At 38.3% G+C, this 72,089-nt stretch overlaps 2 protein-coding genes and 2 long non-coding RNA genes across 4 annotated transcripts; 2 read left to right on the top strand and 2 right to left on the bottom strand.

Moving 5' to 3' along the window:
* Positions 1–13,109: 13,109 nt before the first annotated feature.
* On the top strand, positions 13,110–13,745 carry LOC149632432 (uncharacterized). Its single transcript, XR_016373904.1, has 3 exons — positions 13,110–13,185; positions 13,397–13,590; positions 13,660–13,745. It is a non-coding gene; the product is annotated as an uncharacterized LOC149632432 (long non-coding RNA).
* A 242-nt stretch (positions 13,746–13,987) lies between these two features.
* On the top strand, positions 13,988–14,566 carry LOC149632431 (uncharacterized). The gene is made up of 3 exons (XM_089851100.1): positions 13,988–14,118; positions 14,209–14,415; positions 14,468–14,566. Exons 1-3 carry the CDS (start codon positions 13,999–14,001, stop codon positions 14,564–14,566), a joined length of 426 nt encoding a protein of 141 aa, XP_089707226.1. The 5' UTR covers positions 13,988–13,998.
* Positions 14,567–24,434: 9,868 nt separating this feature from the next.
* LOC149632430 (uncharacterized) lies at positions 24,435–25,183 on the bottom strand. The gene is made up of 4 exons (XR_016373856.1): positions 25,028–25,183; positions 24,804–24,942; positions 24,670–24,737; positions 24,435–24,598 (listed from the first exon to the last, which is right to left on the bottom strand). It is a non-coding gene; the product is annotated as an uncharacterized LOC149632430 (long non-coding RNA).
* A 3,836-nt stretch (positions 25,184–29,019) lies between these two features.
* LOC149632429 (uncharacterized) lies at positions 29,020–30,044 on the bottom strand. The gene is made up of 2 exons (XM_089851099.1): positions 29,612–30,044; positions 29,020–29,510 (listed from the first exon to the last, which is right to left on the bottom strand). Exons 1-2 carry the CDS (start codon positions 30,042–30,044, stop codon positions 29,020–29,022), a joined length of 924 nt encoding a protein of 307 aa, XP_089707225.1.
* Positions 30,045–72,089: the final 42,045 nt, after the last annotated feature.

The raw sequence follows: 72,089 nt of genomic DNA, 5'->3' as shown, positions 1-72,089 counted from the left end.
CCATGGTTCCCCCATTCTATGGCCTGATACCCTACAAGGTTCGCGTTGAAGTATAGTTGCCTGAATAGTAAACAATTGAAGCCTGTCATGGGGCCCATAATGACAAAATAAACGTGGTTGAGTGAGCTTTCATTCTGTAACCTTCAATGTGACTTTGGTCTTGATGCCATAAATAGATTGGCTTTTTGGAGCCACCAAAGGGTAAAATTGTCTGGCACCTCCGGTGAAAACGTTCGATAAATCTTCAAAGTAATACAGTGACAGCGGTTTAGAGATTCCATGGCATTAACGTCTTATTTGATATTAAACATTCTTAGTGACACTAACCCTTTATGCGGTGTTCAAATCCCCTCCAGTATGAATAACCCTACGTTTAGTAGATTAATTCTGTTATTTTCACGACCTATGTTTTTTATTAAACCTAACACGTATTCATTTTTAATGGGTACTCAGTGAGAACGAATTTTGGTGTAGCTAATTGTTAAACAAGCCGTCGCGCGAGAGAAAGTTTTTTTTGGACACGACTGTACTAAAACTAATTCCAATATGCAGTTTGGCGCGGTGAAAGCTTTGAAAGGTAGAATCATATATTTGCCAATTCCAGACCAAAAAAATTTGGATATGATACCAGCAGCACTGCCTAAAGATCACGAATTGCACGTCTTGGTTAATGGTTTGCCCACTAGTGACAGAAAGGTTTGGCAAAAAATTGTTCGCCTTGATGCTTTGAAAAAGGCCGTCGCTAAACTGAAGAAAATTAATCCATTGTACAAAGACATTGATATTACTCTTATCAATGAGGATTACATTTATGGCACCGAAGAGATTAACGGAACTATTGAAGACGAAAATTCATTAACTCCCGATGAATTATTGGCGAAAACGGATCCTCTGGCGCTGTTAAACAACCGCGACGAGGTCAATACAAATGGCTTCAGTACAGTTGCAAAAAATCCGCAAGCGGAATCGCACCAAATCGATATCGATATTATCAATGATGGTGTGATCGGATCAAATCTTTCGCCAGACGACCGTTATAAAATTTTAACTCAACCTGAGGCACGGTTGCGAAAACTCTCAAAAGATGAAGTGAATGAGCTGTACGATCACTATACAATTCACCCGGTGAATGTTCAGCCGTCAAAGGATTTGTTGGCTTCTTTCCAAATGAAGCGTGTCGAAGCCGAGCCTATCAGTAATTGGGACAAAAATCTAGAATACATGTCATTCGTGCACTTGTTCCCAATGGCTCGCTATGGCAAGCACGACGAAAGACCGTTTGGGAAAATGACGGAAACTGAATACCGACTTTCTCGTCTTTTGAACGCGAATCCAATGTTTAGACGGGATTATGCGTTCATGTTCCATTTATACCAAGAGGCCGAAATGAAATCCATTAACAGTAGTTTGAATTACGTTCTACGCGTAAAAAAACCCATGAACGTATCGGTCAATGATTTCGTGAATCAAGTTGAATCTCGAGATTCAGAGCTCGAGAGTAATTTAGCGACTTTCATGGGCCACATTCGAGGAACCAAGGATTATTGGTATAAAGTTCTCAAATGTGTTTTGGCCATGATTAGGGAGTATGGCCCCCCTACTTGGCTTTTAACTTTTAATCCGGCCGAATACGATGACATTGAACTTCACGACCACCTACGACGAGTGAATGCTGACGTGCCAGGGATCGAATCTATGTCGGTGGCTGAACTATTAAATTTAGATCCTCTTAGCGTCAGTTTACATTTTCACAACAAAGTGAAATCACTCCTAAACAACTTTGTGCTATGTAAAGAAAATCCGGCTCTTGGACCGATAGCGCATCATTTTGTGCGCGTCGAGTACCAATCTCGCGGCTTAGCCCATTATCATTGCTTGTTGTGGGCTGAGGAAGCTCCCGTGATTGGTTCCTCTTCGGCAATAGCTATTTTGGAATACGTGCAGAAGTATGTCACGTGTTCAATCCCAAAAGCTGCTGAAAGTCCAGAACTTTACCGGCTAGTAAAAAAATTTCAAACACATAAATGTTGCAGCAGTTGCTACCGAAAGGTTAAGAGAGGAAATAAGGAGCTCAAAGTGTGTCGTTACGGTTTTCCTCGAAACGTAACAGACGTTGCGACATTGAACTCTGCTGAATCAGTTACGCGTCATCGTAAAATGAAACGAAGCCAGAAACGCCTGTATGATTTGCCCAGAAATGAGAGCGAAGTTTTTATCAATGACTACAATCCGGCATTACTTTTGGCATTGAAAGCCAATATGGATTTGCAGTTTGTCGCCGATTCCTCGGAACAAGTGGCGATATACGTCACGTCGTACGTGACAAAGGGAGATCGGGCTGAAATGGATCAGTGTTTCGCAGAGTTGGCACACGAAAGCTTGTCTAAAAGACTGTTCGCTTATGGGCTGAAATCTTTGACAAATAAATCGGTCGGTATTTACGAAGCCTTGGACATGATGTTGGGTCAGAAATTGTTTCAAAAGTCTGACAGCACCAAGTTTATTAACACTAACGTGAAGGAAAACCGACCCAAAGTTTTGAAATGTTACAAGGATCTTGCGCGCTTGAGGGAAATTGATCCTGAAAGCGAAGACATTTGCCAAAAAGGGTTTGTGGACGATAAGTATCCCAACCGACCCGATAGCTTGGAAGATTTAAGCTTGCGCGAGTTCGGCCGATTTTACGATTACGTCAAGTACTCGGAGGCAGCGAAAAAATCTGAAAATGTAATCGAGTTGAAAAATAATCTCAGTTTGATGAGAAAAAGGATTAAGCCCTACATAATAGAACATTACGTTCACGACCCAATAGAGGAACCAGAAAAGTACTGCCACGCTCTACTAATTCTGTTCAAACCCTGGCGAAACGAAACTGAGTTATTGGGTGAATTTGCCACCTTCGCTGAAGCTTTCAAAAGCTCGTTAACGACGCTAAAACCCATGAGAGAATACCATGAGAAATTTTCGGTTTCCAAAGAAGTTCAAAAGAAGCGCAAAGCCTCCGAAAAAGCTAAAGAGACTTCAACTATTTCGGATGCAGAAAGCTATGACGATGAAAATGCCCTTCAAGGGAAAGAAATCGTCGTTGAAACGGAAAATGCGATGCACGATGTCGAAGCCGCTATGGAAATTGATTACGAGGGCATGACACTAGACCAAGTTGCGTTACTCAACACTGATCAAAAAAGGGTGTACGACAAAGTCATGGATCACTTCACCCAAGAGGGAGGGCAAAATGAAAATTTTTGCCATTTTGTGTCTGGTCCGGGTGGCACTGGAAAGTCCTTTCTTATTGCCACTATCGCCAACGCCGTTAGACGCCACTTTAAAAATGCCGGTAGCGTCGCGATCGCCGCTCCCACGGGCTTGGCTGCTCTAAATGTCAACGGCGTAACGTTGCATAGATTACTTATGTTGCCAGTAGAACATGGGCGTACCGCGGAATACCATTCCCTCAATTCCGAAAATATTTCCATTATGAAAGAAACTCTGGGAAATTTGAAACTCTTGATAGTCGATGAGATCTCTATGGTGTCTTCGGTCTTACTAACTTACGTTCATTTGAGGCTAAATGAATTTTGGGAAATGAACAAGCCTTTCGGCGGTGTCGTTTGCATTCTCGTTTTTGGAGATTTCTTCCAATTGCCGCCTGTACAGGGTAAATCCGCGTTTTTAAAAGTCACTTCCCAGGAAGCGAGACTAAGATTTAGTAGCATTGGAGGCACTGATCTTTGGAAGTATTTCCAATACGATGAACTAACGCAAAACGTACGACAGGCCGACGACAGAGTTTATGGCGACCTACTTAACCGAATTAGAATTGGAACTGTTACAAAAGATGACGTTTCAACCTTAGAAAGTAGACTAGTTCCGGGAGGGAACAAAATTGAGGTGGCTATGAATCTTTACGTTAAGCTGGTTAAAGAAGGATTTCATCCCATCTGTTTGATGCCGAAATTGGCCATGTGCGATAAATTCAACATAAAAATGCTCGAAGAAAGCCGACAGAAAGTTGAATGCGTTGAATGCGAAGACAAACTCGTTGATTACGACAAAAAAATTACCAAAAACATTATCAGGAGACTCAAAATGTTAGACAATGAGCCGTCTAAAACCGGAGGTCTTGAGAGCAAGCTGTATCTATGCGTTGGATCTCGAGTAATGGTTAGGAGAAACATCAATTTCGAAGAAGGTGTTATTAACGGCACCATGGCCGTTATAACGGGATTCCAAAAGAACGAGCGTGGAAACATCATTGGTATCCGGATCAGAGTAGATCGGGAACCAAACGACGAGAACAATAAGCCCGACTTTGTAGTCGAGAAAATAAGCGTCAAGTTCTTGCTAATGACCAATGTATACGTGAAACGAACGCAGTTCCCCTTAATCTTGGCATACGCCATTACTATTCACAAAAGCCAGGGAATGAGATTAAAATGCGCAATTATGGATTTGGGATCAAGTTTATTTGGAACCGGCATGGCATACGTTCCTCTATCGCGAGTGACTTCCTTGGCCGGTCTCCATCTCTTGCAGTTAGACCCGAATAAAATTATGGCAGATGGACGAGCCATTGCGGAGTATAACAGGCTGCGTCAAAAACACAGACCTGATCTTCCACTTATAGAAATAGTGGGGTCGGAAGCAAAGAGAGGTACAAAAAGGCCAACGTCGAAGAGTATTTTAGAAGGTGAAGGAGAGCGATCTGATGAAACGGCAAAAGGAAGACCAAATAAAAAGATTAGACTAGGTGTTCAAAGTGTAGACATTTTTCCCTTGAAAGGATTTGAAAATGGAGATGGAGTAACGTGCTACGCAAATAGCGTTTTGCAATTGCTCTTACTGATTCCGGAATTAAGAAACATGGTTAAAGGGCATAAAGGATCATTGAGCGATAAGCCTATTTTGACTTGCCTTCGTAACACTATTGAGCATGTTGAAAATTCAAATTCGAGTTCCGGCGACGATGGTTTCAATTTGCGAACGGCTGTTGGTCTGCCTTTTACCCACAAACAACAACAAGATGCTAGTGAATTCTTATGGGTTCTCTTGCCAAAACTTTGCGAAGAAATGGAAACTTGTGACTCTAACGCTCTTCAAGAACTATTATGGACAAAGTCGCAAAACGTTACCAAATGCCCGAACTGTCACCTTGAAAAAAGTTCTGGAAACATTATCCAAAGCTGCATCTTCACTCTTCCTTTGCCAAACCTCGCTAAAATTGATTGGAAACTATTAATCGAAAGGATGAGACCAGCAATGATGGCATGCGGAACTTGTAAACACAGAGAAATTAATGAACGTGATGTATTGATTTCTGCCAGTAAGTACGTATTTCTGTGGTTTCCAAGAGATACTGTAGTAAATGGTCACCCTATTAAGATTTTAACCAAAATATCGGGATTCGAAAATCAGAAAGTGGTTTTAAACCAAAGCGTTTACAAAACTAGGGGCGTGATCATTCATAAAGGTTCATCTTTAAACCAAGGTCACTATCTGAATTTTATTCGAAAAGATAACAGCTGGTACGAGGTTAGTGATACAACAATCACCAAGCGTGACAGATTCGTCGGTAACTTGACTGATGTCTCAATCATCCTTCTGGAGAAAGTCTCTCCTTTTTAAAGAGAACCCAGCCTAACTAGCGTTGTTAAGGGTGATCACTAAAAAATGGTAAATTAAGGAAACATAGGAAATTTGCCCTTTGAAATTTACGGGGATATTGGTGTAAAATGTAAGCGACAAAAAAATTAAGTTGCAGGGAAAAAGCTAGGAAGAAATTGTGGGTAAAAAAAATAGGAAGAAGTTGTAGGGGGGGAGAAACTAGGAGGAAATTGTAGGGGAAAAAAGTAGGAGGAAATTGCAGGGGGAAAAAACTAGGAGGAAATTGTAGGGGAGAAAAGTAGGAGAAAATTGCAGGGGGAAAAAACTAGGAGGAGATTATAATAGGTAAAAACTAGGAAGAAATTGTAGGGGAAAAAAACTAGGAGGAAATTGTAGGGGAAAAAAACTAGGAGGAAATTGATGAAAAATAAGCGAAGAGTACATAAATAAATTATTAATCAAATGTAGAAACTTTATTACAATTTCATGGTTTGAGAGTTCTACAAAACTAATCAAAATCAAATGATATAACTTAATGATTAAGAGTTAAATTCCAGCGATTTTGAAGTCCTTCCAATTTATAGGAAATAGTTATAGTTATTTATAGCCCAGGACTTTTAGGGTTTGACCTAGAACATTTGAACATAAAGATGAAAATTGGTACATGTGTTGTTTTTGACCCAACAAAAAATATACTAAAAGTCCCCTGCTGTAGAGCGCGAGCTTTCGCCGCCATCTTGGAAAATGGCCGCCTGGAATGCCAGCTGCAATGTATTCAACGTTCTTCTTCAAAAATTATGAAAATTGGTACACATTATGATTGGAACGACATGAACATCATGGCCAAATTTTACAGCTCTGTATTCAATAGTTTAGTCGCCATATTGGAAAATGGCCGCCGTTAATGCTAGGTACAGTATATTTCACCATGTTGTTGGAAAATTATGAAAATTTATAGGTGTTACAATCAGAGCTGTGTGAACCTCATAGTAAAATATTGAAGCCATTAATCAGATAGTTTGGCCGCCATGTTGGAAAATGGCCGCCATCAATGTCATATAGATACAGTATATGGTTCAAAAATTATGAAAATTGGTAATAATTATGCTTAAGACCGTCTCAGCATCATACTTGAATATTGAAGACGTGCTACTGATAGTTTGGGTGCCATCTTCGAAAATGACTGCTGGAAATGCTAAATATATTTCAAATATATAAATCTTTTTCAAATTCCTTTTTTGAATAGATGATTTTCATTAACGTAATAAACAACAAAAAATGGATATTTCGAAGTCGAAATTATCGACGCCATCTTTAAAAATGGCCACATGAAAATCATTGCCCTAAATTCTGAAAGAAAGAAAAGTTATTCTAAGCTGTTATTCTCAACATGTTGATTAGAGAATATGATTTAATATGGGGTTTATACATTCTATTGTTGTTTAAGATTAGAATTTAGACAGATCTCTAGCATTTCATACATATTCATCGTCGTCCTGAAGATTTTTCATAATAATTGCATGTCATAACCCTTGATTAGGCGCTACACATAGCCTGGGGCCTTATCAGCGCCCCTTCCCATCATATTCCAAATTGAACCTGCGGAACTGCCCTCATGGCATACGGGATCGGCCAGTGGGACCGACAAACGCTACTTGAGCAGGTGACAGAAGCTGGACACCGTCAGCGGCGAGCCCAGTCAGGAGGTGGTCGGTGACAGGGATGGATTAAGGCAGCAGAAGACTCGAGGGGACGGGGAGTTCTCTCCAAGCACAACAGTGCCATACGGCCCAAACAAATAGTGTATCCGCGACCCCTAGAGGGCTGTCAATAGCGGAGGCGAGCCATGGCAACACCTGAGCGGGGGCGAAGCGGCCCAGCAAAACCTTCACGGAATGGGGCAAGGAACGGTCTGAACCAAGGGCGAACCCAAGGAACTCCCGAACCGTCACGCCGAACTCGGGCCCCCTCCGCCACGATAAGTCCTTTGAGTTAAAAAGGTTAAGAGAACATTTCTTTCATTTACGTGCTGTAACTGGGTGTGGTTATGATAAGGCGTGGTTTAAAGTAATGACAGATAATCAACATCTTACAAATTTGTTGCGCTTTTTTAATGACCATATTGCATCTAGGGAAGCCATAGCTGCTGCCGAAGAGAGATTTCTTTTCACTTTTTTTAGGGTGATAATTGACACGTCACGCTTCAACTATCTAGAAATTACACGTATAATGGAACCGTTGTCACATATACTGTCAAGTCCTCATTTGATCTCCAGCAACCGACACCGCAAAACTACATTTTTTTCCGAGCGTATCTTCAAGTCCAAAATAGCTAGGAAACGATTTAATCCCATTCACACCATTCTCCTTCCGGCATCAGATGATTTTGTAACACTCATTATTTGTACCTGCAGTCTGCAGAACATCTTGTATAAAGAACTGTGAATGCAGACGATCTGGATTAGCTTGCTGGGCAATGTGTGGTCATTGTCAAGGTATTAGCCGTAATAAAAAATCTTCAGGATGACGAGAAATATGAACGAAATGTTAAAAATGTGTCTTAAATCTAATCTTTAACGACATTAGAATGTATATACCCCATATAAAACGGTTTTTCATAACCAAATCCGAGTAATATGGCTTTCCTTTTCTTTTTTCCTGACTTTAGGATAGTAATATTTCAGGGACCATTTTTGAAGATGGGTCGATAATTTAGACTCGAAAATAGTTATTTTCATGGCGTTTCATACGTTCATGAAAATCATCTTTTCAATAAAAAAATATCGAAAAAATTTATATATAGGTAATATATTTGGCACTTCGAGCAGTCATTTTCGAAGATGGCGCCCAAACTATCAGAAGCACGTCTTCAATATTCAAGTATGATATTTAGACGGTCTTCAACATAATAATTACCAATTTTCATAATTTTTGAACCATATACTGTATCTAAATGGCATTGATGGCGGCCATTTTCCAACATGGCGGCCAAACTATCTGTCAAATTGCTTCAATATTTTACTATGAGATTCACACAGCTCTGTTTATAATACCTATCAATTTTCATAATTTTCCAACAACATGGTGAAATATACTGTACCTAGCATTCACGGCGGCCATTTTCCAATATGGCGACCAAACTATTAAACACAGAGCTGTAAAATTTTGCCATGATGTTCATGTGGTTCCAATCATAATGTGTACCAATTTTCATAATTTTTGAAGAAGAACGTGGAATACATTGTAGCTGTAATTCACGGCGGCCATTTTCCAAGATGGCGGCGAAAGCTCGCGCTCTACTGCAGGGGACTTTTAGTATATTTTTTGTTGGGTCAAAAACAACACATGTACCAATTTTCATCTTTATGTTCAAATGTTCTAGGTCAAGCCCTTTTTTGGCCTATCTGTCCTGGCCTATTAGAAATTATCCACAAACACCCAAGAAAGTCTATTGCTATATATTCCCCGCAAACGAAGAACTCTCTCATTTTTAAATATAACGATTTGTATTATTCCAAAATGGAACTTTTCCATTTAAATTTCATTAACATAGTTCGCAAAATCACCAGCGGCAATTAAATCTAACAACATTCCATTCTATAATGCTGCCAAACAAAACAAGAGGATCTAGCTCAAAATTAGGCCACATCACTTGCGATCTCTCGTTATCCCTGATTCAATAAATTTTGTTCTACTGAAATATCCTCTAGTATTCCGGTGAAAAAAGGGTGGGGGCCGGTGTATTTTTCCTTTCCCTGTGATGCAACGTGGATCACACGTGTTCGCGGCCATACTTCCTCATATCCGTTAAAAAGATAATCTTCGAAGCAAGCGCCTATACAACCCTCTTTCCCTTTGACCGCTTCTACTTTTCCCCTCTCTTAAAGCTTTTTGGCATGGTTCAAAATATATAGACATCATCTTCTAGCTCTTCTCAATGATAAATGTATAGAGTGTATAAAACTAATAAACATTTATATTCAACGTTTCAAATACTGTCATTTTTTAGCTTACTTCATAAATAAGTACAACATAATATGGTTATCGGAATCTATGTTATTAGATATAAGTTAAATGTAATTAACGATACTCAAGTACTTCCTTAAGCTATTAGAAATGTATCAACCCCTAGTGTATGGCGGTAAAAAAACATAAAATTATTCAAATTTTAATTACATTAAGACTGAAGGGACAGATATTATAAAAAAAACGTCTTGGTTTGGACCAAGGCCGAAAAAAACAAACGATATGTGTGAGGTTTACCATTTGACTGAAGTTCAGATATTGCAATTTTTTTAATTATTTTTATTCCTTTAATCCATAATCAATATTTAATTCAATCAACTGATTTTACTGTTAATCGATCTATTCCCTCTAAATTAATTTAAAAAATTACATATCTACGCTTTTTCAAGAATAATTCCATTTTCCGAAAACATTTTATCATGAAATTAATTATTTTGAAGGGATATCGTGTCGATACTCACTAACTTGTAAGCACCTTGACGGACATAGTTTTAATTAAGGCTGGCTTGACAAATTTTCAAGTTTGCACCAAAAAATTTTAAATCTGTTGTAAGTTGCTGACAAGACTGATGTTCCAGAAAATATGATAAAGAATTTATTTTGCTCAAACTAATTTATTTACTAATGTTGTCTACTTAGACGAAGCAACAACCTTGGTGCTCTGTGGTTTCTTTTAAAAGGTAGCTCTCCTGCTTTGGTCCCATTGAACCGAATTCCCATTCGACAGAAGGGGTTTTTTTTTTGGGGTCCCATTCGACCGAACGTAGCCAAAGGTGCGATTTTATTATAGTCCCATTGGACCGAAATTCTATTCTGTGTGGTTTTGCATTAAATATATTTTTAATTTCACAACTTATTTTTGTTAAAATAAATGTGAGTTGAAAATGTATTACTGCACTTATTTTAACTACGTTTTAATTACGGCGAACCTCACCTACCCTAACCTAAGCTAACCTAACCAAACGTAACCTAACCTAACCCAACCCAACCTTGTTTGGAGGTAAAAAGATTATTTATATGAGTATTAAAAGCCCGCCTCTTACCACGAACAATTTATTAGCAATAATAGAAATATTTTGGAAAAGATGTCATATAATTAATTGGAGAATATATTGGAAAACGTGGCAGCTAATTAATAGGAGAATATTTTGGAAAAGGTGGCAGCTAATTAATAGGAGAATATTTTAGAAAAGGTGGTAGCTAATTAAAAGGAGAATATTTTGGATAAAGTGGCAGCTAATTAGTAGGAGAATGTTTTGGAAAAGGTTGCAGCTAATTAATAGGAGAATATTTTGGAAAAGGTGGCAGCTAATTACTAGGAGAATGTTTTGTAAAAGGTGGTAGCTAATTAATAGGAGAATATTTTGGAAAAGGTGGTAGCTAGTTAAAAGGAGAATATTTTGGAAAATGTGGCAGCTAATTAATAGGAGAATATATTGAAAAAGGTGGCAGCTAATAAATAGGAGAATATTTTGGAAAAGGTGGCAGCTAATTAATAGGAAAATCTTTTGGAATAGGTGGCAGCTAATTAATAGGAGAATGTTTTGGAAAAGGTGGTAGCTAATTAAAAGGAGAATATTTTGGAAATGGTGTCAACGAATTATTGGAACCAAACCAAACCAAACCAAACCAAACCAAACCTAAACTAACCTAAGCTAACCTAACCTAACCTAACCTATGCTAACCTAACCTAACTTAACCTAACCTATGCTAACCTAACCTAACTTAACCTACCCTAACCTAACCTAACCTAACCTATGCTAACCTATCCTATGCTAACCTAACCTAACCTAACCTAACCTAACCCACCCGAAACCAAAATATTAAAATTTTAATTTAAAGACATTGATGGAACTACCATTAAGACTGTACTTCATTTTAAGCACAAATTGTTTATTAATTCTATATATCTCTTGCCTTGAAAGGAATGAAAGTGAGCGTTTTAATTACTATCACGAAACATTTACTTTTAATATTATTAACATACCTTCCGGAGATTCGAACCAACAACCTATCGCTTCGCAGTCCAACATCGTATCCACTACACCACCGAATCGCTGACGGCTACAGTGTTTCAAGTTATATTCATGTATTTTTTAGGGGCATATTCGGACTATTGGGATTTCGGTCCATCGGGAATATAGCCATTGGGCTGGAAATCTAAAATCATTGCGGGATATTCGGTCGAATGGGATTTCGGTCCATTGGGAATTCGGTTGAAAGGAACGATACCGCTCTCCTTTCATGCACTGGAAAAATATGATATCGGTATAAATATAACCAAAGGTAAGGGTAAAGATTACATAAATAGAAATACGTCTCAGTACCAATGGTTTGTTATATTCATTTCCTGTGGAAATAATATGGTTCAGCACATCGTACCTTACCAGTTGTGCGAAGTCACACTCAACTACGACCTCCCCTCTTCCTCTTTTTCCCAATACATGAAATATATGATTCCAGTGTATGAGTCATCTGAGCCGTCGCACCACACTCAGCCCATATTACCATATAGGTCGAAACCTTTTCACATTAGTAAACGGTTCATGACTTTCCAGACCTAACCTTAATAACCTAACACTCTAAAAATACATGTACATAAATGATTATTATTATAGCTTGACACTCGTTTGCGTCGAAGGACCGGTCAGTTAGGCGGTGTACATTTGTTAGTGTTTACACCATTTTGGAAATTACATACAGAGGAACTAAAACACAGGGGCGATGCTGCCATTGGGGTCGCGACAAAGAAATGTAGCATTTCGATATTCGAAGTTAAATGTATAAATTCGCGTCAAACTGTATATGCGTCTACTATTAAATATTTACATTTTACTTTCGAGTTACATCAAAGTTCGTTTGCTCTTTGTAGACACTTAGTATAATATTTCAAATATTCAATGTTGATCTCTCAACACGTACTCCCTTCAAAATAATTAATTTCATGATAAAATGTTTGTATTTATAACGCGCCAACGTCCTTAATTGCAAGTCTTTTTCGTTGGTTTTTATTGGGATATTTTGTTTGCTCACCATGCAAAACCTACAGATTCTTCCAAAATTAAAACATGTATTAAATCCTGCTAGTTTATGAAGACCAAGGTTATCTCCCGAAAATATTGCAACAGTAGCTGCGAGTGTGATTCCTTTTGTTTCAATTGTAATCCCGTTAGTTGCCATATAATTTAAATCGAAAATTAGTGGCTCGAGTACTTCATTCCACCCAAATCTGTCAATGTCAACTGACTTTGCCAAAAACACAAGATTTATGTCGCTTAATTTTGACCTGTATTTTCCTTGCATATTAAGAATGGAGAAATACCACCCAAGTATTTTGTGCTTTCCCCGCTTTGACCCAAGAGGGTTGCAAGCCTCAAATTCATCGAGAAGAATTTGTAGTTGAAGAGTTTTCAGAGAATAAGCTTCATTCAAGTGGCAAACCACTTCGAATGATAGTGAATGTAATAAAGCGTTATTTTAGAAAAGTATAGTCTTCGTTGAAGAAAATACGGTCAATAGTAAAGACTTAGAAAAGGACAAAGCTCTAATATCTTGGTATGTCAAACTAAAACAACGTCTGTCAAATACGTGAATCTTTTTGCTTATTATTAAGCTAAGTTAGTGATAGTTTTCTTAAAATTCATGCACTTCTGCTCGTACATAACTTAGTGAGCTAATATTTTGCGAGAGTAGTCTAGCTAATCTAGCTTTACAATTATTTTGAGTTGAATGCATTTAAAAATATTATTTTTGATTTATAATATAGGGTAGCTGAGAATTTACCTCAGGATGTGGAACATATGTCTAGAACAACATTTGCACTTGTCTACACTTTACCTGATATACCTGAAATATATAGAAACGCTGAGCGTTATAAGCACTTGTCGCTGGTGGAAACTAAGTTATGAATAGGGAACTATTAAGCACATTATTTAGCGACTGTATAAAACGTTATGGCTTGTAAGTATTCCACAATAACTGATTTAAAAAAAAATTGCTTCTGGCATAAATCATGAATGGAAATTCTAGGTATCCTTACCACATGCACGTTGCTAAAAAACTGGTGATGCAGTTTCCTCATCTTAAACAACAGCTTGGTGAAGGACATTTAAGATAAATTATTTTCTATAATATACGTTAGTTTCGGTTTTTGATTAAAAAGTCATTCTCTGAGTTCATTACCAATTTAAAGGAAGTAGATGACTCACCGGCTTTGTCAAAGGCGGTTCACGTTTCTTCTGGGTCTTTCCTCGATTTACTCTCTAGTCTTTACCATAATAATTGTTTGGACTCATGTTATTTAAAACCTCTAAATATTTGCAGGAAATATGGTATCAACAACTCAGATCGAAATTTAAAAACTTCAGAATGAACATAGACCAAATTTCAATTGTGGCAAAGCATAAAAAGAAATTTGGAAAAGTTTGTTGCAAGAAATCTACCACAGAGTCTGATAATAATGGCAACGCTTCTGTATTAAGATTAGAGGTATTAAATTTAAATATTTCGCAACTGTTGCAATACATAAAAATATTAATTTCATAATTTTGGGCATTAAACGTTATATCATTTATCCAGAGTTCGAATATGGATTTTGAAGAAGATGAAGAAAGTATTGCTGCTTTTAAACTTACTATGTCAACAGAGATGTTAAAAGAAGATATTGACTGGGTACTCGTTGATTCTAAAATGGACAAGACATTTAGGGACCGAGCCGCTATGATTAAAGAAGAAACATTAGATCATGTTCTTAATATTTATCCTGCTCTATTTCATGAACGACAGGTAAAAATGTATTTAAATACCATTTCATTAACTAACTATTTATGCAATTTAGCTCATTTTGGAGTTCGGAAGAATTACAAAAAAAAAACATGAAAAAGAAACTCGAAGATTCGCTAACTTTATATGCTGCTCAAATTTGGAGTTTTGCTAAAAAAGACTCAACCGTATTAAAAGCAGAAATAATGACTGAAGTAAAAAAGCTTAAAGAATCTGAATCAATGCGAAGTATGCATTAAGATTTTAATTTCCTATCGCTAAAATGCACCTTATATATATGGAAAATATTTTTAATGTATAAAATTAATGCTTATAATTTCATTTAAGGTTTCAAGGATAACACGACGATCCTATTAATCCCCAGCGTATTTAAGGAAAATTATCACAGATGTTTTTGCAAAAAGCAAGACCTTGAAAGGATTCAAACAGGACCCGTTATTTTATATTCAGGGCAAAATATGCTGCAAAGTGATGAATATGAAATTTATGTGGATGGATTGAGGCTTTGTGAAGCAGACACTTTATTCAACGCAGTTTGCTGTTCATTTGCATGTTTTTGGATTTTTAACATTGAGTATACCGGAACCCTTTTCAAAACATTGTCGTTCATAGAATCCTGTTTACTTGATCTGACTTACACTAAATATGGCCATTTAGCAAGAAAGTTTGAAAAAAAAATGCAAGGGAGAATGTTCAACCTAATTTTGGTTAAAAAAATTTAACAATAAAGAAAATCAGATTATAGTTCTCTTGACAATTTTTTTTCTGCCTTTTAGCGCCACACTTTCAGGCTTTTTTGTTGTACGATTTGAAAATCTATGGAACTTGTAGAGTTTTTAATGTTGTTATTTTTAAGGCAAATAATAAGCATACAAAACCTGCTTTGTAATTAGATATAGCCAGTTTAAAGTTTAATGTCATTATTATTTGGAAAAATATGAATCATAAGTCTGATTTTTAAACCTGCGTGAATATTTGTAAGGGACGTTATGGGTTAGTTTTAATAACTAATTATAATTTTGGGTTTATACTAAGGCCATTTTGCGTTTTTAATCTAAAAACGTACTCTTCAGGGATTATATTCAGTCCCATGTAAAAAACTTATTGGGTTTGTTTGCAGGGCACTTTGAAACCCTTTGTGGTATTTGAAGAAACCGTTCATAGTCTGAAAAAATATAACATCCTACCCTTTTAAATCCGGTACTAGTTGATGTTTAAACCCAAAATGGTTGACATTTGAACCATTTAGATTCCATTTCTCACATATTTAGGGTTTAAAAAATTACAATAATACCCTTAACAGTTTCATTTCGAACCATGTAGGGTTTATTTGTATGACACTTTGAAACCATTTATGGTATTTTTAGAAACCGTTTATAGTCTCAGTAAAATATAACATCCTACCCTTTACGGTTTTGTTTTAAACCACAAACGGTTTGGTTTTCTGACAAAACTGAACTAACCTTTAAGGGTTTAAGAGAAGTCCATTATTTTTAACAGTGTGGACATATTTTTTTGATTAGGAATTGTGAGTGAAATATCTTTTCTACCATATTCCCAAGGGTCATAAATTGTAGCTAAAGAGTGGTACTTTCGTTTGAAATCAGGTGAGTGAGCGTACCTTTCCTCAGTCGTTCTCGAAACCTTATTTGCTGAGGCCATGGCAGTGTCATTCCCTAAAATTTCCATTAATTTAATATGCTTAATTTGGGTACTCTGCTAATTATTGTCGTATCTTCTCGGGATGTTTTCCTACTATTTCGGGATGATTTTTAATGGATTCGCGATGATTTTTAATGGATTCGCGATGAATCATTGATATTTTAGGCCTCGTTTTCTCCGAATTGAAGCCCCCAAAACAAATTTAAGCCTATTTTTAAAAAAGTGTAGCGAATTAGACGTGTTCCGAATTAGACGTCACCACCCTAGTTTTTGAATTAAAAAAGTAGCAGTTTTTGAATTAAAAAAGTAGTAGTTTTTGAATTAAAAAAGTAGTAGTTTTTGTATTAAAAAAGTAGTAGTTTTTCTATTAAAAAATAGTAGTTTTTCTATTAAAAAATAGTAATATTTGTATTAAAAAATAGTAGTTTTTCTATTAAAAAAGTAGTTTTTGAACAAAATAAAAGAAAGAAATTAAATGTACTCTTAAATATAAAATTTTGTCTCTTGATTTTAAAATGGTCCGACATAACTGGGGAACGGCGAAACTTATTATAGAAAAATTTATGTATAGTCAAGGTTGCGTACACAAATACTGAAAGTCACCTCGTTAATACAGGGTTTTAAACTTCATCTAGGTAGGTCATTAAAATATACCACGTTTTAAGTTATGGTCGAGAAGGTAAATAACATCTTAAGACAGGAAATTAGTGACTAATTTTCATAAAATGACTTTTACTGACAAATTTTAAAAGTGACTCGATATCAGGCCTGCGATGTTTAAAAACGTTTTTTACTAAAGTGTAAATAAATGGTATCATGCTCGCAGTGTGATTTTGCTATGACGCCTATATCTATTTTTTCCTTATCGATGCCCTCCAGCGGACCAAACACAGCATATGTGTATTATACAAAAATGTCTTGGTTTCAACCAAGGCCGAAAAAACAAACGATATGAGTGAGGTTTATCAATTGACTGAAGTTTCAGATATAGATATTGCAATTTTTCTTTAATTATTATTATTAATTTAATCATTAATCACAATTTATTTCTATTAACTGATTTTACTGTTAATCGACTAAATTTATTAAAAAAATTGCATATGTACGCTTTTTCAAGAACAATTCCATTTTCCGAAAACATTTTATCATGAAATTAATTATTTTGAGGGATAAATAATGAATATTTGAAATATTCTGCTGAATTCCTAAAAACAGCAAACAATCTTTGACATAATTCGAAATGAAAATGTAAATTTTTTTATAGCGGATGGAAAATGCGCGAATTTATGCATTTGACCTTGGATATCGAAATACTACGTATCCATTTTAGCCACTATCAAGGAATTTCCGCCACCGTACAAGAGTTTCTTGGTCATAGCTCATCGTAAATTTGAAACTTCGCCATTTCTTGCTACTTCGTAGGCGCTTCTTGTTCACCGGTTATGGATCACGAGTAATAATTTTTGCACTGCAAAGGGTAGCGTTTTAAAATAACCTGAATTCACTTTCAAATGTAACGCCGTGTACACCGATCACACTTAGTGACCGGTGCTAGAGGGTGTCAAGTCAAAATCATCTTCCTTCATGTAAACGAACATGTTTTATAGTCTACTTTTGGTCATACCTTATTAAGGTTGGCAGGCAGTCCAGAGAGTCACGTACCGTTTACAATGTGGAAAGATTTGGATCTGACCGCGTGTTTTGCGACGGCTCTGGTGACCCATACACTGCAAGCACTGATGATTGCAAAATTTTATATACCAAGAAAATTATGGAAGGGGCGAGCTTTAGTGTGCCCTCCTTCGCATAACTCGTTTAGAATGGAGTGGTTTATGTATTAATTCTGAAGGAAAAGAAAAAATCATTGGTTCTGAGAAATTTTTATTTTTATAGAATCTTTACTCTAATCTTGGTTATGCCTATATAATATTTTTCCAGTCCATGAAAGAAGAGCTACTTACTATAAGAAACCACATGGGACAAACGATGTTCCTACGTCATAAGTAAACGACATTATTTTATTAATTAGTCCGTGCAAAATAAATTACTCTTTATCATATTTTATCGAATATCAGTCTTCTCAGCAAATTGTAACCGTTGAAAATCTACTAGTGGTGCAAACATGAAGATTAATTGTCATTCACTAACATTTAAAACTATGTCCGTCAATGTGCTTACACGTTAGTGAACACCGATACGAAATCCCTTCAAAATAATTAATTTCATGACAAAATGTTTTCGGAAAATGGAATTGTTCTTGAAAAAGCGTAGATATGCAATTTTTTGAATAAATTTAGAGGAAATAAATCGATTAACAGTAAAATTAGTTGATAGAAATAAATTGTGATTAAGGATTAAGTTAATAATAATAATAGTTAAAGAAAAATTCCAGTATCTGAACTTCAGTCAATTGATAAACCTCACTAATATCTTTTGTTTTTTCGGCCTTGGTTCAAACCAAGACATTTTTGTATAATATCTGTCATTTTATCTAATATCAGTCTTAAGGCGGTAGTCAACTCTTAACAGGCTGACATTTTTGGTGTCGTTTTTGCTACTTGCCGAACTTTATCTATTTTACCCTAAACTTTTGGATTTCATGCACTTAAATTAAAATTTAAATTAATTTAAGCGTGAAATAGAAACATATTTGCTCTACGAACGGCTTGGGTAGTTTTAATCTTATTTAAATAGTTTATTTAAAAGTTATTTCAGTTTTTATAAAGAAAAATGTATATTTTTGGTTTAATTTCACGTTAATTATACTTAACTAATTTGAAATTAACGTAGGATTGTGTTTCGGCAGTGTCTATTTAGGTTGTAAAATGAGTTTCAATAAATAATTAACCATAATTGAATTTTTGTGGAGTTTTTGATTCTTATTTTGCACTAAACTTTAGAATTTCGCGCCTATTAATGTACTTTAAAGATAATTTAAGTGTGAAACAGAAAACATGGGGCTTTATCAACGGCTTGGGTAGTTTAAATTTTATTTAAATAGTTTATTTAAAAAGTTATTTCAGTTTTTATCCCAAAAAATCTATAGTTTTGGTTTAATTTCACTTTAATTATTCTTAATTAAGTTTTAATTAAAGCGGATTTTTTTTCGGCAGTGTTCATTTACACTCACAATTCGGAACATCTCCGCGGTGGTCAGCTCGCGGTTGAACAAGCACTCGCGCTAATGCGCGTGCCGGACGCGTTTCTGCACGACGCGCTTGCAAACTCCCTTGCATGTTTTTTTCTCTCCCTTGGCCGATAGGATGCTGTACATTTTGGGTCTCAGCCCACAGAACTCCTCGATTGGGGTGCCGTCCAATTCGTCTTTAAATTTCCCCAGTCTTTTCTTGTTCGCGTCACTATGAAGAGGGTGATCTCGCGGGTATCCCGAAAAGTCATACATATCCGCTTTAGCGGCGAAGTCCTCGTATAAATCCCCGTCTCAACGTGATAGGTGAGACTGTCTATAATTTTACAAAGGGTTAGTACACGTAAGCCTTGCATATCGACCTAAAACATACCGGTATCGGTATAGAGGAGCTTCGCCCTATCACCATACTCCTTTCTAATTACATCATAGTGAAATTGATACATCAGGAGTTTTGAGAGATCCAAGATTGCAAACCCCGTGTATATAGGTCGATTTAGGACTAGCTTCTTCTTGGCAGAATGAATTCCAACTAGTTCGTTGTGGAAAATTGTAAGCCGTTCGAAGGCCGGCTTTTTTGACGGCCTTTTCGGGAGTGGTCACGAGCTTGAAATCCTGGCACTTGCGAAGGTTCACCATGGTTTTTCCTTGGGGAGAGAAAATCATAATTAATTCCACTTTTTTTATTTGATTAGTCTAATTTATAATTACACACCAAACACCGCATTGTTCCTTAATTTAAAGAGATCCTTCTCAAAATCATCAGTTGCCTTCGTCCTCTTCTCAGTGTTAAATACTATATACCCCTTTAACCATGCTCCTTGTTCAAACTTCAAAACTCTGCGGATTTTGCTGATTTTCAGCCCCATTGACACGTAATATATTAGATTGAGATAATGAACTATGTATCGTTCCTTGTTGAAGAGGTTGGAGACTAATTTGGGTAAGGATTCCTTGATTTTGATGTTCAACAAAGTCATCTGGTTCTTGGAGTTTTTCCGAGAGCATCTGGGGTTTTATTAGCATGGATTCTGGAGCCAGCGGGTAGCAGCTATGTTCACGATGTAGTGTTTCAGGGTACTCCATATCCACTTCGATGATATAACCCACCGACGAGTCGTCAAGACAACTAAGAATCTCTCGCTCGGAATTAGGGCTGGGTTCCTCCCACCGGAAATTTCTCATGGGCATAGCGTCACGCATGACCGTCCCATAAAGGTTGTTGCAATCTATTGTAATTGATTGTTAGTATTTCAAAATGAGTTCAGGATAACTTGTATATCCTACCCAGATAACAGATGTAACTTTCCGGTTTTGATGCGTCGTAATTATCTAGATATCTGTTGTTCGCCGCCTGTTCCTCTATAGCGGGATCTTGTTGTTCTGTCTCCCAGTTGTCCATAAATTCGCTTAACCCGACGTCAGCTTGCGAGAGCATAACGTCATCATCATCTACGTCCTCCCTACCTCCCCCATCTTGATTATGTCTATCCTCCCACATCTTTATAAACTCATCAAGCCCTTCGATATCTTGGGTAGATAACGGGTCATCAGACCTTGATGCATTTTCTACATAAATACACATATATAAGGATTTAATTCCTATACCGATTATAATTTCAATGTCTTATACTAATAAGCCCCTGGTGGGTACCTACACCCAATGCATCAATGTGCGGGGAGTGAGAACCTTTACAGGGTATGACTAATTATATTTTAACTAAATATTTACCATATTCCACTTTTCTTTTCTTTCCTCCGTTTGTCGGAATCGGTGCCGCTTTTCTCTTTACGGGAGAATTGGGAGGGGTGACGCGGTGTGATGGCCCGGGTTGTGGAGACCCTGGACGCGTATTATTTTCCACGACTTTATTTACGGCGGCTCCAACGTGGTTCATTAACTTTTGATGACGTGCTAAACTATCTTCCCGCGAAACTTTCTTATCACAAACTGGACACGCAAAAGAAATATTACCATGCTTGGTAGTCATATGACGTTGGAGATTCTGTTGATTTCTGAAGCCAGCGGCGCAAGTAGTACAGGTGAACATCTTGAAATCGAATGTGAACATAGCACCCATTTCCCTTCCCTTTTATACAATTATTAGGGCTTACGTATATATTGTTTCACACTTTCCCAAACTTTCCATTGGATAAAAATATTGTCAGCCTTAAACAGTCTTTTTACTTGGATTTTCCGGGGTTTCCCATCAACGTACAGAAATCCAATTGCACCTGGTTTAAGATGGTGTAATATGGAAGACCCAAAAAGAACCTTCTAGAAACAATGGAATGTTCTGGAATCGGAAAGAATATTCTAGATGGTCCGAGATGACCGACACTTCATTGTACATCCGAATTCGGCTTATATTGTAGGTAGTGTAAAGTCAACATGATGCTTTGATGTGAAGACTCCCTCGAGTCTAAGAAATTTACTCCTCTGATAAAAACCCAAACTGTATCTTTAACTATGATAAAAACCCAAACTGTATCTTTAACTATAGTAGCAGGTACAATCGTACACGAGGGGTTTGTCACCCAATTTCCGAATGTATATATATGTTATAGGGTTTGACCGCCCAGGATAGAGACTGGACATCACTTCGGTCTAAACATCAAGTTGACATGTTTGGTTAGGATGCACGTGTTTTCGCCTTCTAGATGGTTCGAAACGAGGGGTCGGATACATCTTACTCTATGTACCATGTCCTTTAAGTTATCAATATATTTTGAACTTGTAACCGACCACCCAGTAATCGGGCTTCATTTCTTCGCGCTTTTTGGGTTTTTTTGGGGAATCCCGATTGAAACCAGTGTATGGTTTTTAATCCTACAATTCATACTAACTGTTTTAAGTTCTATTGTGATTTGGAGAAAATACGTGGAAGGGTTAGAGGTTTTCATACTACATGTTGGACCCAGGTACATGGGCCATTTTCAATATTCTACTCACAACGATTTTTTCTGTCCTAGTGGCAAGTTGAGCCCCATTTTTTTTTCTTAAAAAAAATTCGAAATTAAATTAAAAATGGTTCTGGGTCGCGTCCCTATGGGTGACATGTCTTGGATATACGCACCAGATAATCATCCCATACAAATTGAAATGGAAGATGGGATGATTTTAGATAATGAGGAGGAAGTTTTTAACATCACTTTTGAAAATGTTGAGGATGAGGATGATGGAAGTGTGGATTCCCTCGTCACATTTCCAATTCTCCATCCGGGGGATATGTAAGTGAATTTTTCTATTATTGTTGTTTAGTATCAATAACTAAGTCAGCTTCTATATAATTAGCGCCGATCTCGGTGATTTTGAGGGATTTAACGAAGAAGTGGTATTAAATATAAACTGCGATGGTTACCGGTAAATACACCCATATTTATACACCCCACCACAAGTAGTGCTAATTATTTTCGTTTAGCATCATGGATACGGTCCGAATCCTACTCCTACCGAGTATGGCCACCCCATCGGTCCGGGCTCTCTTGGAGAACTTAGAGGATTTAAATGCGGGATATATACGCCCAAAGTGTGTGTTGAAAATATAGCTAGGTTTTAGATTATTTATTAATATATTTTGGGATCCCCCCCTTATCCCGACTAGGGATGCCAATGGGGTTTACCCCACCCCAGATGCTGGACTCCCAGCACCAAACTGGGTTGGATATGGGTATGATACATTAAAAATACTGAATTTTATTTACATTAATTACTATACACATATATCCACTAAGAAAATTTTACCTCTTATTTATTGTTAACAGTGTCCAAAACGCCATATTCACGCAGATTGTCAGAATGCGGGATAACCGCAACCGTTTAGGAGGGCTAACCCCGGAAGAGTTAGAAAACGCTAACCAGCTCGATAGAGCGTTGGTACAGCACATCGGTGTTGCGATTAACCGCAGTGTGCGCGAAAATTTTGATTTAGCCCATCAAATTTAAAAGTAAATTTATTTATTAATTATTAATTAAAAGTTACAATTTCGATATCATTTTTATTCGTCTCCTAAATTTTTATTTACAATTTCCTCGTGATTATAAATAATATACATTTAGATAGTGCACATAAATACTTCTTATTATTACGGATAGTTTTATGATTTAGCATGCATGTAATCATGGGTCCATCATCATCGATTTCGTTAGCTTTTGGGCATCCAACTCAATTCAAGTCTATAACTTCTCGATTAATAATGTTCAACAAAAATAAACACTTTTCCACCCCTTTACAAAATATGCGGTCGTAGCCTTGAACTGCAGATCGGAGGCACTCCCCGAGTTTTTCGTAGGGGGTTACTCCATAATCCCATTCCAGGCCGTGCAGGTTGTTTAGAAGCCACCTGTTCTGACGCACAGTGTCGTATGTAAGTTCTTTTTCGGCGTATGGGGGCGCGAAAGCCCATGAACCAACCCTCGGTGTTTTCTCTACGGTTGTAACGGCCACCTCCTTGTCTATTTGTTCCCGATCAACTCCAACAATTCGCCCGGTAAGAAAATCAAAGTCAACGACCACGGATTTCTTAAGCCTTCCCCAGTAGCACTGCCGACGTAGGGCCTACATGGTCGGCTTTGTGTGTTACCGACGAGTTGGTAAAAAGTCACTAATAAGTCGGGAGAGTAATGGTTTGAAAGTCGAAATGTCCGCCTGGAGGGACGACGGCCCGCCGGTTTTCCTACTGTTTTGAGGCTACTATAAAACGACTGTTGGCCGACTATATCTCGGCGTCATTATGCCTACCTAAAGCCGCGCACAATCCGACGATTGCACGGCTTTTTAGTATAGGAACGGTAAATCGTCAGTAAAGGGCTGGTAGAGTAAGGGTTTGAGAGTCGAAATGTCCACCCGGCGGGACGACGGCCCGCCGGTTTTCCGACTGTTATGAGGCGACTATAAAACGACTGTTGGCCGACAATATGTCGGCGTCATTATGCCTACCAAAAGCCGCGCTCAATCCGACGATTTCGCGGCTTTTTATTATAGGAACGGTAAATCGTCGGGAAAAGGGCTGGTAGAGTAAGGGTTTGAGAGTCGAAATGTCCGCCCGGTGGGACGACGGCCCACTGGTTTACACGACACGAATGAAATACGACTCTCATCCAACACGTTTGAGAGTCGACTTAACCGCCTGTCAGCAAGAGGTCCGACGGTTTTGCGACGATCAAGCCTTAACTCGAGGCTTCATTCGCTTATAGTAAAGGATACTGATACCTAGTATTGAAATTTCTTTATTACATTTTCAATGGAAATATTAGCTGCCTTGCTAATTCGTTTTAACAAAAAGTAAAATTTTTCAGGGCGAGTATAATATTTACATCAATTAAAGCATTTATTATTATTCATTGTTAATATCTTCGATGTGGCCAGTTGCTATCTATTAAATTACAAAAATCTTAATGAAAAATATACACTTACAGATTTTTTTAAGAAAATAGAAAAACATACAATTCTAAAGGGTATTACTTGACACATTTTTCTCTTAAAATGTTTGAAACCGAATAAAAATTCTGTAACTAAAACAAATTGAGATCTATTTTGGAATTCAGTATTAATTTCACAACCAAAAATCTTTAAAATACTTAATATATAAGGTTTTTGAACTCCAAGCGCCCCAAAACACTTGTTTCTTTCATATAAAAACAAAGAAACTGAAGGTATTCGAAAACGTTTAAGTTTTGGTTTCACTTTGTAGGGGTGTGGTTCCCAGCAGATGAGAAGCTAGGTAAAAAGCAAAGGCTTATGCATTAAACTGAATCTAAGAGGTAGATAAATTGATAATTCAATAACAAAATTCAAACCTCACGTGACAAACGAAGACGTTTCTAGTTTATATAGTGTGACAAAGAACCTTAGCGATGAAATTAAAAGTTAGCAAGCCTAGAACTAATCATTTTCAACCACAAAAATCTCGCTTAAACATTCTAAGGACCCAGCCGCGTCAGAGATACTGGAAAGGCTGACTTGCTTTCGCACTAGCAGCGCCCTCTTCGATTATGACGTGCATGGCGTTACCTTAGTTACGCCAATAGAACAGAGGCGTGTCACCGGACCCGAGAAATTACAGTAGGGAAAATTCAAACTAGAAAATTAGATGTGTTTTCTTGCTTTGCAGTTTTTTGTAACGTTATGTTTCCAGTGTTGCCAAAAATATAGTATTATCAACTTCTGCTTGTGGGTCGAAATATAGTATAAGTTAAATATATAACAAAAAAATTTTGGAGGCATATGCGGAATAGTAAAAGTCAAAAAAACCGTCCCACGGAAAAAGAAGGCCCACCAACAACTTCGTTTTTCATTTTACTCTTTTTAAACATGACAATACCGACTAGAGGGAAGGAGTTGGTAATCAATTGGCAAAAAATGTGTTGGAAATTTCTAGACGGTAGGCAAGCCTACTTTAAACCATCTCAGTTCCAACTGTCGGATAAATGTCGGTAACTAAACGGCCTAAGAATAACTTTGCTTTTAAATTTACTCTTCTTAAACGTCACCATACCGACTAGCGCGAGAGAGTCGGTAATCAATTGGCAAAAAACATGTTGGAATTTTCTAGACGTTAGGCAAGCCTACTTTAAACCATTTCAATTCCAACTGTCAGATAGATGTCGGCATTGCCAACTAAAAGAAGTAGTCGGCTTCATGAGTCGGAAAAGTGTCGGAATAAGCATGGTACAGCCGACTGGACCGTAAACCGACTATTCGACCTTTAACCGACTGTTATGCGGAAGGCTTGTGCTACTGGGGTTGGTTAGGGTAAAAAAAATCTCCCATTAACACTGATATTTACGGTTCAAACTATAACTTTAAAAATAACAAGTACACAAAAACTATACTTACATTGTACTTGGTGGCTGTTCCTTCCTTCCTCGTCGAGCTTGAGTGAGATTGTGATGGTTGATTAACTTGGGGTCTCGGCTTTTTATACTATTTAATAAGATCATCATCCTAGCTTTGACTGTACATTATTGGTGTTTACGCCGTGGGTTTTTTTCGGTAAGATTATTCTCGAACAATCTACAACTTTGACTGTACATTTTACGTCATGGCCTTAAAAAACGTTAACTTGGGTTTTACGGGGCGAATTTTAATTTTTCTAGAATGATCTGGAATAATCGGTAGAGCTTTGTTTTTACGGGGATTCTTTATTTTCCCCCAACGTCATCTGGAGTTCCATACCCCCTTAACCATTTAATTAATACGGGAGAAATTAATGGTTCAAATTTTAATCTAATTAACATATTAAAATACTGTTTATTTCTTATATCATAATTCACCCTATCTTCATACTCCAATGTATGTACTTCTACATCCGAGAATCGAACACGCTTCATTGACCTGTCAATCAAAAACACCCTTTTCAGGTGCGAGAGCGGGGTGCGTCAATCAAAAACGCCCTCTTGCAGGTCTGAGAGAGGGGTGCGACAATCAAAAGGCTCACGTACAAATTCTCATCCACCATCTTGCAATCCTCAATCCTCATTCCACACCCTGCCTTCCACTGTACACCAATCCACATCCACAATCCACACCCTGCCTTCCACTGTACAACAATCCACATCCACAATCCACACCCTGCCTTCCACTGTACAACAATCCACATCCACAATCCACACCCTGCCTTCCACTGTACTACAATCCACATCCACAATCCACACCCTGCCTTCCTCTGTACTACAATCCACACAATCCTCAATCCACACCCTGCCTTCCACTGTACCTGTTCTGGGAACGGCATATATGTACTACTCCTAGTTCGTTCCTTTAATTCAAAATATTCATATTCAACAAATTTTTGAACAGTTACGTAGTCTAAAAACATTTTTGTTTCTGGTGACTCGGTAAATTTAGGAGAAGAGCCAGAAGCCGTGAAATTTGATGAACAGCTTGATTTACTTGGTGGTTCGTCAGTTGCTTGAACACCAGACTTTTTAAGCTTGTGCTGGTGAAACGAAACTGTCTTGCTTTTTACCAAGCACTGTTATATACCTAAGTATATAAGTTTCATGTAGTAATTTAAATATCTCGTAAACATATTCTTAGTTTTAAGAGTCATCGCGAGTTTACGAAAATATTAGTATTTCCAATACGAAAATATTAGTATTTCCAATATTCTAAGTAATTAAGTAGTATTTACTATTAACTTTGTATTGCCTAAATGAAACGCACTATCAATAGATAATGCTAATTTTTTAAAATTTTGAAAAGAGACTGGTTTCATTCGCTGAAAGTAGAATTTGTTCACTTTTAGTCCTACGAGAGACCTTCTCTTTTGTTTCACTTAGTACTTTAGTTAGTTGAGTATGTGTCTAATATTGCTTTAACTATTTACATGCCATTAATAGTTACTTTAGCCTACGGTGTTTTTATACTTTCTCCTATATAAATAAACCCGGTTTCATCCGCGAACGACAATATGAAATATAGTAGGTTAATATCAGTAAGAAGCGATAAGCTTCGAAAGCTCAATCGAGCTTCCACTCGACGCTCAATAAGCAACTTTTGAAAAGTTCGACAAGTTTTCGAGCCTCGGGAAAAACCTCGAGAACAAGGCTTAAGATTTTCTAACTTGAATCTCTGGGAGGTGAGATTTTAGATTACGTTAAAGGTCACAATTTACCATCAAATACAATCTGCTAAATGTTGAGTCGCATCAGTTGCGCGCGAAATAGTATATTATTCTGGTCTTTTATTGATTAGATTTGTATCCTTTTTGTAAGCCCACATTTGGTTGGCTCTTTAAGTTGTTTCATGTTTTACTTCCACTTTTGTGCGAAGAAAAAAAATGAAAAATCATTCTCGAAGTTTTAGTTTTATTATCAGATTTATCAATGAGATTGTCAGTGCATCTAAGTACTTTCGATAAGTGATAGTAGGATTCAAGTGTAACCCAAGTAGCAATTCACCATGTAAGTTACGTGATTTTGAATGTTCTTAGTGTATATAACGTGTTTGGGTTTTTCATAAGCGTAAAACACGTGGAGTATAGGTTGAATATAACACGTTAATAGAGCTGATGATTTAGGGCGTGAAAAACACGTGGAGTATAGCTAGATAATATCACGTTAATTATGGTGTTGATTTAGGGAATGTAAAACACGTGGGGAAGAGGTTCAAACTATCACGTTAATTGTGGAGTATATTTAGACGTGTAAAACACGTGGAGTTTTGGTTGAACACATCACGTTAATATGGTGGGGAATTGAAGCGTTTAATACACGTGGAGCATTGGTGGAAAATATCACACTAAGTTTGGTGGTGATTTAGGCCGTGTAATACACTTGAACATAAAGTTGAATTTAAAAGTTAATCAATATGCCTAAATCACGTGACAATGAGGTTAAAAAGAACAAGATATTTGTACGTGCGATTGAAGTTGATTCTAACAAAGCAGTTGAAATATATACTATTTCTAATATATGAAATTATTTGTTAATTTATAGTATCACAATGTATTTAACTTTAAACTTCTGGTAAATCAAATTTCCACACGTACAATTGTATTAATATAATTTTTAGAAAGGCAAGCACAGGTGATATGTATGAGTACAAATAAATAAGTGACTTATTTATTTATTTTATTTTATTTATTTGTTGTTTGGTACATAAAGTCATGGGTTGACTTTTGAAGACCGCCTTGTAATACAAATGGTTAATTATCACAGGTATTGCATATAAAAGTAAGAAATATATACATTTGGTTATAGTTATCACAGTAAATGGTATATAAAGTAATAATACGAAAAAAAGAAAAAAAATTAAAAAAAATAAAACATACAGCCTTGAAACAATTATTGGCTAAATAACAGTAACTTTTAATAGTTGGTAGGAACTAATAGTAATTTGTGTTGGTATTTCGGGTGTATGTAATATAAGGGCCTTTCGAAAACAAGACTTATCTTTAAGGGATACTAAATCTGCTGGGAGATCATTCCATAGGTTTATAATGCTGCGTGTAAAATGGTTTTGACGGACGGTTGTTGTAGCACGTGGTTTAGACAATTTATGAGGATGACCGCGCGTACTAGTATACACTGAAGACGTGATAAATGTATCGAAGTGCAGATCTAGTTTGTTATTAAAAAAGTCATGAAGAAGGCACAAGTCATTTATTTGGTGTCTTTGATGGATGGGGTTGATGGTTAGTTTAGATAATCTGTCGGCGGCTGGTAGGTTTTCTAATAGTGGTGATAATTTGGTAAACCGGTTTTGGGCCTTCTGCAACGATGTCATTACATTTTTTCCAGAACGGGTCCAAATAGATGAGCAGTAGTCAATATGGGGTAATGCTAAAGCATTGTATATAGTACGTAACAGAGTCGGTGAGCGTCGTAGGAAGTTACGCCTAACCAGGCCAGTGATGCTATGTTGTTTTTTTTGCAAATTTTACTAGTGTGGGTAGTAAATTTAAGGTCAGTGTCGATATGCACTCCAAGGTCACGTTCTGATAAAGTGGTAGATAGCGGCCGACCGTACAGGTAGTAGGTGAATTTTGGGTTCGAATGACCCAGGTGAAGGACAGTGCATTTGTCCACATTAAATTTGAGACCGTGGTTTTCAGCCCAATGCTCCACCGAATTGAGGTCAGCTTGTAGTAGGTGTGAGTCTGAGATAGTACGTATTTTAAGGGACAGTTTCGTATCGTCAGCAAAAAGTAACACTTGGGCAGATTGCACTACTTGAGGAAGTGAATTGATAAGAATGTTAAATAATAAGGGTCCGAGAATTGATCCTTGGGGGACACCTTTTGCCACTGTCGCCCAGTCAGACACTATCCCATTAAGGACAACTCGTTGGGTACGGTGGGTAAGATAGTCCTTCATCCAGTTTAAGGCTTGACCAGTTATGCCAGCTAAGTTTAACGCTTCTAAAAGTTTGGCATGAGGTATTGAGTCAAAGGCCTTGGCTAGGTCTAAATAAAGCACATCAACATAGTAACCCTAAACTAACCATTCAGTCCATTTATCAGTGGCTTGGAGAAGGTTAGTGGTGCATGACCTTTTCTTCAGGAAGCCATGTTGGGCTGTAGTAAAAAAGTTGGTTTGTTCTAGATGGGATATAATTTGACGTTGAACAAGAGTTTCACAAATTTTTGCAACGACGTTTATGGAGCTGATAGGTCGATAGTTGTTAGGGAGCCTTGAACTGCAGATCGGAGGCACTCCCCGAGTTTTTCGTAGGGGGTTACTCCATAATCCCATTCCAGGCCGTGCAGGTTGTTTAGAAACCACCTGTTCTGACGCACACTGTCGTATGTAAGTTCTTTTTCGGCGTATGGGGGCGCGAAAGACGATGAACCAACCCTCGGTGTTTTCTCTACGGTTGTAACGGCCACCTCCTTGGCTATTTGTTCCCGATCAACTCCAACAATTCGCCCGGTAAGAAAATCAAAGTCAACGACCACGGATTTCTTAAGCCTTGGTTAGGGTAAATAAAATCTCCCATTAACACTGATATTTACGGTTCAAACTATAACTTTAAAAATAACAAGTACACAAAAACTATACTTACATTGTACTTGGTGGCTGTTCCTTCGTTCCTCGTCGAGCTTGAGTGAGATTGTGATGGTTGTTTAACTTGGGGTCTCGGCTTTTTATACTATTTAATAAGATCATCATCCTAGCTTTGACTGTACATTATTGGTGTTTACGCCGTGGGTTTTTTCGGTAACATTATTCTCGAACAATCTACAACTTTGACTGTACATTTTACGTCATGGCCTTAAAAAACGTTAACTTGGGTTTTACGGGGCGAATTTTAATTTTTCTAGAATGATCTGGAATAATCGCTAGAGCTGGGTTTTTACGGGGATTCTTTATTTTCCCCCAACGTCATCTGGAGTTCCATACCCCCTTAACCATTTAATTAATACGGGAGAAATTAATGGTTCAAATTTTAATCTAATTAACATATTAAAATACTGTTTATTTCTTAAATCATAATTCACCCTATCTTCATACTCCAATGTATGTACTTCTACATCCGAGAATCGAACACGCTTCATTGACCTGTCAATCAAAAACACCCCTTGCAGGTGCGAGAGCGGGGTGCGTCAATCAAAAACGCCCTGTTGCAGGTCTGAGAGAGGGGTGCGACAATATAAAGGCTCACGTACAAATTCTCATCCACCATCTTGCAATCCTCAATCCTCATTCCACACCCTGCCTTCCACTGTACAACAATCCACATCCACAATCCACACCCTGCCTTCCACTGTACAACAATCCACATCCACAATCCACACCCTGCCTTCCACTGTACTACAATCCACATCCACAATCCACACCCTGCCTTCCTCTGTACTACAATCCACACAATCCTCAATCCACACCCTGTCTTCCACTGTACCTGTTCTGGGAACGGCATATATGTACTACTCCTAGTTCGTTCCTTTAATTCAAAATATTCATATTCAACAAATTTTTGAACAGTTACGTAGTCTAAAAACATTTTTGTTTCTGGTGACTCGGTAAATTTAGGAGAAGAGCCAGAAGCCGTGAAATTTGATGAACAGCTTGATTTACTTGGTAGTTCGTCAGTTTCTTGAACACCAGACTTTTTAAGCTTGTCGATAAGGTTATCAAGATAAATGTGTGCTGGTGAAACGAAACTGTCTTGCTTTTTACCAAGCACTGTTATATACCTAAGTACATAAGTTTTATGTAGTAATTTAAATATCTCGTAAACATATTCTTAGTTTTAAGAGTCATCGCGAGTTTACGAAAATATTAGTATTTCCAATATTCTAAGTAATTAAGTAGTATTTACTATTAACTTTTATTGCCTAAATGTAACGCACTATCAATAGATAATGCTAATTTTTTAAAATTTTGAAAAGAGACTAGTTTCATTCGCTGAAAGAAGAATTTGTTCACTTTTAGGCCTACGAGAGACCTTCTCTTTTGTTTCACTTAGTACTTTAGTTAGTTGAGTATGTGTCTAATATTGCTTTAGCCATTAATGGTTACTTTAGCTTACGGTGTTTTTATACTTTCTCCTATATAAATAAACTCGGTTTCATCCGCGAACGACAATATGAAATATAGTAGGTTAATATCAGTAAGAAGCGATAAGCTTCGAAAGCTCAATCGAGCTTCCACTCGACGCTCAATAAGCAACTTTTGAAAAGTTCGACAAGTTTTCGAGCCTCGGGAAAAACCTCGAGAACAAGGCTTAAGATTTTCTAACTTGAATCTCTGGGAGGTGAGATTTTAGATTACGTTAAAGGTCAGAATTTACCATCAAATACAATCTGCTAAATGTTGAGTCGCATCAGTTGCGCGCGAAATAGTATATTATTCTGGTCTTTTATTGATTAGATTTGTATCCTTTTTGTAAGCCCACATTTGGTTGGCTCTTTAAGTTGTTTCATGTTTTACTTCCACTTTTGTGCGAAGAAAAAAAATGAAAAATCATTCTCGAAGTTTTAGTTTTATTATCAGATTTATCAATGAGATTGTCAGTGCATCTAAGTACTTTCGATAAGTGATAGTAGGATTCAAGTGTAACCCAAGTAGCAATTCACCATGTAAGTTACGTGATTTTGAATGTTCTTAGTGTATATAACGTGTTTGGGTTTTTCATAAGCGTAAAACACGTGGAGTATAGGTTGAATATAACACGTTATTAGAGCTGATGATTTAGGGCGTGAAAAACACGTGGAGTATAGCTAGATAATATCACGTTAATTATGGTGTTGATTTAGGGAATGTAAAACACGTGGGGAAGAGGTTCAAACTATCACGTTAATTGTGGAGTATATTTAGACGTGTAAAACACGTGGAGTTTTGGTTGAACACATCACGTTAATATGGTGGGGAATTGAAGCGTTTAATACACGTGGAGCATTGGTGGAAAATATCACACTAAGTTTGGTGGTGATTTAGGCCGTGTAATACACTTGAACATGAAGTTGAATTTAAAAGTTAATCAATATGCCTAAATCACGTGACAATGAGGTTAAAAAGAACAAGATATTTGTACGTGCGATTGAAGTTGATTCTAACAAAGCAGTTGAAATATATACTATTTCTAATATATGAAATTATTTGTTAATTTATAGTATCACAATGTATTTAACTTTAAACTTCTGGTAAATCAAATTTCCACACGTACAATTGTATTAATATAATTTTTAGAAAGGCAAGCACAGGTGATATGTATGAGTACAAATAAATAAGTGACTTATTTATTTATTTTATTTTATTTATTTGTTGTTTGGTACATAAAGTCATGGGTTGACTTTTGAAGACCGCCTTGTAATACAAATGGTTAATTATCACAGGTATTGCATATAAAGGTAAGAAATATATACATTTGGTTATAGTTATCACAGTAAATGGTATATAAAGTAATAATACGCAAAAAAGAAAAAAAAATTTAAAAAATAAAACATACAGCCTTGAAACAATTATTGGCTAAATAACAGTAACTTTTAATAGTTGGTAGGAACTAATAGTAATTTGTGTTGGTATTTCGGGTGTAATGTAATATAAGGGCCTTTCGAAAACAAGACTTATCTTTAAGGGATACTAAATCTGCTGGGAGATCATTCCATAGGTTTATAATGCTGCGTGTAAAATGGTTTTGACGGACGGTTGTTGTAGCACGTGGTTTAGACAATTTATGAGGATGACCGCGCGTACTAGTATACACTGAAGACGTGATAAATGTATCGAAGTGCAGATCTAGTTTGTTATTAAAAAAGTCATGAAGAAGGCACAAGTCATTTATTTGGTGTCTTTGATGGATGGGGTTGATGGTTAGTTTGGATAATCTGTCGGCGGCTGGTAGGTTTTCTAATAGTGGTGATAATTTTGTAAACCGATTTTGGGCCTTCTGCAACGATGTCATTACATTTTTTCCAGAACGGGTCCAAATAGATGAGCAGTAGTCAGGTGAAGGACAGTGCATTTGTCCACATTAAATTTGAGACCGTGGTTTTCAGCCCAATGCTCCACCGAATTGAGGTCAGCTTGTATTAGGTGTGAGTCTGAGATAGTACGTATTTTAAGGGACAGTTTCGTATCGTCAGCAAAAAGTAACACTTGGGCAGATTGCACTACTTGAGGAAGTGAATTGATAAGAATGTTAAATAATAAGGGTCCGAGAATTGATCCTTGGGGGACACCTTTTGCCACTGTCGCCCAGTCAGACACTATCCCATTAAGGACAACTCGTTGGGTACGGTGGGTAAGATAGTCCTTCATCCAGTTTAAGGCTTGACCAGTTATGCCAGCCAAGTTTAACGCTTCTAAAAGTTTGGCATAAGGTATTGAGTCAAAGGCCTTGGCTAGGTCTAAATATAGCACATCAACATAGTAACCCTCAACTAACCATTCAGTCCATTTATCAGTGGCTTGGAGAAGGTTAGTGGTGCATGACCTTTTCTTCAGGAAGCCATGTTGGGCTGTAGTAAAAAAGTTGGTTTGTTCTAGATGGGATATAATTTGACGTTGAACAAGAGTTTCACAAATTTTTGCAACGACGTTTATGGAGCTGATAGGACGATAGTTGTTAGGGAGTACTTTAGGTCCTTTTTTGTGTATCGGTGTTAAATTTGCCTGTTTCCATTGATTTGGTAGAAGTCCAATTGCAAATGACAGAGATTAATGTATAAATTGGGGAACACAGTTGAGTAGCAAGACTGCGCAAGATATAGGGGTGAAGACCATCGGGACCGGGGGATTTGTTCGTTGGATGAATTTTTAGGATGACATAGATATCTTGCTCAGTACAAGTAAAATCTTGAAGGCCAGGCATAGGTAACGGTGAATATGATGGCGCATTTGGATCAGCAACAGTGGAGGAAAAGTAGTTGTTCAGCAGTGTTGCATTGTCATAGGTATTGGTGGCAAAGGTTCCATCTTGCCGCTGAAGTTGAACAATAGGAAAACGGGTTTTACGCCGTTTGTTGACATAGGCATAAAAAGCTTTTGGATTGTGAGAGATTAATTGTAGTAGGGTATTTTCTAGACGTCTGTGCTGATTCCTTAAGTGGTTAGTCAAACCATTTCTCATTTTTCTGTAATGATCGTATAGAATTCACCGTTGTTAAGACCGGCCGCCATTCACAGCAAATTGTTGAAGCCCACATTTTCTTTCTCCAATATGGCAATGACACCTACCATCTAGTACCGTTTTCTATTGACATTTGCCCTCGAGTAATATTATTAGATTAAAAATTAACGTTGCCTTGTAAGTGCTTTAAAATACAGCTAGGTCTCCTTCAGTATAGTGCTCCTAAAAAAATAGCTAGGGTGTTCGGCCGTTCGCTTTTTAAATCTTTCATTTTGAATCGAGGTGTAAAAAATTTTAGACCTTACCTCTCTTATCTATCGCAATGTTTTAACCATTTGGTTTTCGGTCGGCTAGCTGGAGGTTAGTTTCCAGTTTTGCGTTTAAAATTTAACCAGGACATATTTTGGATTTCAACATATAACAGCAAGTTAAATAACCATGTGCCATTCATTTAAAAATAATCTTATGATATTTATTAGTAACAACACTGTTGTTTAACGTGAATAAGACTGTGCTTAGTGGTGACATGTAATGGGTGTTTTACACGTTCATAATTAGGTTTACCGTACACCGCTTTTAGACGTGTAAATCACGGCTTTTTGCTACCTGGGAATGAAATAGCGGTCAAGGTAGTCTTTTTATACAAGCATTTGAATAGTAACAATAACAATAACTGTGTAGAAAATATCCAATAGTTGCTTAAATGTCATGATTATTTTGCTTTTGGTTAATTTTGACACAAAAGCTTTTATTTTGGTAATTTACTATCAAGTAGTTCAATAAAAATCAAAAAAATCGATTAACATGAAAAAAATCCGATTTAAATAAAAAAATCGATTTTTTTGATATTTTTGAAAAAATCAACAACCGTGATTGGAAGCCGATTCCGCTCTGCGGTATTGATACGAGAGAGAGAGAGAGAGAGAGATGATGAGCTACTTTTATTTTGAAGTAGAACTGCCAATGAATACAATAACACTGGTTGCTTTCGCACAGTGTACCTTTCAGTTAATTGAAAACATTTTTGTCATATTCTTTTAAAATCTTTAAGCTGTAATTTAAAAAAAACGTGTAAAGTTTAGAGTTTAAAACAGATATATGGTATATAAAACAGTGTCTTAATTCGTTTTCGAGGCGAATAAATGAAAGTTCAATATATTCACAGAGTCACGCACAACTGATGTGGCCACTTCGTTAATTAAAGTCCTTTGCAGATTAAACTTTCGCACGAAATCAACAAAAATTTTTGAAATCGTTCCGCGCGATCCTACATACAGACTGATAGTCTCTCACTCTATGACGTCAGGATATTTGTCGCGGAAATACGCGAGCGTCGTATCCATATACGCCTTTTTTTCTATATTGACACGGTTAGCCTGATCCAAGTGCTGTTCAAATCGTATCGTGGGGTCAATAATATATCCATGAGCTTCTCTGGCATTTGGTTCTGAGGCATCGGATCTATGGACTTTAAACCCCCTATCAATTATCACTAAGTCTGCCCGTTTATTGCTCCCATTTTCATCCGTACAATGAACTTCCTTATAAACTTCATGTCCGGAAGATATACAGCTGTCCTCTATTAGATTGACAACCCGATTGTGCCTAGCAATAACCAACTCATTGGAATGGGGGCAGTCTTGTAGCACGTGACAAAGTGTTTCTTTCTTCATGCAGTTGGGATACCGACATGAGACTGTGCTACTCGAACGACCCTTGGTACCAAGAGTGGCGCAGCAATTAGAGTTCATCTTAATGGCCGAAGTCCATTGCGATGAAGAGATACCCTTCCACGTGGTCATCCATGCGTTAGCTTGGGGGTAATCGGCGAATTGCGCGACTCCAAGACCTTTTCCTGGTAGGTCCCGAAGCTTTCTTGGGGAATAGAACATTGTATCTGGACTGTCGTTTGGCATCAAGATTATTTGTTTAACGGCGCCTCGTATGAAAACATCGATGTCTTTCAAAAATTGCTTGGCCAAATTTTTCAATGGGGCATTTTGCAATGGATAGACTACTGTTGGCCAGAGGAATTGATTTATGATATTGTACTTCTGGCTTGGTTGGAGCAGCGGACTGGCAACTAGTAGATCGAGATTTTCTGATACAGTTTTTAAAACCGCCGCTTTATCCAGGACAATCTCATCGTTAAAATCAAGAGAAAGAGAGAGAGAGAAAGAGAGATGATGAACTACTTTATTTCGAAATGAAGTAGGCTGCCCTGCCAGTACAGAGTTGCTATAACACAGCGTACCGTTCAGTGTTAAAACACATCGTTAAATATATTTAAAAGAAATAAAAATTAAAAAGTAATGATAAATACTAAAAATTATAAATAACAAAACATTCACAAGTATCTTTTTTTTTACATTTCATTTCATGATTTTTCATCTAGTATTTATACCCAAATATTGTGAGATATTTCAAGTTAAACAGATCAAAGTTGAGCTATTCTTAGTATACACTAGATTTTAGTGTGCGTGAAACAGGTGGAAATTTAGCTGGCTGATTGAATCTCTAATGACTGCCGTCGAAATGTCGTTAATCATCGCGGTTGGTAAATTGAGCCTGCGAATAAAGTCCGTAAAAAATTTTGATATTGTTCCCCTTGATCCGATGTAAAGGCCGATGGTCTCCCATTCCTGAATCTCTGTAAACTTTCCCCTGAAGTAATCGTGTGTGGGGTCCATATACGCTTTCTTTTCCAAGTCAACCGCATTAGCTTGGCCGAGATCTTTTTCGAATCTGACTGTTGGGTCTATTATGAAACCTCTAGGGGTCTGTGTGTCCGAAGCGGCACGGTCTGGACATTGTATTTTTCCTCTTCGGTCAATAACCACGAGGTCCGCTCTTTTATTCGTGTTGGTCGTGTTGTCCACACAGTGGACCTCCTTGTACACCTCGTATCCAGCGACCTTTTGACCTTCTTCTAAGGCTGTTACTACACGATTATGTCTTGCAATTACCATGTCATTAGTGGCAGGACAATCTTGGAGAACATGACATAGGGATTCTTTCTTCATGCAGTTTGGGAAACGGCATGAGGAGGTTCCTTCCGATCGGCTTTTTGTGCCTCTAGTGGCGCAGCTGTTGCAATTCATTTTTATTGCGGTGGTCCATTGCGACGATGAAAAACCGTAGCCTGTGGTCATCCAGCTATTAGCTCTCGGATATTCCGAAAACTGGATTACCCCAAGACCCTTTCCAGGGAGCATGCTCCATTCTTCAAATGCGTTCTTTCGTAGAATGTCACGTATTTTCTGGGCGGATGGGGTTGTTGATGAGTCCTCTAGGTGGATATTAAGTTTATTTAAACAATCATGGATTTCCGCATGTAAGTCCCGACAGCCATTCAGGACTGGATCGTTGATGGTATTCAGTTTTAGGCTGATGCTATAATGTTGCAAATAGGCCTCCCAGGCGGCACATACAACCCCTAGACCTCGCAGTTTTCGTGGGGAGTATATCATCATATCTGGCGTGTCTGTTGGAATCAAAAGTATTTGCTTCACCGCTCCCCTTATAAACCTATCTAAGTCGTCTAGGAATTGCTTCGTCAGATTCAGTAAAGGAGCACTTTGTAATGGATACACCACTGAAGGCCAAATGAATTGGTTAATGATGTTGTGTTTTTGGCTTGGGTTCAACAGTGGACTAGCAACTAATAGGTCCAAATTGTTTCCAACAGACTGAATCACCTTAGCTTTGTCCAGGACTATTCCGTCTTCGAAGTCAATACCCAAGTACTTCACACTTTCACCGGGTTTTAAAGTGGGAATAGTATCCCCACTTAGTGTCGATATCGCGTCTGCGGAGTGGTCTAAGCGCCCATGCCTAATGATAATTGCTTTACTTTTCGCACAGTTGACCGTAACGCCTATTTGTCGCAATCCATCCATGACTATTTGCACCAGCACCTCCATCGATTCCTTGGATTTAGCCACAGCTACCGTGTCATCCGCGAAGCCTATCCCCGAAATTGGCTTTTGTCCTTCCACAACTTCATAGCCATGTGCTTTGGCTACCGTTTCTCCCGTTAATTCCTTCAGAATAAAATCAATTGCAATATTGAAAAGCGTTAGAGATGGTGGAGCACCTTGAAGTACGCCTCTATTTAATTTAATTTTCCCCGATTTCTGATGGTTCGCTTTAATTTGAACCTCATTGTCGGTTATTAGAGCCATCTGTAAGTTGCGTTGTCTTTCCGGAATTGGAAGGGTGTTTAACGTATTCGCGATATGTTTATGACTGACGTTGTCAAATGCTTTAGCGACGTCTAAAAAGACAACCGCGCAGTTTGATTTCTTCACCTTTGCCGACTGCAAAACTCCGTTCACCAAGGAAGCGTTGATATGCGTGCCTGGAGTGGCCACAAAACCGCCTTGCGCCGCACAAGGCTGGAACTGTGAACGAAGTCGTTTGTCTATGGCACGCTCAATAATTCTGCGGATCAAAGGAAACATCATGATGGATCTCCAATTGCTCAAATTCATTTCGTCACTTCCTTTATGGATAAGAATTGACCTGGCAATTTTCAATGACGATGGAACATATGTCCATTTCTCCATCAGTGTCGCGATCCACGCTATAACTTTACTGCATTTTGTTTCTTTGACTGCTCGCATAAGAACTCTATCTGGGCCAGGAGCCGTATCTATGGCAAGACCCTTCATGGCTGCCAAGATATCCTCAGCAGTATATGGAATATCCACCACCCCATCGTCCATTGGTGTCGCTGGTTCATATTTAAGTCTGGTGCAGGCGTTTGGCTCCGCGAAGAGTTTTTCATAGTGGGCCTGTATCCCTTCCATGGGAATTTTGCACGATACATAGTGATCCTGTTTAGCTATGGATCTCCAGACTTTCCTTCTGCGGTTGTAGTAATCAAACTGAGCCTGCTCATAAAGATATTCCTTAAGACTTTTTTCGCTACGGTTCCTTCTATCCCTTTGTGGGTTGGTGGAGTTTCTATGCCCCTTATGCTTCTCTTTCCCCATGTTGCGCTTCCTAGCGTCAAAGTATTTCGAAGCTGGATGTATTGGGCCGGGCAGTCTGTTGATGACCGAAGACAAGAATTTTTGAAATTCCCGACAGACTGTGTCCAGTGCCGGACGATACTCATCGTCAGCCAGCGATTCGAGACGTTGCTCAAAATCATTTATTTCCGTGAATGCTAATTGGCCACCCGGTATTCGATCTACACTAGACCCCAAAGTATCCTCCACCAGCCTGGCGGATTCGTTATGCTCGGCATTTGTTACTGGCGGTATTGAAGCCGACACTTGGTCGGACGCTTTAGTGGCCGAGACCTTTCCCTCGCTCTTTTTCCGTTTTTCCTGGTAGTTTGCCGTCACCATAGCGCGGGATATTTCTTTATGGGAATTCGAGATATGGACACGAATACCTTGGTCACCTTTGAAGGCCTTTCCGCAATGAGGACACGGTTTCATAACGGGTTGGGGTCTGACCACTGTCGGCGAGGGAGTATGCGTACCGGATCTTACCGAACGCACCGACTTCATTACGGGAAGTTTCCGTTAAGTCCTGAGCCAGCTTTTCGAATGCAAAGAAAGGAACAGCTACCGGCGAGTTTTAAGATTCCATTGATGTTTTAATATTAATTTATAAGAATTATATTACTCGAGAAGAGAGAAAGAAAGAGAGAAAGAAAGAGAGAAAGAGAGAGAGAAAGAGAGAGAGAGAGAAAGAGAGAGAGAGAAAGAGAGAGAAAGAGAGAGAGAAAGGGAGAGAGAGAAAGAGAGAGAGAGAAAGAGAGAGAAAGAGAGAGAGAAAGGGAGAGAGAGAAAGAGAGAGAGAGAAAGAGAGAGAAAGAGAGAGAGAAAGAGAGAGAGAAAGAGAGAGAGAGAAAGAGAGAGAGAGATTTTTTTGGTTTTTCAAACTGGTTAGTTTATTATCGAGTAGAGTTATTATAGTACATTATACATTGTACAGAAAACAAGAACATTAAGTCATATTAGGCAAAAATCATTAAAACAGGTTAATAAAAACAAGAAATTATACTTTGCGAAACTTATAAATATACAAAAAAAAACGCGAGAAAAAACAAAATATATCTGGCAAAAAAATATAAACACAAAAAACAAGTTAAACAGAAAGATATGGCAGTGATAACCAGGGTTTCTAGAGAATAAAAACTGGTAATTAAGGGGTCAAAACCATTGTGGTTCATGTTCAAAACCCCAACGTAAAATAAAGCGGTCTAAGTCAGTGGCGGACGCAACACGTGATCGTTCCGTTCTAAAACGGGCAGCAATCCGGTTAATAATTTGGGAAATGGCTCGGTTGACGTAATGACTGAAGGGATAGGCCGACAACGCGATTTGAGAGATATCGGCATAAATCTCAGTTAAAACAACCAGGGTAATAACAAACGCGAAATTGCAAATGGTATGATCTTTCCCTGGGGAAGCGACCAAAGACCAAAAATGTTCTGGTGGATGGCGGTGGCGTTTCCATCGGAAAAGGCGGTCATTTATAAGTTTCAAAACGGATGTAAGATAAGGGCAAAAATAATACATATGGAGAAATGAGCCCGGCGCAGGACAGAACGGGCAAACCCTGTTGTCCATGGAAAGGACAATGTGGGAGAGACGCGTGGGATGCGGGAGAGAGCCATGAAGGGCGCGCCAACGGACACAGAGTTCGGCCCGACTGTTCAATGGAGAAAGTAGACGACCATTCCACCATTGAAGAGACGGAATGAGGGTGGTATCCGGGGGACTGACTAGTTGCGTGGGAGAGAAGCGGTTTGAGACAACTAATTTGTAGAGCGCCGAGGTCGTAACGGAATTGGTAATCATAAGCTTTCGCTCAGAATTACCAAAACGATACGTTGATTACAGGCTCAAACCACCATCAGGGGTAATCTGAGCAGTGGGATTGAGGCCTCTAGCATTAAAAATGGCTGGGAATGAGTGAATTTACGAACTGATTACCTGGCGGATACAGGTGATGATCGCGCGAGACGGGGGGCGACCAGAGAGCAGAGCACCTTGTGGGCGCCACCGTCCCAGGTCATCCGAAAGGTCCCCCAGAACGCGCACCTGAATGCTCGCGAGATAACCAAACAAATCTGGGGCGAGGCGTTGACCGGTGACGTTGGTGATAAACGGGGAAGAAATAATCGGAATCCCCAGAAAGGCCACTTTAGAGGATAGTAACGGGGAGATTTTAGGGTTTATCCTATACCAGGAGTTAAGGGCGGGCGCGTAAAAACGAATGCGATTGCTAGTGTGAGAGGTATCAAGTAGGCAATGCGACAAAAGGGGAATCTGTGGAAAGAAGTACCGGAAAAGTGCGAGAGATATTGGATTTTGGTGTAGGACCAATAATCGGTGTACTGAAAGTGATCGGAACGCGTCAATTTTGCTTTGAATATGTACGAGACCAAGCCCGCCGTGACAACGGAGAGGGTAAAGCGACCGGGACGGCACCCAGTGGATTCCTGACCATATAAAATTAACAATACTAGATTGCCAAGCCGTGATAACGGTAGTGGGGGGATTAAGCACCTTGAGGCGATGCCACAAAACGGAGGCCGCGAGTTGGTTAGCCAGCAAAACCCTACCAGTGAGGGAACATAAATGGCGATACCGTTGCCATCTTCCTAACACACCCGCCAGACGGGCAGAAAGGTCAGGCCAATTATGGTGTAGGAAGTTGTCGGAATTCCCCAGGTAAACCCCTAGAAATTTGCCACCATCAGTCCGGGATGGGATCGGTAAATGTAGGGTGGGGGGTTTTTTACACCAGGCCCCGCACCAGAGAATAAACGACTTGTCATAATTAATAATAGCCCCCGAAACACGAGAGTATAAGGCGAGGCAACGATCAAGGATTGTAAAATCCTGTTCATTACGGAGTAATGACGTAAGGTCATCAGCGAAGGCGGCTGTAACTACGGAGAAATGTGGAGGGACGTGTGAACGAGGGATATTACTGCGAATTAGGGTGAGAAGGGGTTCCATGCATAGAACAAAAAGTAAACCGGATAGTGGGCACCCTTGCCGAATGCCGCCAGCAAATGGGATAGTACTGGTAAGAGTATTATTAACTTTGAAACGGACGTGAGAATCACAATATAAGACTCTCATTTGCTGTAAAAATTCCGGAGGGAACCCATAACGTGACAGGAGGGTAAACAGATACCCATGACCAACCATATCGAAAGCCTTGCGAAAGTCAACGCTGACAAGAGCGAGAGGCTCATCGCCCGCGTTGGCTAGGGCAATGCCATCGCGAAGGATGGTCAGGGTATCATAGATCGTCCTGCCAGGGATCGAGTAAGTTTGGTTCTCGTGAACAAGTTCACCGACGACCTCGTTTAAGCGGGAAGCTAAAACCCTAGCAAAGATTTTATAATCGGCATTAGTAAGCGACACCGGGCGCCAATTCGCGAGATCCAGCAGGTTCCCGGCCTTGGGGAGCAGGGAAACTACCGAATCAGTGAAGCGACCCCAGTAAGTAGGATGTTGATGAATTTCGCGGAAGACCGGAAGTAGGATCTCTCCCAACAGCGGCCAAAATGTCATATAAAATTCTACGGGGAAGCCATCACGACCGCTGGCTTTCCCGCGTGACAAACGCTTAAGAGCAACGGTGACCTCGGGTAAGGATAAATCTGCCTTAAGAAGATCAGCCTTCTCAGGGGGTAAAACGGAAATGCCCGCAGTTAATTCAGAGAATGTCTGGGGGTCAAAATTTGTGGCCGGAGGGGAATAAAGGTTACCATAAAACCGGAGGACGGTATCACGTATAGAGTCGGGATCCTCCAACAAAATGCCAGAGGGATCATAAAGGCCCGACATCACGGTAGCCGAAGCGGCTCGTTTCTCCATGCGATAGAAGTCTCGCGAGGGAGTATCGACAGATCGGAAGTGGGATTCACGGGCATGCAACAACGATGAGGCGGATTGCTGCATCAAAAATTCGTTGAGGCTTTCAACATGAACCCGTCTCTCCAAGGAGTCGGGATCCGAGGTGGCCACTAAAGATTCCAATCGTAAAAGTTCCTGGTTACCAGAAATCTTCTTATGGTGCAAAAAAGAACGCTAAAGCGCTTTATCTCCGGCTTGACGACATTGAACCACCACGGCACCACGGGCAGCCGCGGCGGTTTCACATCGATCAGAGACTGGAGATGGCCACGCATAGCGTCGACAAAAGATATTTCACTTAAGGCATAATTCTTGGCGCGAGGGGCTGGACGGGAAAGAGCAGACATTGGTGTAATGTCTAATTTTCGCTTCGCAAGACGCTTCTTGCGCTAACTAGTAACCGCCTTGACGGAGGGATCATTATCAAAGTCAGTGACCTCATCACCATCGGTGGTATAGTCCGAATCAGTTTCCAACGGGATGTTGGAATCGTTAGGGGGCGGTTTGTCATTGGAAAATGCGGACGAAGACCTTTCAGAAACGGTAAGATCCATGGCGACAGGGGCATGGTTAGCAGTTGAAATGGGGACAATGACTTGGGTAGGCGTCGTAGCCAAAGCTGATGTGGAAGAGGTCATCGTGACCGTCACGGAGGGAGCGGACACGGTAGACGAAGTTGTTGTAGCGGGAGAGGCAGGCGTAGTTGTAGGAGTTGCCTGTTTTGAAGGGCAATTTCGGTTAATGTGTGACGCACGTTATTGACTAGGATCGTTATGTAAGGTGGTAATTTTCGGAACGCGTCATCCGAAGCAAACAAAACGGTGGCTTCACGGCGCGCGCAACGAATATGCCGAAAATCAGGTAGCGTAACCGCAGCAGTAAGGCTGCGGATCTTGCCCTGAACGGTGCCATAATGTGATAGGACGGAACGCAGATGGTCATCAGAAACCGTAGGTGACACACCAGAGAGCGTAACCTTCTTGGGGGCAAACCCAAGAGGGAAACAATCCAACTGAGCATTACGAAAGGCAAGGCCGTCCGCAATTAATTGAAGGGCCCAAGATTTGTCCGAAAAGTAGACAAAAACCTGGCCGTTTTCACGGTAGATATCAGTGACGTTTTTAGCAGGTACGATGGACGTAATGGCAACGAGGAACTCCTCGATTGTAGCTCGGTGTTGGGAAGCACAGAAAGAGATACCTCTTTCCGAACTGTCATCCTTAACGGTGAAGGAGAAGGTATGCGGTGGGAGGGAAGAGTGAGCCGTTGAACCAGTGAGCGAGGCCGAGGCGACGGTAGCCCAGGAAGAGCCGGCGGGGACTCCCGGGAGAGTGTTCGAAGCGACGGTACACTGTTAAAAATAATGGTTCATATATGGTATAAAAAGGGTATATCCTCTCCCGCTGCACCATTAATGGTTTAAATTTGGCTAGACAATGGTGTGATTATGGTTTGCTTTAATTGCAAACCATTGATGGTGTAAGAATGGTTTATCTTAAATTTTCGACTATTCCATATATGGTTTGATAATGGCATGTTAGGATAAGTGGTTAAAATATGGTTAAGAAATGGTTTATGTTAAAAACTTTTGACCATTCCATATATGGTTTGATAATGGAGAGTTGGATATATGGTTCGAATTTGGTTTAAAAATATTTAACCATTTTTTCTCTATTCCATATACGGTTTGGTTATGGAAAGTCAGGATATATGGTTAAAATATGGTATAAACATAGTTAAACATTTTTCTATATTCCATATTAGGTTTGATAATGGAAAATTAGGGTGTATGGTTAAAATTTGGTTTAAAAATAGTTAACAATTTTTACTCTATTCCATAACAGGCATAACATTGAAAAGTGGGCACATTAGTTTATTTTTAAACTGTTGGCGCAGCCATAGTTTTTACCTCTCCGAGTGACGATGACGTCACGGAGAGGTATTACACAGGACGTGTCTGTCTGTCACCGCGTTCGCACTTTCCAAATCGGAGCAGACGTGTTCACAATTTCCGGACCGAGTTCGCAGAATACAGCATTTCAGAAAGGTTTACTTCCTTGCTTTATCCATCTTATTTAACGCCAATCATTAACTATCCGTTACACCTTCATCTGCTGTCCAACCGCCAATGTCTCACCCAATACCAACCGCTATTTAATGGCTTCTAACAAAAACCCTGTGCACTCGACTTTCGTGTACACCACATACACAATAATCTGTTCTTATTGTTTTCTTACATCACCATTTACTGGTCTTTCGTTTCTACCACATAGACACCAATCTGCAACATTGGCATCTACTCCATCATCGTCGTTAGACTTAAAATGTTTTCTTATCCCTTAGTGTGAATCAATCGCCTTATATACCCAAAATTTACAAAAGTTCTGACATAGGTGTTCCCTAGAAGTATAACGTTAAAGATAGCTATGTTTAAAATTATTATAGGAATTAAGTTTCTTAAACCGACTTAACTATAATTAACGTAAAATACTGACGATTAAAATAATTAATATCAGTTATATTTATTCAATTATTTAAGATAAACTTCTTTCAATGTAATGACACAAGTGAGAGTTTATATAGAACGAGTAATGAAGATTGCATCTGAATCGAAACACTACACGCATATCAAAGTTAATATAAAGCGAGTAGGATGAAAAGATCTCTTACAAAACTATAAAATTTTATTTTTGCAGAATATTAAATGGAAATGTTTTAAATATTTTTCGGCATTACGATTCTTTTAGTAGTTGTGTTTCATCTCAATATTCCAAGAACATCTTTTGATATTAACATTTGAAATTTGGTGTTTACTTTTTAATTCAGCTTTACTACATTTATATATAATGTAAACGTTCATCTCAATATTCCAAGAACATCTTTTGATATTAACATTTGAAATTTGGTGTTTACTTTTTAATTCAGCTTTACTACATTTATATATAATGTAAACGTAAATTTGAATTATGTACTTACGGTTTTCTCATTGACTAATGGACCTGTGTTTAGAAAGTAAATTTTTGTTCGAACGTGTACGCCCTCGTCTCAACTCGGAGACGTTCATTTTTGTTTCCCAACATTTAATGAAACCATTTACTATTTATTTTTTATTACCTCTCCCGGTGAATTATGTCACGGAGAGGTCCTAATTTCGAGGTGTGTGTCTGATGTTACACCCCAGGGGACCGCTTTCTCAGTTTGCAAATCGGAACAAATGTGTTCTCATTTTCCGAACCGCATATACAGTTCCCGGAAATTTTCAAAATTGTATTCCTCTAACACTGGCTATTACTCCATTGTCTGTCTAACACTACCAACTTCTTGTTTTTGTCCATCCCACAAGGACACCAGTCTGTACTTACTGGCTTCTATCTCTATCATCATCGTTAAGGTTAAGACAGACGTAGTGATCAGCTAGGGTTACGAGAAACGTCTAGCCTCCCAATGGTGGGGCTTCCACCAAAAGTTCACGCAGTTGCGCTGCTCTTATCAATATCTAAGATTTGCATCATTTATATACTACCGATTTCAGTAGAGCGAAATTGCAGGCGGATCCTTCATTTCAAACGTCAATAGTAGGCAAGTCTCTCAAGAATGTCTAATTATTTTTTTAAACGATGTAACGCTCAACAAGGTGAATAATTAACGAAGAAAATATATAATATAAATTATATTAAATTTAGAATTTAAGATAATCTGGTTTATCAACTCAAAATCAATACAGAAAGAGTTAAACAGCAGTATACGTGTTTGTCTGTGTGTGTCTGTCCGTTGCTATACTTATGCACCGCGTTAGCAGTTTGCTTGTGTAAAGAAATCTTACAAAACTTTAAAATTTCCTTTTTTTACCTCTCGGTGTGACGTAGTCCAGGAGAGGTTCTGTAACGGCCGTGTCTGTGTGTGTCTGTCTGTCCGTTGTTACACCCACGTGACCGCGTTCGCAGTTTGCGTATCGGAGCAAACGTGTTCGCCATTTCCGAACTGCTTTCACCGTCACGGAAATGGCTCCTCTACTTGAGTTCTCTCACCACCATCTTCTGGTCTTTGTCCATCCCACACGGACACCAGTCTGTTCTTACTGGCTTCTAATCACCACCATCTTTTGGTCTTCGTCCATCCCACACGGACAGCAGTCTGTCCTTACTGGCTTATAATCACCACCATCTTCTGTTCTTTGTCAATCCCACATTGACACCAGTCTGCACTTACACTGGCTTCTAACACCACCATCCACTGGTCTTCCGTCTATTCCACATAGACACCAATCTGTATCATTGGCTTCTACCACCACCATCCACTGGTCTTCCGTCTATTCCACATAGACACCAATCTGTATCATTGGCTTCTACTCCATTATCATCGTTTGGTTTTAGGATATACGCGGCGATCAGCTAGGGTTACGAGAAACGTCTAGCCTCCCTAAGGTGGGATCGCCACCAAAGGTTTTCGCAATTGCGCTTTTTCCTTACTATTATAATGGAAACGAATCGTATATATACCCCAAAATTTGAAGAAAGCGGGCAAGAGGGGTACCCTTCACTTTAAACGTCAATATTAGCAAAGTTTGAGATGATAATAGGTATAACTTTATTTTAAACGATTTAACTATTATTAATGTTAATTATTAAAGATTAAAATAATTAAAAATAATTATATTTATTTAAATATTTAAGATAAACCTCTCGTGCAAAGAGAGAGATTATCATCGCCTCCTATATCTACCAAGGCCCGTGCATGCGATATATTTCCTTCATTGCCTCCTATATCTATCAAGGCCCATGCTTTGTGATATATTTCATTCATTGCCTCCTATATCTATCAAGGCCCGTGCATTGCAATATACGTTTCAAAACAACAACCAAAATGGGAAGCTCCTCTCAGAAACATAATAGTTTCTTTTCTCTGTATATGAAATGAAAATATGGATAATATTGCGCTCCTTCTTTTATGGTATGAATCCTTGTCTGTCTATTAATATTTTACGTAGGAGTAATACGTTTTTAGCGAAGTCTAGAGGGGATAAACATAAGCGAGATCGTTTCGAAAAAACATACTGCTTCCACTAATGGGTTTATACTCCTTGTTACTGTTGTATAGAGTAATCATGATAAAAGCTTAAAAATTACGAGAGGACAGCCCTTTTTTATCCTCTTGTTTTATTCTTAATAAGAATTTAAAACATTTATTTTGTATCAAAAAATATTTTTTGGTGCTGAGATTGCTTTAGAAAAATCCAAACGGTTCGGCATTGGTAAAAAAGACATGTGTAAGCTATTTGCAGAGATGATAATTGTTTTACATGTTTTAAATAAGACTGAAGCTTCCACTATTGTGTTTATGCTCCTTGTCTGTTTCACTGAAAACCATCAAGGTGTAGATAACAGCCAAACCAAAAATTTCAAAAATATATATTTTAAATCTAATCAGATACGCCCACCTGGTTGAAAATAGACCTCTTAAACTTGCGGGAGCCATTCTTGAGAATTTTTCTTTGTTTGTAGGTTGTAAATTTATCTACCAGTAAATATTTGTGTTTGGAAGTTGGATATTAAGTCAAATTAAGTGGTAACGAGCCAGCAGGTTTTTGCCGCTTCTTTTAGTGAGTATTCGATTTTTGTATGTAAAATGGAGGAAGATAATGTTGAGAGTAAGGATGAAATGCGGAAGCGCAAAGCGCGGGAAAGGATGAGGGCAAAAATGTCGACGTTTTCATTGGATACTTAAGTTAATATAATCATCTCGACACGGAGAGGTAATATTTTGGTTTTCCCAACTTGTCGTAATATAAAGTGATTATATGGAAATATTTTCGTAATTTCGATTCCTTTAGTAGTTAGGTAGTTTTAAGGCTCTGTTTCATTTTGAGATTCCAAGGATATTCTTAAATATTATTATTTGAAATGGCTGTTTATATATTACTTAAGCAATACTACATCTGTTTATAGAATAATCCTTGCTTTAGATAATACAAAAAGAACGCGAAGGCTTATACTTTGCCGGTAAACTCAACCATTCTAGCTTCCAAGAGGCTGGATTACAGGAGTACGCCACGACACCCAGGCCTAGAGAATCAAAGAAGACAATTAAGGCCCGAAGTGAATTAAAATATGGGTTTTGTTATTCTTCTCTGTAAAAAAGAGACATTAACGGTTCAGAGTGAGCCGAAAGTCAAATATACATTTAAATAATCGGGTTTAGATTTCAAACTTAAATATGGTGGCCATCAGATTATTGAAAGGCCCGGTCGTAATCGGTTTCTAGCTACTATGAATATAGTTGGAGTGAAACGAGAGAATGGTGTTTAAACGGCAATCGAGACGTTCATGTAGCTTTCATCATAAAGGGTATAAATATCATCCATGATGGGAATAATAACGGTTAAAATACCATCGATTAAGGGAATAATAACGGTTAAAATACCATCGATTAAGGGAATAATAACGGTTAAAATATCATCGATTAAGGGAATAATAACGGTTTAAAAAACATCCATGATGGGAATAATAACGGTTTAAAAATATCCATGATGGGAATAATAACGGTTTAAAAAACATCCATGATGGGAATAATAACGGTTTAAAAAATATCCATGATGGGAATAACAGCGGTTAAAATATCATCGATTATGGGAATAATAACGGTTTAAAAAACATCCATGATGGGAATAATAACGGTTTAAAAAATATCCATGATGGGAATAATAACGGTTAAAATGTCATCCATGATAGGCATAATAACGGGTTAAGAAACATCCATGATGGGACTAATTATGGTTTAAATATCATCCGTGATAGGAATGATATTGGTGCTGTACCGATCCATTACATATGCCCATAATGGTTTAAATAACATCCATGATGGGAATGATATTGGTGCTGTACCGATCCATTACATATGCCCATAATGGTTTAAATAACATCCATGATGGGAATGATATTGGTGCTGTACCGATCCATTACATATGACCATAAGGGTTCAAAACCAAACCGGATAGGGTTTGGTTTTCTAACAAAAGTGATATATCCATTAATGGAATAGAAGTAAACCATTATTTTTTACAGTGTAGCCGCAGAAGAGACGGTAAGCGAGGCGACGGGGACTCCCGGGAGAGAGGCCGAAGCGACGGTAGCCGCCGTTGAGCCGGCGGGCGAGGCAGCGGTGGTTCCCGGGAGAGGCGGAGAGGCAACGCTAGGCAGCGAAGCGCAGCGTTTTAGGGAAGCCGAGGCTTCAGTTATCGATGTTTTCGGCGACGCCGAAGGAAAGAGCGCGCCATCCATGATCAACAAGGAAAATTACCGGCCGCGTGGGAGGCCAAGGCCCAAAGGGCGCTGAACCGACTAAATCACTCAAAAAGCGACAAAACCGGTAAAATAAAGTCAAAAAAGGCAAAATACCTTTCGGGCAGTCCTTTAAAAAACCAGGTGCGTAAAAAACCGCACATAAATCGAACTAATAACTATCGAAAAAGCCGCAAAAAAGCGCACTGAAAAAAACACTCACTCACACTCGAAATGAGAGAGAGAGATGATGAGCTACTTTTATTTTGAAGTAGAACTGCCAATGTATACAATAACATGGGTTGCTTTCGCACAGTGTACCTTTCAGTTAATTGATAACATTTTTGTCATATTCTTTTAAAATCTTTAAGCTGTAATTTAAAAAAACGTGCAAAGTTTAGAGTTTAAAATAGATATATAGTATATAAAACAGTATCTTAATTCGTATTCGAGGCGAATAAATGAAAGTTCAATATATTCACAGAGTCAAGCACAACTGATGTGGCCACTTCGTTAATTAAAGTCTTTTGCAGGTTAAACTTCCGCACGAAATCAACAAAATATTTTGAAATCGTTCCGCGCGATCCTACATACAGACCGATAGTCTCCCACTCTATGACGTCAGGGTATTTGTCGCGGAAATACGCGTGCGTCGTATCCATATACGCCTTTTTTTCTATATTGACACGGTTAGCCTGATCCAAGTGCTGTTCAAATCGTATCGTGGGGTCAATCATATATTCATGACTTTCTCTGGCATTTGGTTCTGAGGCATCGGATCTATGGACTTTAAACCCCCTTTCAATTATCACCAGAGAGAGAGAGACTGAGAGGGGGAGATTGATTAACTACTTTTATTTTTGAAGTAAACTGCCAATTTTTACAATTACATGGGTTGCTTTCGCACAGTTTACCGATCAGTTAATTGATAACAATTGTTCTCATTATATTTTTAAAATGGTTAAGCTATAATTTAAAGTGCGTGTAGAATTTAGAAATTTAAAATAGATAGTTTTCACACATGGAGGATTCATACCATTTACACCAAGAGGCCGGGCTAACTTGCGGACAAAAACTCGTCTGCTTTTTTCCTCCAGATAGCCCGGCTTCCTAGTGAAAATGATATGAATCCTCCATGTGTGAAAACTATCTATAGATGTATAATGTATATAAATATAAAACAGTGACTTAATTAGTATTCGAAGCGAGTAGGTGAAAGTTCAGTATGTATGAGAGACTGAGAGGGGGAGAGAGAGAAAGAGTTAAGGAAGGTATAATTTAAATTTCGATGGCTTTTTGATGGAAGAATAAAACAACATAAAAATTGTTGTACGATGTTTCTAACTATACACCCTTTTGACGAGTCTAAGAAGGAAAGGCGCGGGGGTGAAACTCTGCCTTCCATCTCGCTTTTTAGAGCCTGCGCTGTAGGCGTTTTTGATCTGAGAGTGTGCAAACACGGCACTGGAGCAACCCCCCTTGTATCTCCCGATATTAAGGGTTGCCTACCCCCGTTTCCCGTCAAAAGGGTGTATACCTAAGGGAGGTGAACTATATATGGATCCACGTTGTGTAAAACTAGTATTAAGGGCCAGCCCTTGGATCATCTTGTTCAAATAGCAATTAATATAGGTATTGCAATTTGAAATTTCACAACTAAAACCGATATAAAAAAATAAATAGAGCTCAGATTTTCATGTATGAAATCGTATAGAACCTGTTGTCGTAAAACTTTATATCAAATATATATATTCATTTCTGACCCTTTGTGGGTTTGAAAAAGTGTAGTTTTCTTCGCCATGGATTTTGTATAAATGCGGTTTTTTAAGGACTGCTAAGCAAAACTCGTTTTTGTACGATATATTATATAAATACTAAATTACCATATATCACATGAATACTAAAATCCCAATATTATATGAATACTAAAATACCATATTTTATATGAATACTAAAGTACCATATATTATATGAATACTAAAATGCCAAATATTATATTATATTACATTAAATAAATGCTAAAATACCATATATTACATACATTATTACTAAAATACGATATGCTTTATATAAATATGTATACTAGAATTACTATAGAACGATATTAGAAATACAGTTATCTCCCCTTCATATTTGAAGCACGCAAGCTAAAGAAAAGGGTTCCAGATATTTAGACTAAATAATCTCTCCCGCTCGATCACTGCTTAACTTCTTTGATACGATATTAGCTCAACCTCTCTAATATGATATTTGGTCAACCTCTCTATTAGCCAAAGGAGTCCCTTAATTTTTGACAGACCCTTCAGATATTAATTAAAGATGTTTCATTATTTAGCTTAGCACAGCCGGGCAAAGAGTTTAAAAGACAGGTTTTTAGATGGGATTCTATCACGTCAGTAATGATGTAGGGAAAAATAAATTATTGAAATTCACTTACTTTAATTCTGGTATTATGATTTCCAGCAAATGAACGAAGTGGAACTTGAAGAAACCAGTGACGCTTAAGTTTTCAAACAGCCGAACGAACCACGCAAAACTTCCACGATCACTACTATATTGTCTAACGCTCTTACCTATTAACGCGAAGTCCCGAGTTCCAAACCGAGAAAACGGAAAATAATTCTGTGGCCGAAAACTAAGGTTTATGTTTAAAGTAGTTTACAATTACTTTTACAAGTAACCTGAATCCGAAATTCCGAACCACGAAGTACGAAACCAGTAACTAATTTTGTACCCGAACACTAAGGTTTATATTTTGAGTGGTTTACAATTGCGTTTACAAGTAATCTGAAAACTGAGAAGTGAATATAAAGGAGAGTAGTTTCCTATTTATATGTTTTCAACGACTTGAAAACGGTTTTTTAGGGCCAATGAGATGGCTGGAAAGTGTAAGAGATGATGAAGACTGGACCAATGACGGTGTGGTTTTTTGGGGTTTTTGGTATTTTCCACTTCACACGCTTCTCCGTGACCATTGCGATTTATTTTACGATAACATCGAAAAACAGGTCGAGAGAAGCTTTGTGGTAATTTTTCTTACCCTAGGCTTCCCTTTAAGAAAGGTTAAATTTATTTACGCTTAACAAATTTGTTTTTAAAGGGTTGGTAAAATTACAAAGCAAGGAGAAGAACATTTAGAAGCTCCTAAATTTCAAAATACCTCTCCTCATTGGTGGCCAAGTGTTTCTTAAAATTTTCCTAGGCACATGAGGGTAGTTTTTGATGGGAGACAAATAAAATTGGGATGATAATTTTTTTAAATAAGGTGGGTCTCTCTAGTGCCAAGGACCAAAATTTATGGTAGTCGAACTTTAACCGAATAGTCAGTTCGGTATTCGATATTCGAATCGAATAGTGAAAATAGGCTTATCGAATACCGAATCGAATTATTCGGTTCGGTATTCGATCGAATTATTCGATTGAAACGGTTAACCGTACACCTCTAAATAGAAGCTTACGCTTCCTGGACATTTCACTCACCTTAAAACGCGCACCACATTTATTCCTCGTCTAAAATGGTGCGAGCTAGTACCTGCCTGGCACGCGCGTTTGTGACGTAGAATTTGAGGCAAATTCAGAGGAGGTGGAAGTTTTTCACGCGATCGAGTTCTAATTTTTAATAGCACGCAAGAAATAATTTTTAGAAAAGCACGCGCTCCGAGAGAAAGAAGTTTCCCTCAATTTCTACGTCATCAGTCCCCACCCGCGCGAATTTTTATGACAAAAATGTGTTTAAAATCACAATGCCTTATTGAAAGCTACAGTGAAATATCCATAATGCGTAAGCTTTTATTATAAATCCATGCTAAAACTAAATAGTGCACCCCACTAAAGTATAATTTTTAAAAACCATACGAATCAAGTAATGTATCTAAAACAAAATCCTGGATCCCCTAAACCAGAAAGCACTATGACCGTAAACCGTCCCCTCTATTTTACGTAACCTAGCCTAACCATCCAGCATAATCTGATGTATCACGCGCACAAAGTGCAGTAGTGCGCGAAAATTATCATCTTGTTTCCCTTCACTCAAAGGATTTAAATTACCTTTCTTTCCTCTCTCTCCTCTCCGAGCGGGTCGCCCCCTCTCCCTCTTCCCCCTCTCACTTATATACCAGGCAGGCAGTTCTCTTTCTCTAGTCTCTACGTCGCGCTTTCATTATTTTCTCTCCTAGCTTCTCTCTCTCCGTATCGTGTTCGCGTCCGGCACAGGGGCATGGACAGGCGCTTGGGCCCTTTCTTAAATTTATCGGAATTAAAATTCCGTGTAAAATTAAAAAGGCAGGGCGTTACGTGATTGGTCGGAGGTCCTTATTTCAAATTATCCTTAAAATCTGAACCTAATTTGAATTTTGATTGGTCGGAGGTCCTTATTTCAAATTATCCTTAAAATCTGAACCTAATTTGAATTTTAAAATCATTCGGAAGTATTTCCTTTATGTTTCACTATGCAGACTGGTCTTATAATCAGTAGTAGAATCTATAAAAAAATCACTTGATTTTCTACTTCGCCCTCCCTTTAAAGATGGCATTTGTACTACACAGTGGCTAAGCTTACTAAAGGCTAGTTAAGTCAAAGGCAGGAACCAATGGGACCTAGTACATTAGGTCTGACTGGTTCCTGCCAAGGTAAAATTCGTGTCCAGAAGATTAGCCAGAATGCTAGGAGTGATAATACACGCTAAAAAAACTGGTTTGAATTTCTTAACGGTTACTAGCGCGCCTCTAGTGCATTCTGGGTAAAAGGTGCGCTCTTCTATTGATTGGTTAAGCTGCCTTCAGTGGGACTAAGCAGTTTTAGCGGTCACGTAAATTCAAAATCTCGGTTACTTTCGCTGTCCGCACTGGTAAAGCAGACTGATTTTGTTGACCAGTAGCTTGAATTTTAAATTTTTTGATGCATTTTCAGTTTTTCTTCTTTTCTTTTGGTGATCATACCCTTCTAGTCATTATTTAAATAATATTCGAATATTATTCAAGCATAACAAGATGGATAAACCAGAAAATATAACATTAAGGTAAGTTATTTCTTGGTTTTAATTTTTCTAAGCCAAGGCTTATGTCCCAATAATAAAAAATAAATGGTAATTTTTATTCTAGTTTGCAGTCTAGTCCACAGCCTCTAAGAGAAGTTACCAATGATTTTAATTTACCGAGGGGGAACTGGACAAAGCAGCTGGAGGCTGTTCCGAATACTTTTAACGATACCATTATTCACGAACATCATACCCGTAGAAAGAGCCAGAAACACAAGACAAGGGTATAGAATGTTCAAAGCAAAGAGAGTGACAAATGTTTTACTGTCTCACGAGAAATCTAAGAATGCCACCCATGTCAAATCCCGAGTGCATGCATCTTACAAAATGCAGAAAATTTGAAAAAGTTCATATTGTTATACATTCAGTACTTGGCGAAGTCCTTAAAGGTATCTGCGAATGCAAGTCTGGTCAATGTGGGGTATGCTGCTACGTGGCTGCCACCTTATGGTTTTTGGTAGACTGCAAAATGGAAGGAGCAAAGTTTATTCCCAATGATCTTTCTCCAACGAAAATAGCCCAAAAATGGGGAAAGTTGAATGTGAGAAAGAACCTCTCAACAACCAAATTTAGCATTTTGAATTTTTTGAAGCATAACCCAGATAAAAAAAGTTCTAAGAGTAGAAGGCCAAGGAAACTCTGCATATCGAGCTATTCATCGATAGTTTAACAAGTGACACCTCTTGAAGATCAAAAACAAATTCAGCGGCTATCCGAGGACTTTAAATATCTTCAAAAGCGTCCAATGTGGCAATCGATTTTGAATGAGCGTAAACATGCACCATTGAGTTACACACCAATTAGCTACTATAAAGAAGAAATTCAATCTGAGGAGCCAACATATGAAATCCCACGAATCTCGCTTCCAACTGAAGAAATTCAAGTCCATAACAAGGAAACAGAGTTTCCAGAGTCACTTATAGTCTCATTAGATGAAGCAAACGAGATAGAAGAGAAAACGAGAGACCAAGCCAACTCGCAGCTATGGAGAGCTGAGAGAAGAGAAAGATTGACTGCGTCACATTTTGGACAAAGAGAAATGCTAAAGTGATCAAACAGTTTATAAATACTCTTAAAGGTGGAACAGACATTAGCAGAATGAAATATGTCAGGGAAGGAATAGAGAACGAAGAACTTGCGAAAAAGAAGTACATCATCCTGAAAAATAGTAAAGTACACATTTACAAAGTGGGGCTAGTGATAAACCCTGGTTTTCCCATCTTGGGAGCCACTCCCGATGGATTAGTTTATGATGAAACGATTGGAGAATTTGGACTTTTAGAGATAAAAACGCTCTCTAAGGCTAAAGAACTTGGAGTTTCGATTAAGAAGCTCTAACTAAAAAAGAATTGAAATTGAATATTTGCCTGAAGAGAGATGGGAGCGGAAATGTGTCACTGAACAACAATCATAATTATTACTATCAAGTACAAGGCCAATTAGGTGTAAGTGGATTATCTTGGTGTGATTTTTTTGTTGATGCTGGGAAAGATCACTTTTGTGAAAGAGTTTTATTTGACCCAGTTCTTTTCTTTGAGACTATGATGCCAAAATTAGATAAATTTTACTTCTATGATTATTTAGTGCAATAAAAATGTTCCTATTTTTAATTTTATACAAAATTAAAATTACATTAATTTCCAATTATGATAGGAAAATTAGCTGATTTAATGTTTGTCATTTACCGATCTTCAATGAAATAAAAATGTTCCTATTTTTTAATTTTAATTTGATAAAAAATTGAAATTGTATTAATGTCAAGTTATGATAGAAAAATGAGGTGAATTTAATTTTTGTGTTTTCCAATGCAATAAAAATTTGCTATTTTATTTTTGTACAAAATTCAATTTCATAAAACTTTAAAATTCTTCATCTCTCGCGGCTTGCTTTTCATTTCTGTTTAAAAGTGGTTCTTTTATGAAGTTTAATAGGTAACAACATACCAACCAAATTTTTTCTAAGCTTGAATGCATAGAATTAAGGAAGGTATACTTTAATATCCTAAAACTCTTTAGCTCCTTAATTACCCTCTCAATATGTATTCTAACTGTTGCTATATCTCTAGTACGTTGTTCTTCAGCCGCTGAAAGCTGTTTCTTGTCCCCTAGAAAAGGGGGAATGTTAAGTTCCACACCTTTTGCCGCCAGTAGATCATGTAATAAAAAGCCCCTATCCGCCATAACAGAGTCGCCCGTTTCTAAAAGATCCAAGAGGCCACTGGTAGCAGTCAACTCCGTGTCACTTTCTCTGCCAGGAGTGAGAGGTGCGACAAACGATACAAATCCATTTGGTGTTGCCCCGATCAATCCTTTCGCTGTTGTATGTCGCTTGTAATTAGAGTATGCATCACATTGCGTGTTGTAATCAGCAGGTCGTTCAATGAAGAATTCCGTACAGTCTATTATTACACGAGTACTGGGAAATTTTTCTTTGAATTCATTTGGCATGTGTTCGTTGAAAACATCCCTCGAAGGCTAAATTGGAATAATGATTAGCTTTTTATGTAACAAATCTAGCGATGTTGTCACATAGTTGCTAACTGTTGCGGCAGAAATTTGAAAACGAAATGCTAGATCCTTGTTTAGTAATCCAACTCGCAGTTTACAAAGCGTTAGAAACAACTGTTCTTTAAAATCTAACGACATTTTCCGGCCGCGAGATGATTCATTCCTGTCTGAGGATCTTGCATAACCTTTTCCATTGTCATATAATGATATTGTTGGCAATGATGGCTCAACTTGCCGATAAAGTACGTTAAAGTCTTCTTTACAAGAAAATCCTGTATAAAACCTCAGAACTTCTTTTTGGCTAGATATATTAGCCAGACGAAACTTGTTTTTTCTTGCTTCCTCATTTCTATTCTTAGCTTCTTCCCTGAGTTGCAATATTTCCTGTTTATATTGATTATTTTCAACTTCCAAAATGTGAATTTTGTTGAGGGATTTCTTTACGTCTTCAACTAAGGTCTTCTCTTTACTTCGCAACATATCTATTTCCGTTATAAGGTGTTTAACTTGATTCCTTAAGTGTGAATGGTAGGTATGATCTAAAAATCAATGATTAATATAGCTTCATTTTTACTCGATTATGCCCATACTTACCTAAATGTAACTCCTTCAGCTTTTCGAATGGTGGCTCTGCCTCAGTATTAGTATTTTTTGCTTTTAATGAGGATTCGACTTCAACTTCCCCTCCAATATTTTGTAAAAGTCCAGTAGGATCAACATCAAATGGCACGATATTCGATATGAAAATAGTTCTCGAGAGCTCAAAGTCACCAATATATATGGGAACTTTATCTTCATATTGTTTTTTCCCATTCCGGTTGAAATGTAACCCACAAAGGTAACTATACTTCTTAGGTTCGAATCTTTTTCTTTTGGTAAACATTCCTGACACTTCTTTATCAAAACTCATTTGAACCCTAGCGATCCACTCTAGCCGAAGAGCATAGTCACTTGGGAATGTATAAAAGCCAATCTTTCTATCAAATAGGCGCGAAACACTTTGGCAGTCATTTACTCAACACCTCTTACTAACTTTCACACTCATTTTTACGTTAAAACGTGATTTTTTTGTTAAACGCTTTGGTTGTTATTAGTAATAAGTTCAAATAACACGACTTCTTAGCCCGTGCCTGTCCCTAACAGCAATTTTAGGAGCTCTGGAGCAGACGAAATTATTAACCAATAAGAAGCGAGAAGCCTTAACGGATACATTTACGATCGAATGTTTCTCATAGATGTCGCCCCGTCGCTAGCACCAAATTCATCCCCTATTTCCTCCCCCTTTTCCAAAGCACCTCCAAACATCCAATTCCCGGCCAGCTTGTTTTATTTATGTTTCCGTGTATGGTGCCCCCGAGGGGTTAGTCATTCTCCAAAATTTTGTACACCTGATTTCTGATTTCTGAATTTTTATGTGAATTCCGTTGATTACTGAATGAATATCTTGATTTCCGTGATTACGATTATTTTAGGTGATTTCCATAATCTTTACAATGATTTCCCGTTATTGCCGCAGATTACTCGAGATTACTACTTGAATTCCACTGATTACTCGAGATTACTACTTGAATTCCACTGATTACTCGTGATTACTATTTGAATTCCACTGATTACTCGTGATTACTATTTGAATTCCACTGATTACTCGTGATTACTATTTGAATTCCACTGATTACTCGTGATTACTATTTGAATTCCACTGATTACTCGTGATTACTATTTGAATTCCACTGATTACTCCATTTCAACTGATTACGATTTTTATTTTGGATTTTCGAATTCCTCGATTGATTATGGGTGATTATTTGACGAAAGATGTGATTACCGAGATGATTACAAAAGATTACTAGGAAATCATGTGATTATTTCTGATTCTCTCAATATTCCATGTGATTTCCAGTGATTATCGAAGATTTCTGATTACTCACAAAATTGATTATGATTACTTATGATTTTCTTAGAATTCTAGAAATCAAGTAATCGATTTCGGCCGTTTTGTACACCTGATTACTCAAGTGACTAGCCCCTCGGGTGCCCCGCTTTCCTTTAATGGTTTTGAAATCCTAGGCAAATGCAACTTGTCTTTGCTTGAGATTTTGAACACCGTTTCTAAACGTAATCTGAAGAAACAATTAACTGACATCCATGGGTTTTTTCTCGATGTTAACTTTCTTCAGTCATAGGCTTATGGCAAATAGAGAGCTTTCAGTTGTTGGAGGTGCTAGGATTCCGTTCATGACGAATTTTACGCGGTCAAATTTATGGGTTGAATAATCATGATTCATGAATGCAGGTTCAGGGAGCCCACCGGTCCTACAATTCCTATAAAATCCTATATTTTTGAACCAGTTTTATATTATTCTATAATTTCACGAAAGGTCCTATAATATCCTATTTTTGGCTTAGTCGAAGTTTTCTTATAGTTTACCATCAAATGTATCAAAATTTAGCTCTTTTACCGAGATCACATTTGAGTAGACACCGAAATTGCATATCGCTCGCTTGGATTTTATATATAGTATATTTTTATAAAGTTCCTCTGAATTTTCAAAGTAAAATCCAATTTGTTGTTAATTTTTTTCCCAAGATTTTTCTACATAGTTTAAGCCCCAAAATTGTATTATATAAGAACATTTTTAGTCCTATATTTTCCTATAAAAACACATTTGTTCTCCTATAAAATCCCATAATTTCGGGGAAAAATTCCCATTTTTCCTATTAGGAATTTAAAATTCTGAGTGGGCTCCTTGAGGTTAAAGCTGCACTCATATGGCTGCCAAAACTCGGGTTAGACTTACCAGGTATGACGTATAACTCACCTAAATGAAAGCTCTCTATAATGGAAAACAATGTTTTTTGTTCAAACTCTCATCAAATTAAAATCGTTCTACATTACCCCGCGAAAATGTGATTGAAATTAATATGGCGATAAACAATACAATTAACTGTAATCTATATATCTAATTCTTCCAACTTTTCAGAATTTGCATCCCGAAATTGTTATGAAAGAGAAAGGGAAACGAGAGGCTGAGGGGTGGATCGAGAAAACGCCTGCGAAAAAAATTAAGAAGGTCAAACTGACCCATCCTGACCAGCTTTCCTATAAGAAAGCGGTTATCGATTTAATTTCGATTACTGGAATTCCTTTCAACATAGTGGAACAAAAAGGATATATTGAGTTTATTCAAGTCATCGCGCCGCACCTTACTGTACAGTCGCGTAGGACAGTAGTGAAAGATTTCGAGGGGGTAATTGAGGAGCTCAAACCAAAAATTAAAGTAAGGATTGTTTTATCTATAGCGTCTGTGCTGTAGAAGCCCGTGTTGGTGTCTCCACCAAGGTAAACTAATTGCATTCAAATGATCCTATTTAAGAACATCCTAAGCAAGGTCGTAAGGAAGACCTTGCATCTGACCCTGGACTTGTGGAGTTCCCGAAATCGCTAGTCGGTAATGGGTGTACGGGGTCAATTTATTGACCAAAACTGGGAATTCAAAAAACTCTTAAAAAGTTTCTGCCATTTCCCTGGCAAACATACGGCTGAAGCCATATTGGCAAAATTGAGGGACGCTTTGGCAGAGATCGGAGTTGAAGAATGTCAGGTAAAAATGAAGTGGGATATTTTGTGGGTGTTGAGCACATGATTAATTTTTACTAACACGCGGCTTTCCCTGCTGCTATCTGACAACACGGGGGGGGATGAATTGGTCGTTATTTTGCATTATCGAACAAGACTATCATGACTGATGTAAACGTAACTTTCAGATATCGTGCGTATGTGCCGACAATGCGGCAAATGTGGTCAAGGCACTCAATATGCAGAATGTTTTCCGTGGCGAATGGTGGCTAAATTTAGAAAATCAAAGCAGTGAATCAGAAACAGATTCTGATATCAAACTCGACGAAGGTAAACAAAAACGGGCATTTTTATTCAATTGGTTTATATGCAACCTAAAGGGGGCCACCGAGACTTGCGGTATTCTCTTTGTTTGATGCTAGCTCCGCGGCGGGCCGGTGAATATTTTTACCCAGCAAGTCTTTTGTGGCGCCCTTTAATCATAATAATTTTGCACCGCTAATAGATATTTCACGTTGTGCACATTTTATTTTTATCCCAGCCTGGAATCCGTTGGCGACAATTTTCGGCGCGGAAGATTCGGATTCTGAAGAGGAAGAGGAAGACCAAACGCTAAACGCGACGTTGGATGACGACGGTTGGGAGAGAAAAGGGTGCATAGCACACTCCCTGCAATTAGTTGTAAACGATGCCATTAAGGCCAATAACAGCTCGAAAGAGCTACTTGAAAATATCCAAAACTGGATAAACCTTTTTCGCAAATCGCCAAATTGGACAGAGCAGTTAAGAAGATCAAGAATGGGCGGCATTGACTTAAAAATGATAGGGGGTGTTCGCTGGAGCGCTGTTTTTCTGGGATTGGAACGATTCACGAAGGTAAGTTTATTTTAAGGGTCCATATTTTCTAGAAAGAACTTCTGAATGTTTTTTGTCTAACTTCAATTTGAAAAATTAGACAAGCAAGTTCTCATAGAGAATATTTTCAACAATAGACAAATATATTCCAGGATAATATGTTGGAAGCCATGATTTACGCTTTGAATAAAGCCAAAAAAGACCCCAAAAGTCCAGCCAAAATAGACTTTCCTTTGCCAACGGAAGAGGACGTAGAGGACGCAAAGGAACTCCTCGAGATTCTGAGACCTTTAAAGGTCGCAACTCACTGCTTTCAGAAGAGTGGTCCACTATCTTCTAGCGTCATAGGGGCTCTTTTGACGTTTTTCCAGGACGTTTTCAGGGTGGAAACGAAAAAATTCAACGATTTAAAGGTCGGAGTCCTGGAAAACCTCCAAAAACGATTTTCTTCAACGTTGGAGGACCCATTTAACGTAATGGCCTCTCTCCTCGATCCAACCCAGAAAAACATACTTTTTGAGAGTAAGTATCATTATCCAAATGAACATGTTTATTATGAATATCGAAAATCATTAGGCAGAGATCAGTTCTTATTATGGGAAAATTTTGATTTGTTGCTTTTCCAACTTTGAAGAATTAAATTTTGCTAAAAATTATATTCAATTTGATTCACTTTGATTATAAACACGTCAATAATACAATTCCATATTCATAATTAACATTAATAATATAAATTTACGACATGGATGTAAGTCATGTTTATACTAATATTTCAAATCTTAAGGTTCTTATACACAACCAGCATGGAAACATTTGTATCCCAACTTCAAGTGCGTAACAAAAGCACGCGCACATGTTGTAATTAGAGAGAGTGTAATCCTCGAAGCGGCGCAGGATCCTCCCCAAAGGTTTGACCCAGAACCAAAGGCATACTCGCCCTTTAATAGGTTGAACCTTGAAGCCACCGTACCGTGCAATGGGAGAATTGGAAAAATACCTTATGCAGCCAAGATGTCTACAGGCTGACATTGCCTTAGACTATTGGAGAGGCCATGAGGAGGAATTTCCAACGCTTGCTATTCTGGCGAGAAGATTCTTGGCGGTGCCGCCAGCCTCTGCGGATGTTGAACGAATGTTCTCAATCGCAGGTTTCTTAATGCGCGCCAGAAGAAGCTGCCTTACCATTAAACACGTAGCAGACATTCTTATGTACCGAGAATATAACGGGAAATAAAAGTTGTTCAATTGTTTGAAAATATTGTGATTTCCTTTTTTTACGTTTTTCCATTGGATAATACCATAAGTTTATCATGCCTCTAAGTAGAGAAATGGCTGCTACTCCTATGGCAATACTGTTTTTCTGGCTCCCTTTAATGAAACCCTATACTCTCTCCGTATCATTTATCACCTCAACTTCAATACAAAATTGTACGCCTAGCCTAGCGTTTCTTTTATCCCTTGTTTCAGGACTGAAACCGCCTCTATCTCACGAGAGAGAGAGGGATTTTGGGGTTGCTTAAGTAAAATTCGTTCCCCCCCTCCAATGCCTGCCTATACGAAACGTAAAAATCTCCTTCATTCCATGGGACCAATTTAGTAATCGTCTCGACCGCTTGGTGGCTGCACCGTGACAGAAATTTCAAAGTTTTCTCTCTTCGGATCTTAGCGCTATACGAGTTCTGACGTCACAGTAGCCTGCAGATGATGCCCAGTTTTAACCCGTATTTGTGTACTTAGAGGCATGATAAACTTATGATAATACCAAAAGTAATCCATTACCCTTTAGCTAATTAGTTTTGCAACAATACACGGCTTTATAATTATCAATACGCCTTTCTTATGTACCAAGAATACAACATAAAATAAAAATTGTGCAATTGTTTGAAAATATTGTGATTTCCTTTTGTACGTTTTTCCATTGGATAGTAACCAAAAGTAATCAATTACCCTTTAGCTAATTATTTTTGCAAGATTCCACGGCTTTATTATTATCAATACGCCTCAATATGATACTGCGAGAGGTAAGGGCCGGGGTGGGGGGTATATACGGATAATCGGATACACACTTTACACAATCTCATTCTTGATGACGCCTCAGTAATGCAATAGACCTGTGCCGTTAGAAAGGGGTGTAGACGGTGTATCTCTCTCTCTAGGCGCTTTCTTGTAAGAGGGGATACTGTACACCAGACTTAGAAATAAGGATAATTTTTAAACTAGTCCTTGGGACCAGTGCCCCCCCTAGTGTCCTAAATAATAAACTGGTCTCCGGAGTGGTCCCAGCCTTTGTTCTCCTATAGATTTGCAATAAATAAACTGGTCCCGAGGACCAGTAACCCCCACTTTTTGAATTAAAAAACTAGTCCAAGCAATTAATAAACTGGTTTTGGACCAGTAAACGTGTGCTTTTTCTAAGTCTGCTGTACACGCCCAGTAGGGGGATGACACTGCCCAGGTAGCAATTCACCATGTAAATTATGTGTATTTTGAGTGTTCTTAGTGTATATAACGTGTTTGGGTTTTTCATAAGTGTAAAACATGTGGAGTATACGTTGAATATATCACGTTAATAGAGCTGATGATTTAGGACGTGTAAAACACGTGGAGTATAGGTGGATAATATCACGTTAATTGTGGTGTTGATTTAGAGAGTGTAAAACACGTGGGGAATAGGTTCAAACTATAACGTTAATTGTGTAGTATATTTAGACGTGTAAAACACGTGGAGTTTTGGTTGAACACATCACATTAATTTGGTGGCGATGTAAAGCGTGTGCAATACGTGAAGTATAGGTTGAAAATATCACGCTAATTTTGGTGATGATTTAGGGCGTGTAAAACACGTGGGGAATAGGTTGAAAATATCACGTTAATGGAGCTGATGATTTAGGGAGTGTAAAACACGTGGGGAATAGGTTCAAACTATCACGTTAATTGTGGTGTTCATTTAGGGAGTGTAAAACACGTGGGGAATAGGTTGAAACTACCACGTTAATTGTGGAGTATATTTAGACGTGTACAACACGTGGAGTTTTGGTTGAACTCATCACGTTAATTTGGTGGAGATTTATAGCGTTTAAAACATGTGAACATCAAGTTGAATTTAACAGTTACTCAATATGCCTAAATCACGTGACAATGAGGTTGAAAAGAACAAGATATTTGTACGTGTGATTGAAGTTGATTCTAACAAAGTAGTTGAAATATATACTATTTCTAATATATGAAATTATTTGTTTATTTATAGTATCACAATGCATTTAAATTTAAACTTATAGTAAATCAAATTTCCACACATGCAATTGTATTAATATAATTTTTAGAAAGGCAAGCACAGGTGATATGTATGGGTACAAATAAATAAGTGATTATTGTATAGACTTCATCGTTGTTAAGACCGACCGTCATTCACAGCAAATTGTTGAAACTCACATTTTCTTTCTCCAATATGGCAATGACACCTACCATCTAGTACCGTTTTCTATTGACATTTTCCCTGGAGTAATATTTAAGGATTAGAAATTAACGTTGCCTTATAAGTTCTTTAAAATACAGCTACCTCTCCTTCAGTATAGTGCTCCTAAAAAATAGCTAGGGTGTTCGGCCGTTCGCTTTTTTAAATCTTTCATTTTAAATCGAGGTCTAAAAAATATTAGACCTCCTTATCTCTCTTATCTATCGCAATGTTTTAACCATTTGGTATTCGGTCGGCTAGCTGGCGGTTAGTTTCCAGCTTTGCGTTTAAAATTTAACCTGGATATATTTTGGACTTCAACATATAACAGCAAGTTAAATGATCATGTGCCATTCATTTTCACGCATTTAAAGTTAATCTTATGATATTTATTAGTAACAACAACGTGATCTTCACTGTTGGTTAACGTGAATAAGACGTTGCTTAGAGGTGACCTGGTATGGGTGTTTTACACGTTCATAATTAGGTTTACCGTACACCGCTTTTAGACGTGTAAATCACGGGTTTTGGGTACCCGAGAAACGTTGGGTACACGTGCTACCCATGTAAATTGCACGTTACGAACACTTAATTACCTTACATTATTTTCACGTCAATTTTAAGTGCAAATATTGTTTACATATTTAATAAAAACAACGTGATCTTCACTATTTGTTAACGTGAATAAGATGGTGTTTAGAGGTGACATGGTATGGGTTTTTTACACGTTCATAATTAGGTTTACTTTACACCGCTTTTAGACGTGTAAATCACGGGTTTTTGCTACCTGGGTGAGCTAAGAGAAGGGTACGACGTTTCCATACTGACACTACTCTAGAGTAATTTCTTTCCCATACATGACAACGTCATAACAATGGATAAAGAATGCGCGTGAGGAAATTTGTTTTCATGCTATAGGATAGGCAACTCCCGATCTCGAACGACAGCTTATTCTGTATATACTCTGTTACAACATCGGTTGTCAGCACGCCCAAAGCTAGGTCTCTATTTAACGTAGCTTTGTACGTGCTGTCAAGAGACGAAAAACTTCAGGATCTTCAGGATTTAAAATAACCGCGAGTTTTTTAGCTCAAGTGCACGGACCTCTAGGCTTTAGTTTCAAATACGTGTGAAATTGCCTATTTGAAACTAAGGCCTAGAGGTCCGTGCAATCGAGCTAAAAAACTCGCGGATATTTTAAATCCTGAAGATCCTGAAGTTTTTTGTCTCTTGACAGCACGTGAACATGTGCGTGTTTAGTGTCGTAAACATGAATAAGGCTAAAATATACACGTTTAAATAAAAGTGTCTCAGCAAACAGAATGAATGTAGTTAATTATTAAATATGCATGTGTTTCAACAATTGAATAATATTGTTGGTAAATTATGTTCATGATCAATAAAGCAACAAATTCCAATTAAAGGTTACTAAATATTTATTTCCAAGTACAGTCATACTTATTTTTAAGGAAATCTTGGACATCACTGACCATTGCCGTGAATGCAGAGGCTAATTTTTCCAATAAATTGGCCTTTTGAAGCTCAAATTCATTCCGTTGTTCCATGGCTATATTAATGCCTTTTAAAATTTAATTATTATCTATTAAAATTCTGTTTTTTTCATTATCTAGCTCTTTCAATGTTTCTGTTGCTTTTTCATAATTTTCGATATTTTCTGTCCGTTGATTCCTTTCAAATAATAAAATTATTTTAATATATTTGGGCAACATGCTTCATAATTAAAACAGTTACTTCTTTTTCTAGACCACTGAATTAGCATATTCCGGGTTTACCTGCACTGAATTAGCATATTCGGGGTTTACCTGCGCTGCAGTGCCATGTTCCGGGTTTACCTGCACTGAATTAGCATATTCCGGGTTTACCTGCGCTGCATTGCCATGTTCCGGGTTTACCTGCACTGAATTAGCATATTCCGGGTTTACCTGCGCTGCATTGCCATGTTCCGGGTTTACCTGCACTGAATTAGCATATTCCGGGTTTACCTGCATTGCCATGTTCCGGGTTTACCTGCATTGCCATGTTCCGGGTTTACCTGCACTGAATTAGCATATTCCGGGTTTACCTGCGCTGCAGTGCCATGTTCCGGGATTATTTCTGGGCGCCATTTTTTAAGATGGCGGCGGATTGGAAAAATCTTTTTTAGTACGCGCCTACTACTTATGAGTAACGTTCATACAAATTTTCAGCCTTCTAGGGCAAGCGGTTTGGGCAGGGTGTTGATTATCACTCAGTCTGTCAGTCAGTCAGGACTTTGATTTATATAGATATAGATTGGCAAGTCAGATGGCACATTATAATTCAATTATCCGTTTTTAACAACTGATCTTTGTTAAGATTTTGGCCAAATGAATATTAATATAAAAGAAGTGTGATTTAATCCGTGTGCACACCGTTAAGCGACTGATTTGCCCCTCGCATAAACATTTAAAGATAATTATTAATTCTTACTTCTTGGGCAGCCTGATTACCGAACCCAAATTCCATTACCTCAGCGTTACCCTCAACGCACATTTCACCAATTATGCTTAGAAGACGTTTTTCAATCTCGGTTAATTCAACGGGGCTTTTCTTAATTGCAGCTGCCTTCCCTTTGGTGTCCGATTTCCAATCAGCCCATGACTGAAGTAATAAACAATAGGCAAATGACTGTACTTAACACAAAACCACGTCAAAGGTCAACCAACCTTTTTCCATTTTTTCCCGTCTTTCACTGCACCAAGTGCATCCGTATTTAACATCTCTGACAATTGAGCCCACGATCTATCTTGCGCGAATTTTGTGTATTCCGCAGTTAACCTCCCAGAAACTAATTCAGGGTGAGCGTCAAAATGGTCTAGTATCAAGAGACGTTGTTTTTCCGATACTTTTATCGCACGTGGAGCCGTTCTTAGCTTTAAATGTAGAAGAAAGTATACCATGAATTAATAAGATATATTCAAAATTCATGAAAATTTAATTTTCGCGCAGCATTATGACATTTATATTTTCGACTTCTTTGTCAGCCTATTTGAATTAGTTAAGAAACAACTTGATTAATTACAAATGCAGACTATGTGGATAAACTAAGAATTGGATAGTTAACTATTATTTAATGTAATATCATTTAGTAATTATAACCAAAAAGCCTATTATATGTGAGAGTGGAATATGCCATCACGTGAGATTATTTAACCGAGGTTTACCGTAAAAATAGCAACTTCTTCAATATGAACTCGGTAAAGCATTAACACAACATAACATATAAACACAATTTAAACATATTTTCATAGTTACCAATAAAATATTCAATTGTTACTTATAATTTCCCCAAAATCAATCTGTCAGAAGCCAAGTAATACAGAAATATCGCTAATACTATGCATAATCCGTCTCCTACAAAGCTTCCTCTACTGTGATTGGTCCTCGTGTTCTTTCACGTGATTGAAAAACCCGAGCATCGAGTAGGAGGAAAAAAAATCTTACAATTCTGTATCTGTACCGAAAAGCGCGATCTTAAGAACGGTTTGAGAGGCTCGCTTAGAATTACTACTTTTTGGATCTCTTGAAAATCTTCGTTACGATCCGTTTGGTAGGCTGTTCGGTAGGAAGTTTTCGGTAGCTTAAACGAACGCCTGAGAATAGCACCCCCGATCAAGGAGAACTGCGGGGTACCTGGGTTAAAGACGAGTTCATATACGCCGTAGAGTGAGGATACAAAATCACACGCATGTGCGAGGCCTGGTCGTACCAAAAGTGGGCCAAACGAAAAGTTAGAAGCGTACGTATTTGCGAAGTTAAATTTATGTAAGAAAAGTGGGCTCGGACCAGACGACGCTGAATCAATTAAACTTTTAATTTGGGGTTTGGCTAATCGTAACCATGCTGCGGTTATAAGCGCGGAGCGTTATACCACGTCTAACGAGGTGTTAAAGCAGGCCATACAATTAGAACAGTCGGATAGATCCCATACGATGGACTCCTTTGGCCCAACCCCTACCACCTTTCCCGGCCATCAATTCATGTCTCACGGAGCTATGTGCGGACATTTACCGAACGCTTTTTACACCATGGCCGGTCCCCAAAACGCTCCTTATTCGGAATACCCCCATTTTGTGGCCCCGATGATGCAGCCCCATTACGCGCCCCAGCCGCCACGCAACCCACCGTCCGTTGCGAAACCCGGGGGCGAAGACGACCGTTCCGAAGATCAACTAAAGGTCGTCACTGAGAAGTTAGCTCGTCTGGAAAGCATGTTCGTGAAACTAGCCGAGGAGAGGAAAAATGAACGGAAGGAGTCGGCCGAGTACACGAGAAATGTCGCTCCCAGAGAAAGCCATTATAGAGGGGGTAGTTACGGTTTTGGAACACAAAACTATCAGCAAAACGTTTACCCGCGGGGTCCGCGATGCTATCAGTGCGAAAAGGTCGGCCATAATGCGAGAGATTGCCCCGAGACCCCACAGACGTTCCAACAACGAGCTCAGGCCTTCCGGAATCAAGATATGGGGCCAGGCAACAACTCCTCTCGATTTCCGGGAAACGGGAGGTCAGTTCTGCAATAAAGGTACCGGGACTGTCAGAAGAAATAACCCCACTGCCCCCGCTAACCAACACTTGCATGGTACCGCTTATAAACACAGTCGTGGACGCCTTGGGAGAAGTCAAAACTCTTTTGGATACGGGAGCGCGGAAATCGGTAATCGACGAGAAACTGGTGATGGAAAACAAACTACGGGATCGGGTAAAAGCGTGGAACGGGCCGCCCGTTATTGGGTTCGATAAGCGGTTATCGATGCCCTTTGGCGTTATCGAGATAGCAGTTACCTTGTGCGGTTTCGAGTCGATACGCGTCGAGTGTTTCGTAGTGAGTTATTCAATTTTACCACTAGTTCTCGGTGTCGACTGGTTCAATAAGTGTCGGGCGGGTATAGTGTTCGCTGACAACGCGTTTCATCTAATTGGCGTGAGTCAAGATGGTCAAATCGGGTACGTGAATCCGCGCTCAGCGATTATCGATGAGGCTGACCCTTCGCGAGAGCCACAGTGCGCGACGGTCGAAGAACAGCGAGAGATTCCTCAAAGAATAACCAGAGACGTCTACGAGGTGGAAGGACCACACAACCCAACTGAAACCTACGGTAAGAACTTTCCTGTACACACGGTGGAAACGAAAGAACAGACGTTTAACGTTGTCACGGCGCGAGAAGTAACAGTCCCTGCTGGGTCAGCCACTTTTATTGACGCG

This window comes from Phalangium opilio, unplaced genomic scaffold (genome assembly GCF_054372755.1).
Source record: "Phalangium opilio isolate 3A_F unplaced genomic scaffold, DU_Popi_V2 ptg000100l_1, whole genome shotgun sequence".
Lineage (NCBI taxonomy): Eukaryota > Metazoa > Arthropoda > Arachnida > Opiliones > Phalangiidae > Phalangium > Phalangium opilio.
This window is presented reverse-complemented; position numbering and strand designations above follow the sequence as displayed.

Bases quoted from the DNA above. Each gene is read 5' to 3' on its own strand.
- LOC149632431 (XM_089851100.1), top strand. From the start codon at position 13,999: ATGAACATAGACCAAATTTCAATTGTGGCAAAGCATAAAAAGAAATTT. The intron at 14,119-14,208 runs GTATTAAATTTA...TCATTTATCCAG, and splicing joins CTTCTGTATTAAGATTAGAG to AGTTCGAATATGGATTTTGA. The intron at 14,416-14,467 runs GTAAAAATGTAT...TATGCAATTTAG, and splicing joins CTCTATTTCATGAACGACAG to CTCATTTTGGAGTTCGGAAG.
- LOC149632429 (XM_089851099.1), bottom strand. From the start codon at position 30,044: ATGAAGGACTATCTTACCCACCGTACCCAACGAGTTGTCCTTAATGGG. The intron at 29,511-29,611 runs GTAAAATTTGCA...ACAATGCTTTAG, and splicing joins TAAATTTACTACCCACACTA to CATTACCCCATATTGACTAC.